Below are 68,866 nucleotides of genomic sequence, written 5' to 3'. Positions count from 1 at the left end.
GTATTTGATGAAATTTGTATTCAGCTGGCTCATCTGGCTGGGCCTGACCCCTCATCAACCTCAGATATCAAATACAAGGAAGCTACTGTTATGCAATTAACCAGGAAACTAAAACTATATGTATGGTATAACCACAATTATTTTAAAAGCTGACTAGGAAATATCACCAGTTTATCAACTGTTTAAACTTTAAACTTTCACAAAATAACAAAGACATTTGTGTGACACTGTGACAACAAACAGTCAAAACACTGTGTTCTGCACAACAATTAAACAATTCTTTTAAAATTAAAGAAAAAATACGCAATTTGTTGCATTTATATACAGTACATTAAAACAAATTAATCTATCAAACAACTAAATGACTCAAACAACTAAACATTTGCTCACTATACATAATAGAGGTAGAATTAAAAAAATAAAGTACGAATTTGAGTTTCCTTTAAAGAGAACCGACACTTTAGATAATTTACAGGTGTAAAGATTCATCAAGATGAATCAGAATACAGTTTTTAACATTAAAGGTAGGAGTATATTGATGTACCGGCCCTGCATCGATATAAGTGTAATATGAATCGGACGTTGGCACGCTTTTAAAGTTACTAATCAGTTGACTGCTAAAGCTAACAGCTAACTATTCTATACAGCGTCACCAAATCTTATTTAAGGTTAAAGCTCAGAGCGTGACTCTTGCATTACTTTGACAAGAGTTATGTTAGCGTACCGCCTCTGTTGCTATTGGATCAAGGCTGGCAAGGGATTAACAAAAACAACATGTCCGACAACGCTGACACAGTTCACAGTGCACCATTCAGGCTAGAGTTTAGAAGACATTTGGACTTGGAAAGACGGTATGATGAAACGTAAAGCAAAACAAAACCACAGTTCCTCCTGCCACAACTCAGCGAGGTCTAAGGTAATCATAAGGTCATCATTTCATATTTCTCCCCCTAACTGCCAGAGTGAGGCACCTGACCTGACTGTGTGAGACAGTTTATATTCATAATGTTAAAATGTTTGTTCATGCAGTCTTTTTTTGTCTGCAGCAAAAGTCAAAAGTCAGATTCACTTAGTAAAAGACCACGGAACCCAAAGTACTTCCACTTTAATAGTAATAGCTTATTTTGATTTTTAGTGGAAAATAAATGAATGATAAATTATCTTGATGACCAATTTTATTCTTGACATTTTAATGTAAAGGTTTAAATTCTTTTAATGTGCATTTTAATGGTTTTATGCAACTTTTCTTCCCTTTTATGGTTTTTGATACACAATATAAAGCACTTACCTTTGCGTAGAAAACATGCTACATGAATACCTTTACCTTGTTTACTACAAACTTCACTGTGCTTTATTATCGTATCTGTGATTGATTCAATTTAAGCATCTTTTTAGAATAATTTTAACCATCAATGATAGATTTTTTAAAACCAAAATCCACATGCTTAAATGTGGAGATGACTCACATGAGAGTATCAACATTTTCATCATCTCAGATTTCTCTCATCTGGACTTTGGTGGCTAAACAGTCAGAGAATAACATTCCGAGACACTTGAGTACGACAATAAAACTGGACAGATAAAAGTAAGAAGGACCAAAATTTAATTTTTAAAAGTGATAAAATCATGTACAGATTCAGGGCTCCTAGACAATTCATCTCAATAACTTTAGTGATCCCCGGCCTCTTCCACCATCAGGTCAAAACTTAAAATTAACTAGTACTTTGCTTTTTGACCAAATGTGTGCAAAACTGTTACTCACTCCCATCAGCCTCAGCTTTGTGTTAAGATAATAAGCAAATGTTAGCATGCTAACACACTAAACTAAGATGTTGAAAATTGTAAACCTTCTTAACATCAGTATGATAGCATTGTCATTTTTGAGCATGTTTTATGTTGCTGTTAGAAGTTAGCTTGAAGCATCACCGTGCCTTAATACAACCTCACAGACACGAGTTTTTATTGTTTTGACTTTTGGAAAGGTCCTTCCAGACTGCTGCACATATATGATTTATCAAACTGTTACATAAAAATAAAGGCCCTTTCAGACTCAACACCACAATGGCACCAATGTGACCAAAGTCATGCAAGCAGTCTACTGCACCACTTGGCTCAACCAGGTGGAACATTGGGCTCAGTGATGCTATAACTGTGCTGAACTCAGCGGTGAGCACAGCTCCAATCACGTTGTGTCTGAAAGGCCCATAACGGCTCATGACAAGCTCATCACAATAAGCTTTTACTGCTACAATAACTGCCAGACTGTGTCTACAGACAAGTACTAGAACTGTCTAGGGAGTGAAAAATGACAATTATAAAGTGCTTTATTAAACATTTGTTGTGAATTCAAATAAAATGCACTTTGTATGTACAAGGGTCACCGAATGAGCGACACGAAAACAGTCAAATGGATTAAACATAGATGAACCTCTTTCATGTGATTTTGAGTACTGAATACTGTAGTCTGTCAATAATGAGATGATTCTGTGGAAAGTGTTATGATCCCAGTATTTGTTTTGTTCATTTCGTCCTTCCTTACTTGCAATATAAAGTTACCAGAATGATACTGACAACAAATGCCTTTGTCAGCCTCAATGTGAATCTGTGTTAGATTCATGTGTTTTACCTGCATCAACACTGATTCAGCAGTGGTTACATATTCCTGCAATGAATGATCAATAACCTGCTCTTTTAAGATGAATCTCACTGCGTTCACATGTCTGTCTGAACTATGGGAGGGTCTCCTATCTCCATCAGAGCCTCAGTACAATGAGAGGAGAAAACCCCAGTTGCCATGACAATTACACAGAAACACGGAGACCCTCCCCGCCCTCAGTATTATTAAATGTAGTTAAAACAACACAGCCCCTCCCCTCCACCTGCCACACACACACACACACACACACACACAGAATGAGCTGCTGCAGAACATGTCGTCTTACCTGATACTGTGCTGGTCATTGTTGCTGACAGTGGAGGAAGAGAAGAGAGCTGGAGGATGCTGCTGGATGGAGGAGAGGAGAGAATGTGAAGGAGTCAGAGAGAGAGGACGAAGAAGGAAGAGGAGGAGGAGGAGGGGTCGAGAGAGAGAAAGTGAGACAGCGAGAGAGGGAGAGAGAGAGACAGAGAGAGACAGAGAGAGATGGGCTGGGCATGTGTCTGTGCCCTGAATGGTGCAATGCACAAGTCTATGTGAACAATAGGCAGCCAATGTGTGTGTGTGTGTGTGTGTGTGTGCTGCTGGCAAGGGAAAAGGTGGGTGGTGTGATGCTGTGATGGTCACATGAGGGATGTAACCAAATATCTGACATGATTCAGACAGATGGACATGTAGGAAATGCATCCAGAATACTGTCTGAAAAATACATTGAATTCCATAAGACAGCAGGCCTGTTTAGGTGCTGTAGTTTATAAACTAAAACTTAAAAGTATATTACAGTCAAGGCCACTCATTTCAAAGACAGTAACAGTGACTCTGAACCCACAGAGTCAATTTCAATTCAAAGGGGCTCTATTGGCCTGAAAGTTTTACAACAATGTTGCCAAAGCATCAAAACACAACTTGTCCAAACATTCGGACAGAACATAACAAATAACAACACAAACACAACACCAAGATTGATTTACATTAATTATATATACAGTATATACAGTGTGTGTGTGTGTGTGCGTGCATGTGTGTGTGTGTGTCGGTCACTCACTGTCCCTCAGGTTGTGGCATGTTGACACACATTGGGCAGCAGATACGCCCTGTCTCCTTCTCCCAGGAGTATTTTTTATTTTGATATGTCGTTCAGCTCTTTGAGCTCTGAGATTACCGAATTAAACTTATCAAAATAAATAAATAAAATAATAAATAAAATAAATGTTCCTGGTTTCGTTGAATGTTTTACATTGCAGGAGAAAGTGCATCTCCGTCTCAACCTCACCTGTCGAGCAGTGACCACATGTTGTGTTGTCTTTTGGTTGCCATGATTGTTTGTGTCTTCCTGTTTGGATTGTCAGTTTGTGGTCACTGAGCCTGTACTTGGTGAGGATCTGTCTCTGCTTTCTATCTCTGACAGTAGAGAGATATTCTGCTAATTCATAATCTCTTTTTAGGGCTAGATAACATTCTGATCTACTTTGGCTTTTAGTTTCTTCTTTCCAATGTTCCAGATAGGTTTCTTTACATTGTGTTATAATTTGCTTTACTCTGATTGGTGTTTGGAGAGCAGTGTTGTTGTGAGGCTGGTCAGACTGTGTCTGAGGGGCAGTTAGCCTCAGTACCAGCTGACATAGGAGACTCTGTTCTGGGCTCAGCTCTTGAGTTTGGAGGGCTTTGGAGTGGAGGGTGTCTCTGGCTGGATTTCAGGTGGTTAAAAAAGTTGAGCGTTCTCTTTTGAATGTTAATTATCAGTGGGTATCTGCCTCATTCTGCTCTACATGCATTTGTTGGTGTGTTTCTGTGTACGTGTAAAATGCGTCTGCAGAATTCTGCATGTAAAGATTCTGTTGGATGTTTGTCCCAGCGGGTATAGCTCTGATGACTGAGTGGGCCCAGACTTCACTACTGTACAGCACAATGGGCTGGATGACACTATCAGATATTTTAAACCAGATTTTGACTGGAATTTGGAAATTATAAGATTTTCTCTTAATTGCATGTAGGGCTCTTCCAGCTTTCTCTTTTAGTGCATTCACCGCCATGTTGAAACTCCCTGATGCTGTAATGGTTGTACCAAGGTAGGTATAACTCATGCTATGTTCAATGGTATGATTATTTATGGTAAATTGGTGTTTGTTCTCCTGACATCTGGGGCGTTTCTGAAAGATCATGATATTAGTTTTCTTCCTATTTACTGCCAGGGCCCAGTTCTGACAGTACTTTTCTACTATGTCCAGCTGCTGCTGTAGTCCTTGTTCAGTAGGAGACAGTAGAACAAGGTCATCAGCATAAAACAGAGACTTCACCTCTCTATCCATGAGGGAGAGGCCAGGAGCAGCACATTGATCCAACTCAACAGCAAGTTCATTTATATACACATTAAATAAAGTCGGACTTAAATTGCAGCCCTGCGATCTCCTCTTCTCTGGGTGAAGAATTCACTTTGTTTGTCTCCAATTTTAACAGCAGACATATTTTCCAAATACATTGATTTAACCAGATCATACATTTTGCCCCCTATACCACAGTGTAGAAGCCTGTAATAGAGCCCTTCATGCCAAATAGAGTCAAAAGCTTTCTTGAAATCAATGAAACAAGTGAATATCTTACCATTTTTTGTTTGGTGTACTGTACATGTTTGTTAATTAAAGTGTGAAGGGTATATACATGGTCGGTGGTGCTGTGTTTTGGGAGGAAGCCAATTTGACTTTTACTCAAGATGGAGTGTTCCTCAAGGAAATCTAGTATTCTTTTATTCAGAATACTACAGAATAATTTACCTAGATAGCTGCTGACACAGATGCCACGGTAGTTATTAGGGTCTGATTTGTCCCCACTCTTATGAATGGGGGAAATGAGCCGTTTGCACCAGATGTCAGGAAAACATCCCGACTGTAATACAATATTGAACAGCTTTAACACTGCACCCTGCATCTCTGGGGTGCTGTATTTGAGCATTTCGTTTTTAATGCTGTCAGGACCACAAGCTTTCCTTGGCTGGACAGATTTTGTCTGTGTGGTTAATTGGGAAATCAAGGGGGTTTTGGTTGTCTTTAATTGTTTCTTCTAATGTTTGGAGTTTTTCTTGTATAATACATTGATCTGAATTGATTTGATTTATTGGTATGTCTTTGTACAGATTTTCAAAGTGTGCTCTCCAGATGTCACCATTTTGGACGGGTAATGTCTGTTGCTTTGTGTCGAACTTGACAACACTTAACAACAGACATAGCAGGGGGAGGTCGGCACAAAGACCCAAACCATGAACCACTGTACATCAAAGGTAAAGCTGTTTTGCCTTGATGAAGCAAGGTTTCCTCAAGAAATGCTGTTAGGCCTGGTGACAAGTTTTTTTTTAGCTGCCCAGCAGCCAAGTCTTCTTTGACAAGGGCCCAACGGGGGCAAGTGACAGATGGATGGGAGTATTCAACATGCAATATGTTTTTCTGCCGTCTGGGGTCTTGAGTCCAAGCGAACATTTGTGCCAAATTTGATTTGAGAACCCTTTAGTGGCACTTACTGTAGCTCCACCGATAAATCTTTAAAAACAACGCACAAATATGAGGTATCTTACAAAAAATAAGAGAAAGGCCCAATCATTTCATAAAACAGCTGTCTCAAACAGCTGGTCACTGTAATTTTTTGAAAATGTTGCTCAAACAGGAAGAAATAGTGCATCTGTTGGGGACTGTTCTCAGAGGTGGATTAATCCACATTTGGTGCTCTAGTACGTATTCGTGGCAGCAGGTCAATGTGGGACTGGGTGAAACTTAACTAAAATGTGTGCGCTCATACTAATAAAAGAACATGACACCCAGTGCAACAGTGTGACTCAGTGATGTGTCTTTAGTTGTTGGATATGGAGCTCAGTTGCAAAGAGGATGAAGATATATCAGATTTTGGTGGAGGAGGAGCATTTGGGAATCCTGTGATGGTGACAGGAAAGAAGAATTCTGGGAGGGCTCAGGGGTCAAAGGTCATGATAAGCATGACTCAGGGATACATCACGTGTTCGAAGTAAATCAATGGTATGGATTGGAACGGTGCACAGTCACTGGGAAGGCACGCTGAGATGACATTTGTGGTTTAAATATCCAGTGTATTTTAATGACTTGAGTGGGGTTAGCATTTATGTCTTATTTTGAAATGCATAATAACTGTTTAAGTTTAATTCTTTATTCTTATATATTTGAATTTCAGTAAAGCTAGAGATGAAAGAAAGCATTCTGACAAGAAACATCACATACTGCAGCGGGTGATTAAAACTACCCAGAACATCATTGGTTCCAAGCATCAATGATATCAGTGAAGTGAGACAACACCCACCCAGCCACAGTCTGTTCACCCTGCTGCCATCTGACAACAGATACAGAAGTATCTGCTGCCATACAAAATAGTTCTTCTTGCATCACTTTTGTGTGACTATTAAATAAACCCAGAACCGTGATGTATTTCACAAACTCCAATGGCAACATTGTCTCAGTGTCATTTAAACCTCATGCTGACAACCTGCTTAACAAACTTGTCATGTCTCACATTTGGATCATAGCTATGAAAAGTCTAAATAATGAAATTTAATCTCATTATTGTGAATCTGTCATCTTTACACAGATTTTTTTTTCAGGTCATTTTTGTTTGTGGTGTTTTAAAGACAATAGCTGTATAATATTACAATAATGTAATGAATGCCTCTGTCACTTCTGCTCACTATCCACACTTCATAATTATCACCAGTTTTAATGCTCACACTCATTAATGTGTTTTATATACAACAAAGAAATGCACAATTGTCTTTGTGTGTAGCTATGTTCAAGATCTTGTCCATTATTGTCCTTTGGTTTTTTCTAATTATCTTTACTCCGTTCTGTGTGTTGGTTTTCTGTGGTATTATGTAGCATAACTTCAGTTACCAAGGCCAGGACTTATTTCCATCTGACATACAAATCAACAAATTTATAAAATGATTCCATAAATTGAAAAGTGGAATCCTCCTCTCTTTGCGTAACAGTTGCCCTGATAACACATTCACAGGTGGCTGAAAAGACCTTCAGGTGGCAGAAGTCTTCCCTATTCAACATGTGTATCTGTTCAGCCTCTATAGTAAAAATGATCATCTCTACCATGGTAATGTTTCAGAGAATTTCTCACTTTGATACAATACCTTGAAATATATAGATATGGATGAAGGTCAGTGAGACATCTTGCTTCTTTTCTCATCTCTGTTGCACATGCACAGTACTGATCAGGGAGCTGGTAAGGTTCGGTTAGTGACAAGGAAGTCACTGACAGTGTAATGGTGGTTTCTTTTTCAATATTTTTACATCAGTCTCTCTTTCAATCTCAGTGCCAAGTGAACCATGTGTGAGTGCTGCTCGAACAGAGATGGGTGGAAAGGTATTAACAAGCAAGTGTCCTTAACTTTAACACACATCATACCATTGGGCCTGAAAAGGGGCAAAAGTTTGTGTCCACCCAGGTGATGTGTTTCCATCACAGCCAATAAACACGTGACTACCACAGAGTCATTTTACGTGAGAGTGAAGGCCTTGGCTCAAGGTTTTCACTAAATCTGTGGCTAACCCCATTCACTTTTATCAGTAGGTTGCAAGCAAGGCACAGCTTGGTTTGGGTTTTGAAGAGTTGTAGCATTTATTCACCGACAAACATCCTAAACTGCTCAAACACTGCACTGCTATGTTCACAGTTATAACATTACTGTAAACTTCATACTCACCGTCACATACGCGCTGTCTTTTTCTCTCTCTCTATTGAGCTAACATTATGCACATAACCTCCGCACTGAGTTATTCCTGAAAGGAGTTTTCTACGTGGATAACACATTGTAATAGCATTTAACAAGCCGTGTATGTGTGTGTGTCCGCGTGTCAACTTGCTGTTGGAAAGAAGAGAGTATACTGTGTATCAGTGGGGCAGAAAATGAATATTGAACTCGTTTCAAATATTCAGAATTGATACGTATTGAAAAACCTATATTTTTGACAACACAACTGCAGAGTACTCAAACATTCATTTTACATTCTTGATTGTTTCACCTCTCTTATAACCTGCAGGGTTACTGTTTTGTTCTACCTGCTGCCTCTCCATTCTCTCCCATCAGTCATCTGACAGATGATCTCATAAAGATGTTGAGTTTGACCTGTCCTTAATCCTTGAAACAACTTTTGCTGGAACAATTCCAAGTAAATGGTATTGGTCGTGGGCAAGTCTGCTTTTTTGTTCCCTTGCCTTATTGAGACAATGTGCCTAAATATTAAGGCATTAAAACACGGTACAAAATTTCAAAGACAGAACAGCAAATGATGACATCAGATTATATTTGTGCTTTAGAAGAGTCCAATATAATGAAATTTTACATTTAAACTCAAGAGAACAATATTCAGTTAAATGAATAAAAAACAACAAAAACCCACTAAGTTAACATGATTATGCTTCATAGCTTGATATACATTCCTTGGTCCAGTTGTGAGGGTCAATGTGAGTACTGAAGGACATTTTTATGTCAAACTGAAACATGACAGGTTTTTTCTTTATCATCAGAATTTTATTATCATCATCTACCTTATAACTGACTGAAGGAGGCCGTCACCATCAGTTCTTTAACCACTTCATACATCCCAAGTTAAACTGCTGGTATACAGTGATTCAGCAGAGGTCAGCGTGAATTCTGTGTGTTCAGCACACTCCGGCTACCCGACAAGATTTGATCAAATTGTGACTGAGGCCAAAGGATATACAAGTAACAAAGAAACCTCAAAACAGCAGTGTAGTGACTGTCAGATCGTATGTCACATAGTCTGGTGCTGTGAATGAAGTCCCATTAAGTTGCCCTCTACTATGAACAAAATAATGCTAAGAAATACATATACCACCTACATGTAGACAAAACTGTTAACAGGGTAGTTACTCTCCTTTTCCTCTGAGAGGAAAAGCTCACTAAGGTTGGGCAATGTCTGCTGAATTGACATATGACGATGACTACAGTGAAACATATGATGGATGATGACATCGTTGTTTATGATTTTAGGCAGCGTGTCCCCTCAGTGTTGTTGTAAGGCAGCAGTTGCATTATTAGCTCCCCACTGTAGCAGCTGCTGTTTCCCACCACCGCTCTGACATGAATCTCCAACTGTCTCATCCTGCAGAGGAAACTATCTCCCTTTACCACCAACATACATCCCTGTGCCAGGTGCCTTGGTCTCCGCAGTACGTCCGTAACTTAGCTTTGTTCAGCCTTATATGCATAAAATAATGTTGGCTGACTAGCCAAGGAAGCTAAGCTAAGAAAACTGTATAAAGACGACATGACGGCCCACGGGAAAAGAAACACTGCTGAAACTAATTTAACAGAGTGTCTTGGGTTCTCCTAACTGAGCTGGTGTAATAAGAAAATAATAAACAGGACATGGAGATGTAATGTTAGTGCACTGAGCAGCAACATACTTCTTTCCATTTCCTCTCCCCACACATCACAAACTACAGTAACTCTGAGGGGACATGCCACTTAATTGTGCTCTCTGGTGGGGAGCCTTTTGAATCACAACGTTACGATGGTCAGGGATTAGTAGTCGATGGCGGTCAGCCATCGGCGATGGATGATGGCATAGTTCATCAGCCCAACCCTTAAGCTCACAGTAATAACTCACATTATTAGGATTTTAACTCTCCATACTACACAGCTGCCACAAGAAATTTTGTCAAAGAGTGGTGAGAAATGTCACAAACCCTTTACAATTATTTGTTCCCATTCATCCATCATGAATTTATCCTATGATAGTTATTCAAAGTTAAACTCACGATGAATAATGAATATAACAAATAACATGCTTCCTTGTTCTGTGGAGGCACTGTACAGATTGGAGAGCCTGAAAGTTGAACTGAAATTAAAATTCATTTTGGCTAGAAAATCAGAACGCATCCTTTATGTCGTTTCATTGAGCTTTTTGCAGTACTGTTTTTGGTGTGGCTGCAGACGAACTTATAATAACCATGGAAGAGGAGGATATCATGCTAATTCACAAGATTACCAAGAAAGGTGAGCTTATTCTAACATTACACATTATACTTACATTTGTTGCAGTGCTCTGGAGGGATGAGTTGATGCGTCACATCACAGCACTCTCGAGTGATCTGTAAATGACGCTGAAGCCATGGAACTACGTGCATGTGTAATAGAAGTACATGGGGCATGGTCTTGTTAGCCAAAATAACTGCCTGGGTGCATTGCCAAGATGGCTGCTGAGTGGCAGACATGCCTAAAAGTACTTTGATACAAGCTGAACATAAGGATGAGTCCTCCCAAATGCTGACAGTTGTACAGGGACAGAAAGATTCAATTGCTAATGGTTGATAGCTAACACTATAATAGCCATGTTCAAAGGTGGTATGACATTCTGCAGTCAGTAGGGCACCATGGAAGCACAACTCCAGTCAACACCTGTTCTTTCATCAGAGGTTCAACATTATAAACTTCAGAAAGGAGTTGTTCCTTCCAGGGCTACTGTATCGTGGATTATATTTGGCAGGTTGCACACAGTGACAATGTTCGTTAGTATTACCTTACACAAAAAGTAAGGAGAATTTTAATTTCAGTTCAACTATAAAAATGTGGGCTAGAGATTGTTTAGTTAATCTGATACTGAGAACAGAAACCCCATATTACAGTATTTCATGTGAGAAGTGATGTGTTAAACTGATGTTCCTGTCCCAGCAACCCCAGCCAGCACCAGTGACTGGGGCTGCTGCTCACACATGAAGCAGAAGAAATCTTGAAAAAGTGGAACAGGCAGATGTCCACTCAAAGCACATCTCATATTATGCTTGGTGATAAAAATGGTCACTCTGTCGGTAATGAACTCCTAAAAGCAGAAATTCAAACTGTTCAAAGTCACAGCAAACACGAGGAGAGAGGAGAGTTATCAGCTCCAGGTTTACATGGAATGTCCTCGAGGAGAAACTCGTAGTCCAAAAGATGTATCGAGGATGCTGGCAACTTCTTACGTGATGTCCTTCTGTCTGGGTGGCCTGTGAATGTTTCTGACCACACACTTCACCATCCACTCAATGCCCTCGTTCACTCCATCCCTGTATAAAAGGCAAACAAGTTTGTCTGTTAGGCGCATTTAGAATTTCTTCTGACCATGTTCATAAAAAGGGAACAACCCTTAAGATGGCAGAGCATTTAAACAGCTAGAACTCTAGTTTTACCATGGAGTGGCACAGTGATACGTCCTCGTTAAAAAAAAAAAAAAACAACCTGTGGTGATGGTGCTGGAATAATGAGCTGTTTGGGTTGTTGAACATCAACTGGACATCATGAGCTTCACAAAGTAAGGATTAAGTTTGAGATGTTGCTGTCCTTGCACACATTCAGTGTACCAGTTAAAACAGTAGCAGTCTTACCCTGTGAGGGCTGTACACGGCTGGACTAAACAATCTCTTTTGCCGATCTTCGGGGCAGAGTCACTGAAGGCTGTTTTGATGTCTGGCACCGACAAACAGTTCTGAGAAGAGAGCCGACACAAGACATGACTGAAGGCTGCAACAGCAAAGACGAACTGTCAAAAACACAAGACCACACAAATCCGTGTATCATTCGTTCATTCGTTTTTCAAAATAAAACCAAAAATAAGAAAACGAAAAAACAATTCCTTTTCTCAGTATTCGTTTCCTAAACTAAAATGAAAAAACGGATAACGACTCGTTTTTTTCAGTTTTCGATTTTATGCTCAAATGAATAATGGAAAAAACGGATAACGAGCGTTTCCCGTTTCATGTTGCAAGCATTTGACTGCGGTCAAGCCAGCCGTGGTTCGCGTTCGCTTGGTCAAATCAGCCGCACGTTGTTTTCTAGTGCGCGAATATACGGACATTTACGGTAATCGTAAAGACACCGCTCTAAAGAGCTGCTGGTAGTGACAGTGGGGCGGACTGAAGTCACACAGTCAGACCCGTGAAAATTACGATACTTTTTCAGTAATTATTCCTGGTAATATACTGAAGGTATCACGGAGGTTTGCGTACGGATTTCAAAGTAAAGGACGAAAGTCAAAACGTAAGGATATTTCACCCAACTTTTACGTGGAATAAAAAGCTTATTTTCCATCAGCATACTGCTGAACTTAGTACTCCCCAGACTACCTTCATGCATAATATCAAGTACTTTTACTGTGTACTTTTTGAGTAATCCTCTGTCAAAGTCCTTAACAGAGGACATGATGAGCACAAGGGTAAGACAGTGCTGCTAGCAAGACTAGTTGAGAGCAAGCTGGGTCCTGTGGAGTACCAAAGATTTCAAACAAATGTTTCTGGCTTTTGATGTTGAACTTACTTAGGGTTGCTTTGGTGTTACAAAAAACACACACAAACACAAGCATCTCTTAAATTAGAATGATCTATTTCACATCTATAATACTACTTACATGTTAACCTTTTTATTCCACATCAAAGTTGGGTGAAATGTGCTCATCATGTCCTCTGTTAAGGACTTTGACAGAGGATTACTCAAAAAGTACACAGTAAAAGTACTTGATATCATGCATGCAAGTAGTCTAGAAAGTACTAAGTTCAGCAGTATAAGAATCATAGACTACTTATGGAAAATAACCTTTTTATTCCACATCAAAGTTGGGTGAAATGTGCTCATCATGTCCTCTGTTAAGGACTTTGACAGAGGATTACTCAAAAAGTACACAGTAAAAGTACTTGATATTATGCATGCAAGTAGTCTGGGGAGTACTAAGTTCAGCAGTATAAGAATCATAGACTACTTATGGAAAATAACCTTTTTATTCCCTGTCAAAGTTGGGCAAATTGTCCTTATTCTCGTCCTCTGTTAAGGACTTTGACAGAGGATTACTCAAAAAGTACACAGTAAAAGTACTTGATATTATGCATGAAGGTAGTCTGGGGAGTACTAAGTTCAGCAGTATGCTGATGGAAAATAAGCTTTTTATTCCACGTAAAAGTTGGGTGAAATATCCTTACGTTTTGACTTTCGTCCTTTACTTTGAAATCCGTACGCAAACCTCCGTGATACCTTCAGTATATTACCAGGAATAATTACTGAAAAAGTATCGTAATTTTCACGGGTCTGACTGTGTGACTTCAGTCCGCCCCACTGTCACTACCAGCAGCTCTTTAGAGCGGTGTCTTTACGATTACCGTAAATGTCCGTATATTCGCGCACTAGAAAACAACGTGCGGCTGATTTGACCAAGCGAACGCGAACCACGGCTGGCTTGACCGCAGTCAAATGCTTGCAACATGAAACGGGAAACGCTCGTTATCCGTTTTTTCCATTATTCATTTGAGCATAAAATCGAAAACTGAAAAAAACGAGTCGTTATCCGTTTTTTCATTTTAGTTTAGGAAACGAATACTGAGAAAAGGAATTGTTTTTTCGTTTTCTTATTTTTGGTTTTATTTTGAAAAACGAATGAACGAATGATACACGGATTCACACAGATCACTATCTCAAGTATAGTTTTTGTCTCACTAAGGGCACCAAACCTGATACTGGAGGTCAAAACATAGAGAGAAATCTGTTTTCAAATGAATCTGCATTATCTTGAACATGGTCCTAGTTAGGTGAGAAAGATCAGACAGTACCGGTACATCCTGCTTGTTGGCCAGCACGAGGAGAGGAACCCCTTCTAACACGTCACTGCTGATCATTTTCTCTGGAGGAGATGAGAGTTAAATTATTGATTCAACAATTAGCAAACAAGTGTTTTCATCATCTCAGAATATTGACTCATAACACACATTAAAGCCTTTCATGTTATTAGGTCATTGATTTTAATCAAATGAACAAGTAACCTGCACTGAAACACTGTTGCCATGTTTTTTTTTGAAGGTTTAAATGTTGAATCAGGCATAAACTTGTCAACCATGCCATTATTTTAGTGGAATTAAGTCACAGGCCGTTTCGACAAAATCACTGACAAAAGTCTAACAAAATTTAAAGGACAGGTTCACAATTTTTCAAGTCTGTCTTCAACCAGTATTAACATTGAAACAGGTTTCCTTTCCATAATCATTCTTTCTATTTATACAGGCTGTTACGAGGTTCAGTCCTATTGCTCCTTCAGTGATGATTGACAGAATCAACAAACCCTGTATATAATGTACAATAAGTGATTGCAGAAGTATTTACCCCCTTTGACCTAATTCAACAGAGGTCCAGCCAATTGGTGCTAGTAGTCTCACAATTAGTGAAATGGAGATCACCTGAGTGCAGTGAATGTGTCTCAAGTGATTAAGTATAAAGACACCTGTGTCTGGACGGTCTAGTCACTGGTTAATCAGTATTCCTGGCTACAAATTACACCATGAAGACAAAAGAACACTCAAAGCAACTCCGTGAGAAGGTTATTGAAAAGTAGAAGTCAGGGGATGGATACAAAAAAATTTAAGTCACTGAACGTCCCCCAGAATTCAGTTAAGTCCATCATTAAGAAATGGAAGGAATATGGCACGTGTAAATGTGCCTAGAGCGGGCCATCCTCACAAACTGAGTGACAGTAATGAGGGAGCCACCAAGACACCTATGACTACTCTGAAGGAGTTAAAAGCTTCAGCAGCTGAGATGGGAGAGACTCTGCATACAACAACTGTTGCTGGGTTCTTCACCAGTCAAAGCTTTATGGGACAGTGGACAAGAGAAACCACTGTTGAAGAAAGCTCATTAAATCTCCACTAGAGTTCACCCAAAGGTGCCAGCAGGGAGAATGCCAAGGAGGTGAAAGTTATAGAACAGGCATCACCAAATGGCGGACCTCGGTCCGGACCCGGACCGAGTGATGGTTCTGTCCGGACCCGTGAGCCGTGACCAATCTCTGATAAATTTACGAGAATAGTCGATTTTCATGGAGCATTTTTTTTGACGGTCGCAACTATAGTCGGCGGGCGCTGCTACTCGAGTTAATACGGCAATAGCGTCACTCAGTTGAGCCAATCAAATCCTTTGTTTACCCTGCGTCGCCGGCGCACCAAAGCAGTGAGGAAAAGACATGGCTTGCTCCAAAAGAAGGAAAGTCGATGCGGAAAACCGTTGTTTTAAAGATGAATGGACGGAGAAGTTTATGTTCATTCTTCCGGCAGGCAGTTCAAAACCAGTGTGCCTCATATGCTCCGAAAACGTCGCATTAATTAAAAGCGGCAACGTGAAGCGGCACTACGAAACAAAGCACAGCTCCTTTGAGCAAAGTTTTCCCCTGAAGTCCGAACAGAGGGCACGCAAAATAACCGAACTGCAAGCCCAGTATGACAGGTCTACCCGACTCATCACGCATACATTTACAGCCCAGCAACGTGCAAACGAATGTTCACTAAAGGTATCGTGGATTTTGGGGCAACACAAAAAAACATTCAGTGATGGGACAGTTGTGAAGGAGTGCTTAAATGCTGTTGCTGAGACATTATTTGAGGGGAAACAAAAAGACGAGATGTGTGAAAAAATCAAACAAATCCCGATGTCAGCTTCAACAGCAACCAGAAAATCTGAAATATTAGCAGATGATGTACTGGCACAGCTTGATGCAGCCATTCAGAGTGCACCATGCATTTCTTTGGCCATTGATGAATCCACAGATGTTACTGATAATGCCCAGCTTTTGGTGTATGTGAGATTTCTTCACAAAGATAAGAAGGAGCTCTGTGAGGACTTGCTGGGTGTAACACCACTTGAAACACACACAAGAGGAGAGGACATATATGCAGCAATAAAAGAGATGCTGACAAAGAGAGGCATAGATATGAAGCAGGTTGTCTCTGTCACCACGGATGGTGCCCCTGCCATGGTGGGAAAAGAGCGGGGGGCTGTGTCCCGGATGAAAGAGGACAATCCAGATCTTATTGCTTATCACTGTCTCATCCATCAGACTGTTCTGTGTGCCACTCTATCAGAACATTTTGCTGAAATAATGAACACAGTGATGAAACTCATCAACTTCCTTAGGGCATCCTCATCCCTTCAGCATCGCCTCCTGAGAGAATTCCTGGAAAATGTTGAGGCAAATGCCAATGACCTGCTACTGCACAACAATGTAAGGTGGCTGAGTAAGGGCAATGCACTGGGACGTTTCTGGTCTATTCGAAAAGAAATAGAAGCTTTCTTAAAGCAGGTCAAGAGCCAGAGAGCAACACAGTTTTCACTGTTTCTGCAAGATGAGCACAAGATGGATATGGTTGCTTTTTTGGTTGACATTACATCACATCTTAATGATCTCAATTTAAAGCTGCAGGGCCAGAACAATTCAGTTGCTGATTTGATGACAGCTGTTCGCTCTTTCCAGAGGAAGCTGGACATTTTCAGAGAAGATATTGAGGGAGAGTGTGAACACTTCCCAAAACTGCAGGAACAGATGCAGGGTGAGAGAGATGTTTCTCCCTATGTTGACTTCATCAAAAAGCTGATTGAAAACTTCAGTAACAGGTTCAACAGTTTCTGCCTTGGGCCACAGCTCCTCCTGCTAATCCAGAATCCTTTCCTCATCAGAGAGGTCAGAGGATTTTCAAAGGAGGTGACACAGACATTCAAGTGGGCACATGCAGGATCTCTACAGCTTGAGCTCATTGATCTGCAAGGAAATGCTGCATTAAAAGAGCATTTTGAGGCAACTGACCCTGCTACCTTCTGGCTTCAGACTGTGTCTGAGAGTGTGTTCCCCGGTCTCAGTAAAGTAGCACTGCACACCTTGACCATGTTTGGGTCTACTTACAGCTGTGAGTCAGCCTTTTCCACCATGAACATCATCAAAAACAAGTACCGTTCTAGGCTGACCAATAGCCACTTACATGTCTGCATGAGGATGGCCCTGACTCCATTCCAACCCAGATTTAAATCACTGGCAGGGCAGTCACATGCCCATTTTTCTCATTAAGAGAAAAAGAATAATCAAAAGAGAAAGGTGGTGTCCAAGCTCTGTTCTCATTTTTTTCCCCTAAAAGAGCAATTTCTTATTTATTGTTTTCTTAAGATGTTGACCTGTCAGTTTTTTAGGCTGGGACCTCTTTGATTTAAGAAAAATGTAGTCAATGCTCTGTTTGCTCTTGTTTTGTCCCTAAAAGAGCCACTTTTTATTTATTATTTCCTGAAGATGTTTACTTTTTTACTTGAAGTGTGTTTCTTTAGGCTGGGACCTCTTTAATTTAAGAGAAAAAATGGTTATTAGGCTCTTTTATTTATTTTATTCTGAGGTTTCTGTTTTCTTGAATGAAAAAGGCCTTACATTTATTTGCCTGCAGGACTACTTGTATTTATGGTAAAAGAGCTAGTTTACTATACAAGTTCACTCTGTTAAAGGTTTCCTGCATTGACAATAAATATTATTGAAACCATACGAAAATGTGTGTTTAAATGAAAATGTTCGGACCTTTTACTTGGAGGAAATTTTAGTAACTGGACCTCGGTGACTTTTAATTGAATACCCCTGTTATAGAATATGCACGATTTCTGTTGGCTATACTGAATGTAACATCCAGGAAAATAACATCTAAATATCACAGTATCAAACATCTTTTCTGTTTAAAAAGAAGAAATGAGGGATGATCTCGTCAAACTCACCCATCTTTTGAGTTAAGTCTCGAATTTCATCTCCAGTGCACAACTGATAGGAACGTGATTTGTTCACATAATGTAACAGAATGCATATTTTAGTGTGGACAACGATCGTCCGATGTTGCTGCAGCAGGTGCTTGCATGTAGTTAGGACACAGTGTGAGGGTATGTATACACATACATTTCTTGTTCTGATGTTTTTGGTCTGTGAGACTTTATTGAAATGGACAACAGACTTGAAAACCTGTGAACCTACCCTTTAAATGTTGTTTTAAACCTAGATACAAACACAGAGCACAGGGTTACAGAGTGTGTTGCTTACCAAAGGCCTCCTTTGATTCTGACAGGCGCTCTTCATCAGTTGAATCTATCACATAGATGACGCCATGGGATTCAGCATAGTACTAAATAGACACATGATGAACACAAACAGAACATCAGAGAAGACTCCTGGGCTGAAATATCCAACAGCATCACAGCTGACTGACTACATGTCATCAACACGACAAATTGTCGTGTTTAATTTATAACTCACTTTGTCCCACAGAGACTGGAGCTCCTCCTGACCTCCCAGATCCCAGAACATTAGACGAGCCTTGCCCACATCTATTGTACCAACTGTGAGGGAAAGTTAGAAATCAATAATAAAAGTTCAAATTAAAGCGGGGGGACTGAAGCACGAAAAAGACCTGACTTGAGTTTGTCTTTCAGAAAGAGGCTACACAATAAAATAATGTTCCCTTCTTATTATTAGTGTAGCACATTACAATTAGTCATTGCAGTTAGCCAGTGTGTCTGACCTTGGCCACTGGTAGTCACTGTTGACTCAGCTGACAAGGAATTTAAATGAAACCCTGATACTTTGATTGTAGAGCAAAGGAGCTGATGATCAGCTTTATTAATGTAACAAAAACTTTTCTGATCCAGTCTGGATAGTTACTGTTTGGAGTAAAAAGCCCATCACTCATCATGACAAACAATGAAGACATACAGAAACATCCACTTACTGTTCAGTCCGACTGTAGTTGTGATCTTTGATAAATTCATTCCCTTATAGTTCTTACTGAACTTTGTCTTGGTTTGTTCAAGAAAGGTCTGCAAAGGGACACAACAGTGAAATGGACAGACAAGTCAAACTAGACACATTTATATTCAATGATCAGCATGATATGTCAAAGGCTAATAGGCATACACATACAGTAGGTGACACTTACAGAGGTATTTAACCTGTTGGAAAATCAGTCACAACTCTCTCTGGATTTATTAAGTTTCACTCAGTAATGGGAAGAAAATTAAGTATAAGTAGTTTTAAAAATACTTTTACTCAACCAACATACAATTGGTATACAATTTCTAATATACATTTATAAAACAACATTTTGAGATTAAAATCAGAGCATGTGGATGATGCTTCAGATAACTAGCCTGAGGAAGGACAATTTAATTGCTTCTTTAATCAGCACATCTTCCAGCTGTGCTAACAGACTGCATAAAGGGTTTTTTAAGGATCAATTAGCCTTTTGACAGGACAAACTTGGATTGGCTGACACAACGTGCTATTGGACCACAGGAGTGATGGCTGCTGAAAATGGTCCTCTGTACACCTATATACTGGAGACATTCAATTTAGAATCTGCCATTTCCAACTAAAACAGTCACTTACCACATTAATGTCTAGACTGCATGTCTGTTTAAATACATTAGGAGGTTTCCAAATTCAGCAAAGAATATTCTAAGTGGGATTCTCTTGAAAAGCAATTTTGGAAATAGTTTATCATCGTTTTGTCATAATTTAAAAAATAGGGACTTTCCAATGTATTAACATCATAATGTGTATAATGGAGTAGTGCTTTTCTGTTTCTTTGCTTGTTTGTTTGTTTCAAAGGGAGCTTGCAGTAAAATGTCTTTACATCCTGGAAGATGTATTTGATAGTTACCAGTCTCTAACTGGGAACACACAGATTTGGATGTCTATAGTGACCTGCCATTTTAAACTAGTCATATCTCACACATGGTGTGTTAAATAATATTATTTAATTGGTACGTAAAATGTGAGAATGCATTGCAGTTAACTTTACAAGTTGTTTACAGAAAGTCTCTATTCTATAATAAAACGGCGGTTTCACTAGTTATTGTTAATGAAGGCTCATTTGACTGAAATACTCGGATGTAAAGACCAAACTGCCACAGACGACGAACAGACGACTCTGACGGCAGCACCGAAAACCATCCAATGGACAACACTGTGAAACTAGTCAACCCAGTTGTGATAACAATTCTAACTTCATTTACCGTTTTCCCAGCGTTGTCCAATCCCAAGATCAAAACGCAGTATTCGTCCTTCTGAAACATGTACTTATACAACCCAGATAATAAAGTGTACATTGTGGAAAAAAATGTAAACAAAACACGTAACGTTACTTGCTAACTAGTCTTGTCAATATTAGCTTGATAACATAGCTTAGCCCACATATGAGGCCAAACAAAGCGACACACCCTACCGTGGGTTCATTATAATTAACGTAGATAAATACGTATATTAACCCGAGTGAATAATAACCTTAAATGCATAAAATAAGTCTGTAAAAGTCGTCGTTTGTGGCTATCTTCTCTGACTCTAGCTCTAGAACACAGCAGTGACGCTACGTGTAATCTAACCAGGAAGTGTAACAGACGGAATTGTGGGTAATGAGGTTTTCGACCGCTGTTTTAAAAGGCTATACGATCAAATAAAACTTCATTTCCCCGAAAGCCTTTCAGTGTTCCGTGTAATTCATGGGGTGTAATCACGTTAAAGGAAAATCCACCATAAAACATGAATGAGGACAGTTTTTTCCACAAGTTGACCACAAAAACACTTGAAACAGATACAATTAAATCCCATAATTTTTATAAAGGCACAGTAGTTTTTCCATTATTTACTATGCAGCATCTGTAAAGCTTTTCCATTTGCTGATATGAAAATTAAATATGGTCACTGCTTGCTTGCCAGCTATATATTGATTTTCTATTGATCAAGCTTAAGTTGGTCAAGTAAAATAATGTAGATCAGCCAGCTAGATACCATTACAATGAAAACATCACAAAATTACCAATTCAATGAATAAAATAAATACATCAGTATAAACAACATGTTGCGATATTTGAGAGGAGTTAAGAGATCAGTAATAATGCTCAAAATAAAATAACATTATTTTGTTTTTGACCTCTCGGTGAAAACTGACAGGTACATTGCACCACATTCCCAGTTCAAAATGTTAATATGGCAAACGTTAACAACCAAGTCCTATTTTCACATCCAGCACATACAGAGCAACATTTGAGTCCTGTTACTGGCCATCTAATGAATGTAAGTCCACTATTCACTATCCTTTTTGCTCTTGTTTGGTCACAGCCAACTCCTGACAAACATAGGCTACCTGGTTTAGCTTGTTAGATGTTAGTGTTTACCAGTCAGCTTTTTTGCTGTCCTCTGGGGTTATGAGAGCTGAGAGAGTGAACCACACAGACAATGTACTGTGACATGAAAACATTGACCTGAGGCTTTCTGTTAACTCCCTTCATGGTTCACCAATACTGCCATCACTCTCACATTACACATACATATTTGATCCAATGTTAATATCAAGAATATTGATCATTGAAGGTTTGCTGATCCATGTTATGGCTATTAGTCCTTTTCACCTCCCTGACAGTCATACCCATTGACTTATAGCTTCCCATAAGTAATTTTCATAACTCTTTGCATAACTGTGTGTTATTTGCCTCATTCTGCCTTAATGGCAATTTAAAAAGGTTTATATTATCATGCTATTTATCTTCTTACGTGGTAACGTGTAGGGAACACCCACTGATCAGTTTGCTGAAAGGAAAAGCTACTATGCTGTGATGCTAGTAGCATGCTGGTCCTACCAGTGATCATTTGTCCTCATCAATGGATTAAAAATAACAGTAAACAACGAGGATAAAAAGCAGATCATTACTCTGTGTTTTAAACTGGGGCACAAGACCAAACCGAGCGATCACTAGTGGAACATCATGCTACACAGAGAAATGTCCGTTGTGTTCCCTCTGTAGCATTTAGCCATGTTAGCTAACATGCCCCGCTACTGACCCGTTCTACTCTGCTTATGATCTGTGGTCACGCCTCTGCCACGGTAGGTTAAGCTGTTCCTACAGTGATTGTCGGCAGATGTGTTTTAAACTGGTGCACAAAGCTAAACTGATACTGATACACATGACACATTATGTTACAATCCACTCTGGTTTCAGTCATAGACATATATACGTAGACGCTGCATTGACTGTGTAGGCCCATTGCCGCGGTATGTTAGCACGTCTGCCATATTGGATGTGGCAGGTCTGCCTTGTAAACAAATACAAGTAGAAGTGAAAACTGTGGGTTTTCTGAATAAAAAGCACTAACATTTACATTTAACTGATTTTGATCATTTTTAATGTAATTTAAATGTGAAGTTGCAGTAGGCTATTATTAATATGCACCATATATTATGCAAGTCAATTGTCCATATTTAAAGTTAAATTAAATTAAACAAGCTGACAGTAGACAGTGACATGTAGAAACACTGGTATGGTCCTTTAAACATGCTGACACTTATGTCTGTTACTGCACCAAGTGTATGTATTTTTAATGTGGCAGCCTTTATGTTCACAAAATTCTCCTAGGGACAAGTAAGAAAGTAATCTTGAATTTTTGCACTTAGTCCTCATATGATATTGATCAAACAAAATGTAGACAACTGACTTGCATTATATATTGTGCATATTTAGTATCCTGCTGCAAATTTACATTTTTTTAAACCATAAAATGTTATTGTATACAAATAAGTGTATAATTTTCTGTCATGGAATATATCACTTCACTGCTAATAGAAAAGAAAGCAGACTCACTGCCAGTTGCAGTGTCTTACTTTGATTTGTAGACTTTGTCTCAATGATTGTTATTATTTACTAATAAATGAATATAAATTACTGAATATGAAAACAGTCAAACCCACAGTTTTCACATCTACTTGTATTTGTTTCTAGGGCAGACCTGCCACATCCAATATGGCGGCGACGTTGCCCCGGAACCCTCTGCTGCACCGCTGCAGCCAAAACGGACTACCCTCATATATTTTTGCTGCACAGCAGGATTTATCTGAAATCAACCTTACACACACATGTACACACACACAGCAGCCTACTTCTTGTGTCAAGTAGATCGCAACAGTTGTTTTCATCTGAATATGAAAAGGTATGACAGTGCATGCCACAGAGAGAGAGAGAGACTTACAAGGTCATTGTCACTGTCATTCACAAGAGAATATGGTGAGTAAAACATACTCATAACATTGAGAAATTCATCATTTTGAATTAATCATTTTAGATTAAAATAATGGTTTTCGGTAATGTGTGAGAGACCCCCAATGAATTGTGATTTTACTGCTTTCATGGGAGATCAAACCCTGAACGTAATGTAACTCGAACCCTGAACTTAATCAAGAAGCAAAGTCGAAGCACAGCAAAGCACAGTCACCTGAAACTCCACACACTTAACACATGGAACAGAGCGGTCATTACAAAGCTGATTATAACTAAATCATTTGATGGTGTAACAGTCACTGCATAGCTGTGTTCTGTTCCCAGGGTGTGGCACTTTGTTACATATGTCTTCCTCTGCACACATCTGTAGAATGTCTTTGGATTGTCTGATCTTACATACAGTCCATCAACTCTATGTGTGCAGAAGCTGCTGACGGGATACACAACAGTGATGTTCTGGAAGCAGCTGTCTTCTTGTTTTGCTGTGGTGAGTTGCTCCTGTGTGGGTTGTGGGCTTTCAGCAGGAGAGGAAGAGGTTGAAGGGAGTGGTACACTGGGAGTTGTATCCTGCGTTGACCAGTCTGAGAAAAAAATATTGAATAGCAATTACATGTATGTTTCACATCCAAGATTGACTTTTAAAGGGGAATCCCAGCAATTTGAGCTGTGCTGCTCAGCCTGTGTATCTGTCTTGGTCAGCATTAGTCTCTCGATCCACTTTTGTTTTTACTCTCCCATCCTTTTTTCAATCACTTTTAAAGCACTTGATTTGCATTTTGATTTGTTTGAAAGGTGCCATATAAATACAGTTTGATTGATTTTGAGGAGGATTTTCTCTTGTCAGCTGGCCAAAGCAGGAAGCTTATAACAGGAGACAAATGAATTGTGACACAAAATGATGAACTTTAAAGCCTTTTTCGTAAATCCATTTAAAAATGTTTACATTTCAAATAGAGTGGGGAAATAACTTTTCGACCTTGCCATGACTCATAGACATTGTTGGGCAAGTCCTTTCAAAATGCAGTGTATTACACATTATTACATACTAGTTACCTTAATTTTAAAGTAATATATTATGTTACAATATTACTGTCTGCGTAGAGAAATGTATTACTTGTTACACTACTTTTTAGTTACTTTCAACAAAATGCCCAAATAACCTTTATAGAACAGTTAAATAGCTTTTTTCTTTTTGAATAAAGGAATGGCCTTGGACACAGGGATGAGCAGGCAGACAGAGGATCAAAGTCTGATTTATTATGAGATAGGAATAAATATTTTTAATTGAAGGATGAGTCATATGAAACACTATAGACCTATACCTTCTATAATGTAGCCCATAATGACATGACATGACAAAAATCTCTTCTTCTATGCCTTTTGATTTTAGTCCACAGAACAAGGAATGCATGGGCATACAGTATGTGATTCAAGAATGTAAATTAAAGTATGCTCGGAGGATCAGGCTTCATCATTAGGCTATGAAATACGGCTCATTTCAGTCAAACAGAGACTGAACACAGAACTTACAGGCTCGGCTGTATTAAACACATGCACAGCCTTTATTAGTATGGTCATGTTGGTGTGGATGGATGCTTACAAAAACAACAATAAACTCTTCACTTTGGTCGCTGACGCAGATTGTAACGTGTTACATGACATAACTGTAGTAATATATTACTGAAATATTATTAGTAACACGTTACATTACCCTGTTACTGTTAAAAGAAATATATTACTGTGACGCCTTTTGTTATAACTTTTGTAATGCATTACCCCTAACACTGGTCATAGATAGAAACCATGTGGCAAGAGGACAAACACAGACATTGCTTTGTTCTAAAGGGAAACATAGGTTTAAACTATCACTTTTGTCCAGTGCTTTGAAGGCAACAGCTTTGATTATACAATGGTTTGGGTGAATACTCGATTCTGATTGACTTGAAGGTGTGAATTAACTTCTGACTTACAGACACCTCTAGAACTCTTCCAGTGTTTCCAGTGAAACCACCTGTCTACTGTTCTATTGCCTGTATCTGAAATGAGCGGCATCGGCTGGCTGTATATGGGGCCAGAACAGTGACAGCACAGAAAATTTGTCGTTAAAAACAAAAGCCGAAAAAACAAATAAAACTTTGGCATTGAAACGTTTGTATTTGAAAAAGTTGTATTGGTACTGAAACAAATATTTTTTGGGGGTGTGTGTTGTGCGTGTTGTCGATCGCTTGTTAGTGGACTCCATTTCTGAGCTTTTGTGATGCTCTGTTGCTAGCTACGAGCTAGCAGAGAAAGGCACTTGGGAGCGAGCGTGACGTCATACGCATCATGCCGACGTCATTTTTCTGGGAATATGCTACCACAGGCACCAAAGGTGAGCTGGCCACAGGCTGATAGAGGCAACAAGTAAGAAGGGGAATGTTTCATTTTTTAACTCATTTAACAGCCTTCACTCATTGACATTTAAAAGTGATTGAAAGACGTTTTAAAACTCAGAAAAGTTGACACCTTTAACTACTGAAAATCATATTATTATAGTATGTGGAGGATATATCATAGGTGACATACTGTTTCTGTGAATTGAACTTACAGCCCTGATAAGAAAAAGTGTCTGTTACCTTCACTGAGTTTATGTTTTAGATGTGATATTAGTGGATATTGGCCCTGTTCACAGAATTGTCCAGAGAAGTCATCCATATCCAGTGTCCACACAGCAGCTCCTCCCAGCTGCCTGCTCTTCAGATAGTCCACCTGTTAGACAGTGAGGAGTAACACAATAAAACTCTTATCTCGAAAAACTATCAGCTCTTTTTCACTACAAAGTAATTTACTGTACCTTAGCATCAAGGCTCTTCTGGTCATCAAAGCCGACCCACTGATTGCCTTTGACAGCGTAAGGAACTTTCTGACCATCAATCCACTGAACTGAGGTGCCTTTCAAGAAGGAGCAGGTCTGGTAAACAAACATCACAGTCTCTGTCAAAATATGTTAGAATAGTCACAGGTAGAACAAACATGTTCATGTCAATGCTGATGATGCTGGAGTATTAGCAGCACTTGCCGATGCAGTTGTTAATGTGGTAGCAGAGATAGTAATGTTATCACTAATATGGTTCTAGTAAAGCAGTACAGCAGCATTAGTAGTAATAGTCATAAATAGTGATGTGTAATACCACAGATTTGCTTTCCTTTCCAAGTAAAATCGAGGCAAACTTTCCCACAGGCAGTTACAGTGATACACATTACTGATAGCCAAAGGACTTTTTTCTTTCCTTAGGACTGCTGCTGCATAACTTCATCATCTTTTGTATTGTGATTAAATGTCAGATGTGTATGAATTCATAGAGGCCATAGTTCACATATGACTATGGCAGGCAGAAGAAGAAATAGTTCCTGTCATTTGTAAAGTGTTTAGACACGATCCTGGTGTAGTTACTTGCTACTGTGTCCCTCTTGATGATAAAGCACACATTTACCCAACATTTCTGACTTCTGAAATCATCCTAGAACAGAAATGTTTGGGATTTGAAGTAAATATATTTCAGAATCAAGTAACACATCACTTGTTATAAGCTCCCAAGGGTCATGACATGGCTGTGTGGACACAATTGGGACTGCAGTACCAAAGAAGTATGTATAAGAGTGAAAACAAAGTGTAGCAATTTGTATATGAGGGTCTGTCTAAGCTCATTTCAGTTTTGTTCTGGGCAAAAAGGAGTTTTTATGAGTCAGACCAGTCTGTTAGCAGTACAAACCAAGCCATCCTCATACCAATACGACTGAATAGGTTGACTGCCAATGACTCCAAAAATACACATATCACTGTTCCCAAAACAAGTCCATTACAGTATGACAGCATACTGAGCCTTCATTATACGCTCACAGTTTGGTTAGGTTTGGGCATGAAAAGGATTTGGTTAGGTTCGGAAACATTGTGGTTTTAGTTAAAATAATTATGTTACATACACAACTGTACAGAACGTCTGTGATGTAACTTCACTACATTAGTAAGTTGATGAAAGTCCTGTACCATCCATCCTCAACCTCCTCCCAGTGCAGACTTTATTGCTCTTCAACTACTTCTCCTGACTTCCTACTATGCAGCTGTAATAATTACTATGGTCGCTGCCTAACAAGAAGCATAAATATAGTTCGTAATAAGCTGCTTGCACATTATGTTGTCTTCTCTGCTAAATGCAGCTATCTAAATGTGTTCTTTATAATAATAATAATAATAATAATAATAATAATAAACTTTATTTATATAGCACCTTTAAAAACAGAGTTTACAAAGTGCTTTGACAAACAAGCATACTCAGGAAGACAATATTACAGAATAAACACTCAACAGTCGAGCCAAACACAAGAAAGCCCGGTCTAAAATGTAAAAACACAAATAGACAATATGAGTCATTACAAGTAAAAGGAATAAAGGCCATAAAACAGACAGAGAGAGAAAAAGTAAATCAAAAATAGAGATGAATAAAATAATAAAATCAATAAAGGAGGATAAGAGGACAACATCACATCAGAGGGATTAAGAACAGATACAAAAAAAATCAAGAGCAGTACAAAGAATAAAGGATAATAAATAGATTAAAAATGAACAAATAACAGTAACAATAAAAGTAAAGGACGGAAGAAAACTAATTAAAAACAGATAAACAGACTAAGAAAAAAAGACAGAAAGATGAAAAATCTGTTAAAAAAAACAGTGACTTTACATAAAAGCATGTCTACAAAAGTGGGTTTTAACAAGTGATTTAAAAGAAGTTACTGATTCTGCGAGCCTTATCTCTTCAGTTAGGTTGTTCCAAAGTTGAGGGGCCCTGACAGCAAAAGCGCTGTCACCTTTAGTTTTCAGCCTTGACTTTGGAACAATCAGAAGGGCCCCAACAGGCTGTGAATAGTCTCATATGGGGCCAGCATTTCTATTATTTAACTTGGGGCAAGACCCAGAGGAGCTTTAAAAGTAATCAGCAAAATCTTAAAATCAATTCTAGCTGTTAAAACTAGTAAGAAGACTAGCTGCTGTATTCTGCACGAGTTGAGGCGGAAGACAGACTTTTGGTTGATGTTGGACAGGAGGGAGTTGCAGTAGCCCAGTTGAAAAAAAAGTTAGTGCATGAGTTTTTCCAGGTCTGAGTGTGACAGTATTGCTTTGATTTTGGAGATGGTTCATAAATGTGTAAAACAGAACTGAACAACTTTCTTGATGTGTGGTCCAAATGAGAGCTGAATCAAACATGACACCTAGATTTAGGCTTTATACTTGCAGAAAAGGGACCAAGGGTACTTTCAATTACACTGATGTTTGGGTGTGGGGAGTTGATTTCTGATTTTGAGCTATTCAGTTGTAAAAAATGTTGTGCCATGATACCTCATAGTAAGACCAGACACCAATCTGCTGCGTGTAGGGCCCAGGGCTGGCAGGGCCACTGACTGGGACTCCCAGGCCTGTTGCTGTGGTGGAGAGTGTGAAGGCACGAGCATGAATGGGACAACCCAGCAACAACTTCCCTGCTGGGGCTCCTCGCTCCATGCAGTACTGCATTACATAATCCTGACAGGAAAGAAAGGGAGAGTGATGAATCAAGTGAAGAATTTCTGTCAAATCATTTTGCTTTCTTAGTTGTTATATCATGATTGTGTGATACATAGAAAAGCCAAGATATGGAACTGTATTTTGATATAAACCTAAAATAACTGATTTATTTTGGCCACCTGAATGCAGCAGTATCAACCCACTGACATACCTTTTAATTCTGTTTTTGGTCTCCACCAACCCCCGCAGGGAAATATCTGACTGCTAAAATGCTCTATGCACTATGTTCGAAATCAATGAAATTCCATACCACACTTTCACTGCTACCCGGCACCGAGGCAGCGTTAACTATTCATTGAGTTAAAGTGAGTCACATACTGTCACCACAAAAAGCCTTGAGCACAGAGCGTAAACTAAGTAGGAAGAATGGAAACATGACAGGAAAGAGAAAAGTAAGATGGTAATCGTGACTAAAAGGGAGAGAACATAAAGGATCAGTCAAGGAAGAACAGCAAAAGCACCAACCCCCTTAAGTCATTGTTGATGATTGTGTTACATTGATTTAGATATTTAATACATTTTTTGGTTCTATGTGTTGGATTTTAAGTTATTTGTAATTTGATGTTATGATTGTTAGCAAATACATTTTTGGTGTCTGTCTCTAATATGTGTCTGGATGAATGATACCCATATTTTTCAGATAAAAGCATCAATCCACCTGTTAAAAGGAACCAGAATACAGGAAATGACACCCACTCAGCTCAAAAGATTTTCTAGGGGAGAAGCTCCAGACCTTCATTAGATTGTTCCAACCACATTTTAAATCCTTCCTACGCCCATGATCTTGCCTTAGAAACATGCTCAAAGTGTATTTATTTACAGTTGATATCTAGATGTGAGGATACAAATGTATATGTGAAGTTTTTAAAACATTTCAAATCCAAATTAAAGGAAAAACCTACAGTAAGTGTCCTAGTAAGGTGTCCCACCAGAACAGCTTCAGTGTGCCTTGGCATCAGTTCTACAACTCTCTGGAACCCTACTGGAGGAATGAGCATTCTTCCAAAAATTTTCCCTCATTTGTTTTTTTGATGATGGTTGTGGAGAGTGCTGTATCGCGCTTTGGTCCAAAATCTACTGTAACTATCAATTCAGTCCAGATCTGGTGATTCCAAAAGCCATAGCAAATGGTTCACATCATTTTCATAATCATCAAAAATCATTCAGTGATTGTCCCATCCCTGCTGCCCATTGTCTTCCTGGAAGACCACTCCCACTCCCATCAGAACAGAAATATTTCATCATAGGATAAAGGTGATCACTCTCAGAACCACTTTGTATTGAAATGCAGCCTTAAAACCAGGAAAACACTTAAAAACCACTGACAGGTGAAGTGAAAAACATTGATAATCTTGTTACCATGCACTGTTCTGCTGGGAAATGGATTCCCGGCATTCATGCGAAACCACTTGTCATGCACCACCCACCTAAACACCACTGCAGATCATGTACACCCACTCCCCCTATGGTGATTTGTTGATGCGTTGAACCTGTTCCAGGACATCCGAAAGATGCTCAATCAGATTGGGATCTCTTGAATTTGGAGGGCAGGTTGACATCTAGAGCTCTTTGTTACATTCCTTGGGTTATTCCTGAGCAGCTGTTGCAGTGACAGAGCCCATTGTCCTGCTAGAGAAGCACTGCCATCTGGGAGTGCTGTTACCACAAAGGTGTGTACTTGGTCTGTGCTATTTATTGGGTAGGTGGTGCATGTCAGGTGGCATCCACATAAACACAAGGACCACAGCAGAACAGTGCATTGTAACAAGATGATCAATGTTTTTCACATGAACTATCAGTGGCATTAATGTTGTGGCTGATTGCTGTTGGATATATAGTCTCATATCATGATAACAATATAATATCAATATATTGCCCAGCCCTATTCTCCACACATTTATTACGTTTTTTCTTTATCTCCCATACAATATACTGTATAATGTAAAAGCTGATGCTCATAGTGACAAAACCCATTGATATGTAACCCAAATCTACAGAGCTACAGTACAATGCAGTGCAGCTCACTTATGTATATCAGCTTGATAAGTAGTGAAATATTTTTACTATTTTAAGTGTATACAGTTTAAACAGTTCAAACAATTAATGGTCCTAAAAAAAATGATATCAAGTTTATATAATGTGTAACTGGTGCTATTAATTCATGAAAGGTAGCATTAAACGATGGGTAATTACTATGTTAGTATTGTTGTCAGCGTAGAGTGAACTGTGGTGGGCTGTCACTTGATCTTGATCACCATGGAGGTCAAAAGTCTTAACACTGATGAAGTCCAGGTACCTGAACACACAAACACACACAAAACAACACATACCACAGACAGAGGTGACATTTACAGCACAATAATGCAGTCATGTCATTTCAAAAGTATTTAAATTGGAGCTGACATAAATATAAGTCTTACTTTGAAATCTCAGAGAGTTCATATCCCGTATCAATAACATCTGTTTGTGCTGCCACAGCTGCAGAGAGCATTAGTTGAGTGTTACTTCCTCCTGAACTCTCAGCTCCATAGGCCTCTGAAAGTTCCTAGAAATCAATGGAAATCCACTGACACTTTAGTCAGTGGTCCAAAATGTACCTCAGAACAACAAATCACATTATAGTTTATATTACTGCAAAACCACATTGGCAACCCTTTCAGTCCAGTGCTCACCTTGCAGGAACTTAAAACTTGTGAGATACCCTGAGTGACCCTTCACTCTGAACACCATGTCTGATATACAGTCACTGTTAAATGTGTTTTAATTGTGTGGCAGTTTTAAGTGACTGAAATGTTTGCACTGTATTACTCTTTCTCTCTGTATTGTCGGTGTGTGCCGTGTCGGTTTTTGTTGTGTCTTGTTTTTGTTTCCCTGTTGTTTTTCTCCCTACCTGTTCCCCCTCCTTTTCCCTCACTTGCTTCTTCCAAAATGAAAATTATTTTGCAAACACTGAAGAGTAGGCTGCAGATAATGAACACATTTCTAGCTCTAGGATTTCAGGATCTAACCTATATTTACATTTAAAACCTGCTTCAGGTACAATACATTTTAACCTCAAGAATATAAGATATGATAGATCCATTAGTATACTGGTATTATCTATATAGCACATAATCTCTGTCTGTCCATGTGTCTCTCATTCACATATCTCGAGAACCATTCATCCGATCAACGTCATGCTTGGCAGGTTTGTCGCTGAGGACCCAAGGAAGTGCAGTGACGAATTTGTTGCAATTTTGATGTAAACAAAATGGAGATTAGCATGGTTCAACAACTTGCTGTAGTAACACAGTGAGAAAAACAAAACTAAAGCAGAAGTTTAAATGAGTCTGAATGAGTGGGGAGACGCGGTCAACACAGGTTTTCTGTTCTTCAGAGAGAACTGGAGGTGAGATTTTAAGTTTCTGTCAACAGTAGTAGTATGGTAGCTAATGCTAGCCTCAAGGACTACCATGTTTACTGTTGCTTGGAAACACCATCTTCTGCTCCAGGATGCCTTGCTCGTTGGTTTTTGCACAAAGTACAAATGTAATCATCCAGATTTTAAATTGTAAACATATTTGATATTATTGGGGCAGCCTTGATGAGTCTGTGGGCAGTTCAGGAGGCTTTACCGGATAATCTGTGCCGAACAGCATGTTTTGAACAGGCACTGTACTAATCAGTAATTCATACAATTATATCAAATGAACATATAGAGAAACTTGCTTGGGAATCTGAAATAACATCACAACATTTATAAATTGTAAAAATATAAAGGAAAATGTTTTTTATGTGTCATCAAATTGAATGTAGCAAAACATTGCTGCTCACACCCATTTCATGGAACACAGGTTCCAAAGTGTACCCATTTATTAACAGTAAAACAATATCAAATGTCCATAAACAAAAAATATTAGCCTCAGCTTGAGCATCTCAGGTAAAAATAATTTCATTTAAGATTTTTGGACTGATGATTACATTCAAACCAGAAGCAGATCACTGTCCTCGCTCCGCTATCGTTTTTGGTCTTTCTTTCAGACAAAGTACAGCTAAGTCGGAGAATGCCAACAACTCAAAAAAAGCTCAACCTCACTGGGAAATTCGCTAAGTCAGTCGCCCCCAAAGAGTTGTGCCAACATGGCAGACAACACGGCGCCACTTTTGGGTCAAGTTGACAGCTTGGTGGAAGGAATAACGGCTGAAGTGCTCAAAGGTGCGGAAGCTTCCTTTGACATAAAGATTGATCTGGTCTTAAAGAAACTCAAAGCTTGTTTGTCCAAAATTGCCACACTAGATACTCAGATCACAGAAGCAGAAAGCTGCATCTCAGCTGCATCTCATCTTCCTGTCCTCTCCCTGGACAGTGGCCCTGTGCTGTTGTTATAAAGGTCCACAATTTCCAAGATAAAGTCTGGATCATGCAAGCGGCACAAAAAGTGCAGTCCCTGCTCTACAATGGCACTCCAATCATGATATTCGAGGATTTTTCTGTAGCTGTTGTATAGATAGATAGATAATTTATTAATCCCAGAGGGGGTATTAATCCCAGAGGGGAAATTAGGTTATCATAGCAGCGGGTACATTCAGATACAAATACAATCAAAATAAAAAGGCAAATATAGAAACAATACGAAACAAGTACTATATACAATATATATAAAAAAACAATAATGGAAGCAACAAGAATTTTACCTGGTTAAACAACAGCTTTAGGAGAAAGGGACTTTCTTTGCTATGCCCACTCCTTATCTTCCTCTCAATTTTCTTCTCTCATTTGTCGCTAGGAGATTAGTTTTTGCCCTGTAGTCTGTAGGTTTATGCTCATTGATGAGGGTTGGGTCTAGGTCCGCCGCTAACTCCAATGTTATATTCACTTTTATTTTCTTACCTACCTTGTTGCCTACTCATATACTCACTGCTCACTTCATTTTGTAATCTTCATGAAAAGAGCTGCTGGCCGGCAGTTGAGGTTTGTTATTGATCTAAAATTAGAAAGCTGGTCCAGCATCTTTTACTATTTAAGTCTGCAAGTTAGATCACGCCCTTAATGGGTGTAATAGACCAGTCTGACCCCTGTGTCTACCTGTTATTTTTGTCTAATGTTTTTTGTACATCATTCTATTTTAAATGTTAGCAAAGCAGTATTTTTATTTTCTGTTTATGTTATATGTCTCGGTTTAGTTTCAGGGAGCTCTAGCTGCTATCAATATTTTCATCCATATGTAGACAAGATACTTTTCTTAATATAAAATGGCTGGTGACAGATCCACACTATAAATTTGCAGCTGGAATGTGGGAGGTATACACAATCTCTTTATACAAAAGAGGAAAACAATTCTAACCTTTTTTTAAAAAAAGAACACGTTCATTAGAGGTGTGATTCTTCACTGGCCTCACAATTTGATTCGATTACGATTCAGCTGTCAACGATTCAAATGCAAAACGATTTTCGTGATGCGTCTCAGTGTATGGCATCCTCAATGATCTTTATTAGTGCACATTCATCATTTAAATTCCTTACATATTGTACAATAATGTTTTCACATAGCAGCTTTAAGAAAAGGCATTAATTGACTCTGCGGCACACACTTCTCTCAGAGTTGGACGGCAAAGTTGACAGCGCTTCCTCAGATCTTGAATTTTGAAAAATTTCTAAAAGAACAACTGAATTGTTTTTAAGACCCCTGATGTGTCCCTTGGTCTATTACGGGCTACCATGAAAGCTTACCTGAATAGCTACCTGTGGTCTAATCATATTTTATACTACTAGGCTTAAGAAGAACAGTATAATGTCACAGTTCATCTCTGCCTCACCACTCTGCACCTTCCTGCTTCAATCTGCCAATCAGACACACCCCTCTCATCAAGCCAACTCCACTCACCTGTGCTCTCTGCTCTGCTCTGGCTGCATTTAAGCCCCAGCTCCACTCTCACTCATTGCCAGATTGTTCTCGATGCTTGCACCAGACTCTCCAGCGTTTCTCTGCCTGATCTCCCGGTTTCGACCCTGCTTGCCTCCGACCATCCTGCCTGACCGATCTCCTGGTAATCACCTCAGCCTTCCGTCCCCGACCACGATCCTCGCCTGTCCCTTTCTGGATTCTGCCTGTCTGCTCCCTTGGCTATCCGGTGATTACCTGATTCAGCTCTGCACAGTGAGTGTCACTCTCGTCTCCTCTGTGGCTTCCTGCAGTTCTGTGGCTCTGATTATTCCTTCACTGAGTGAGTACAAGATTGAGCTTCACGGACGTGACTCCCCAGTATCCTGGTTTGGTTCGGCTGAACCTAATCTACAATCCCCACCAGAGACTGTTAAAGGCCAGCGGCCAGAAGACAGACTATTTTGCCTACTGCCATTGATTCCTGCACTTGTGCAAATAAAGTTTGTTACCAACGATACCTGCCTGTCTTTGTGCTGCTATTGGGTCCAAACCAAACCCTTTACATATAAAAGAGCAGAGGAAACTGGAGCTAGAACTTCATGAACTTCAGACCAAGTACAATTCATCTCCATCAGACGAACTTAGGAACGATATATTAACCCTAACCCTAAAACCACCTCAGAGACCTTACTAACAAAGAAGGCTGAAAAATCCATGTTTTTCATGTGGCAAAGGATATAGGAATTTGCTAACAAACCCTAATTGCTATTTGGCCAATGTTCTTAAACATTTGGCGAAATCAACAATACTTATATAGTAAATATTTTACAAGCAGCTATACACTTCACAATTCAACTCACACTCAAAGCAAGACATGTTGTTTTTGTTTGTTTTTTTAAGGTGGATCTACCAAAAAGCAGAGAGAAGATTTATGTAAACCATTAACACCATCCCAGCCTGCCCATTATTTGAAATGCTGCAAACCTTGTTTGAGGCTGGAGCCCTCCCTCCATCTCTAATGGAGGCTAATATTTCTTTGGTATTAAAAAAGGGTAAATTGCCTGAATGTTCTTCATACAGGACTACATCGCTTTGAAACTTCTAGCAAAGGTCTTGGCTTTACGTGTAGAAAATATCCTCCCTTCTGTTATTGCTAATGGTATTGGTATGGTATTATGCGTGGCATATGGTGATATTCTTCACATAATGTAAGACTACTCAACGTTATTTAGAATTCCTCAATGTTCAGCTCAGAAGCTTTGGTCATCTCTCTCGATGCGAGAAAGTTTTGAGTGGCTGGAGTGGACCTACCTATTTTCCATGCTTCAAAAAATGTATTCTGTTATTAGCATTATTATTTATTAAATGGATTTGTTTCCAGTATATATCACCTCTCTTAGCTGTAATTACTAAAGGGCTCATGTCTGATAATATTAGTATTGAACAAGGTAATTGGCAGTGTTGCCCCTTGAGCCCATTGTCTTTTGCACTAACTATGGAGCCCTTAGCTGCGACAAGATGCTAGTATTAGACGAATCCTTTTAAAGGTCCTATTCGTGAGACATGTTGATTTTTGAGTCTCATTCCCAACTCGTCAAATACTGATGCTTTGGGATTGTAGGACAGGAGACATGGTTCAGGAAGGCTCAATCCTCACATTCCAACAAGTGAAAAGCAAGTATGGTGTTACCAATGATGATTTCTTCAAATTTCTACAAGTAAGGAATTGTATTCTGTCTAATTTAAATTTTAAATTTTCACTGGTCAACTCTGACAAATTTAAAGACAGGTGGGAATCTGGCCTGATGCCTGGAGTGCCCTCTACAGCCAGCCCTCCAATGTTTGAGCGTCTTATTCTTCCTGGGAGAGGCAATTTAAGATTATAGATAGGCCTTATATCACTCCTGAAGCTAGACGCAGAATGAATCCAGCTCTCTCAGATATTTGTACTAATGTCAATCTGCTGTTAGATCTTTTATTGTGGAGCTGCCCTCATGTCCAGCAGTATTGGATTACAATTGTTCAACAATTGTTCAACAATTGAATGGAACTATTAAGCACAGTCTACATGTTGGTGCAAAGACTTGCCTGTTGGGACTTATGAGTTACACACTGATTTTCACAACAGACACCTTATGCACATTCTGCTGCACTGTGCCCGGAAATATATCTTGGTCATGTGGATGTGATTAAGCTCCCACTGTTAATTATTGGCTGCAAGCTTGGAGCAAGTATCATTCCATTTGAATCTTTCTCTACAGCTTTAAAGGATAAACCCTTTTTATTTAACCAGGCCTGGGACCCATTTCTTGAGTACTAGGCATCGATGCATCACGAAGGTTGGGGTCAGGGCTTATAGAACTGCCCTGGAAAAAGGATGTGGAACTTTAGCTTGGTATGATATCAAACTGCAAAGTGTATCAGGCTGACATCCATGGACTTCCTTTCTTTCTTTTTCTCTTTTTCCTTTTTTGTTTGTTTTGTTTTTGTTTCTTCATGTTTGTAATGTCTGTAATGTGTACAATTTTAGTATGTGAGTGTATTCCTGCTTTGCAAAAAGTTGATAAAAAATCTGTTAAAAAACAAAATAAAACAAAAAACACAGGCATAAGCCACTGATTTGTATCAACTAAATAGGATTAAGACTTTAAAAATATGCAAAATTGCCCCTTTGAATTCCTCTGTTAAATAAAACACACTAAAGTGGCCCCTTTGCAGGAGCCATGTGCAAGATAGCTTGATGGAGATCGCTTTTGGGTGTCATCCACTGGAGAAAATGTGATGCAATGTTATATACAGTAGGCTGCCCTACATTCTACATTAGCTGGCCTCTACCTGCCTCTTAATGATCAGTTCCCTTTGTTTTTATTACAGAGGTGTTGCAGTTATACTTTGAATCTGAGTCACATTGTGAAATTGATTTGAATTTAACCCAGATACCATAAATGTATCAGGACTTTCTGCGAGCTGGTGCCACACCACCACATACGGCTGCTGCCCTTTTTTTCCCTTTTTTTCCCACCCCTCCGACAGCCTGAGTCCTCCACTTATCTCCAGTCAGTGTACCTTGCATAGTAGAGTGAACTTCTGCTTGTCCTCTGCAGGACCTTCACCAGCACCAGGGTACTCCCAATCTAGATCCAGACCATCAAATCCATGAGTCCTCAGGAATTTGATCGAAGACTGGATAAATGTCTGACGGTTAGCTGGAGTGGACACCATGATGGAGTACCTGCAATAGAAGGTAAGAAAAATGTGGCTCTCTAAAATGGCAGATGAACAGCATAATGTTCAAACAAATCTATCTATCTATCTATCTATCTATCTATCTATCTATCTATCTATCTGTCTATCTGTCTATCTGTCTATCTGTCTGTCTGTCTGTCTGTCTGTCTCTCTGTCTGTCGTGGGATTTTCTATCCTAGAAGGAGCTACTGTAGTGTACCAGTTTCCCCTTGGGGATCAATGAAGTATTGATGATTCTGATACATACACTACATATTTAATCATTGTAGCACTGCAGCTGCCAGTAACAACAATTATTGATTATTATGTAGATTTTCTCAAATAATTGACATTTTAGTCCATACAATACATATTAGAAGTTCCAAGAACACATGTTGCCTGCTTTGATTGACCAACAGTCAAAAAAACAATTAAAAAAAATCAGACATTTGAAATTGAAATTGACATTTGAAAGAAATATGAACAGATTTTTCAAACTTGTCTATTATCCCGTAGATTTATTAAACCTACAATAACTGATTTCTTTATGGCTGGTGGAAACAAGTTGTGAATACAACACTGACATATCATCACCTTTTAAGATGATATGATATCCTAATCTATGTGACTTATTTGACAGAACCACATTAATGTCTTTTGGCCAATTCACCAAAAAATGCCAAGTACAAAATCAAGATTTTTTATGTTATTTACGTTTTATTAGGAGGGAAGCTATTCTACGATCAAAGTTATCCATGCACTGAAAGACAGCTTTTCTTATTACAGGTGAGCAATTATATAAGCTTTATTCATAATTTACTTTAAAAGTCTGGTACTGCAGACACCCTTCACTTGAGATAAACATAGGAAAAGGAAATTAGTGTAGATATTATAGATGGCCAATGAAATGATGTCTGGCAGAGTGTGACAACCTGAAGTATCTATAATAGAATAAAAGCTATTCAACTCAAGATTTCACACATAGCTTAAATATCTTCTTTCCTTACATGCCAGGACAGTATAGTGTGCTTGCAAAGACCATAGTAATAAATGTTTTATTAGATTGAAAAAACATTTCAAAAGTTACCTACACTGGCTTAAGAAGAAAATAATCAATGAGCAATAATTCTCATTCTTCACAGCCCAACAATCAACTGGAGAAGACAGTAAAATAAAATTGCTGCCATTCTTGCTTTCTGTCAGCAGATGGAGGAGTTTGATAAGGAGTTAGCAATAGGGCATCAACTCACTGAGATCCATCGTTCACCTCTCTGACCGACAGTAAAGTCTTCAGCCTGGGGTTTCTGTTCAGGTACACACAAAGAAAACAAGTGGCTGATTAAACAGACATTACATTTTAAAAGTTAAATTGCAAGTACACATCTTTTCCATGAGCCAATTGTTACCTGTTTTTGAGCTCAGTGAATGATTTGAAGAGGCTTTTCTCATTCCACTCATGCTCAGTGATCTCGTTGGCATGGTTGATGATGGCGAAGGCATAAACCAGGTGGGTGCAGAGGAAGGGGTTAATGTTTCCTGGCAGGAATTTCCCCACACCAGTTCTGTACCGCGACCAGTTGGTAAAATAACATACCATTTTGGCGGTGTTTGCTGGATCAAGACAAAAACAGACTTTTGCTTTGCACACAGCATTGAAGTTTAATTAAATCATGATCTCCTATTATTGTACTTTAAATGTGTTGCTTACCAATCTCAATGAAGAACTGCAGAGCCACTGTAAGGGCACAATTCACATGTTATTACAGCTCAAAAGCAAAGACAGAAAAATGAAATGAAATATAGGGACAAAAGATGAAATTTCTCACCAATAATGCTTGCTATTCCTGCGTTCATCTTAGCTGTTTGTGCTCTCTCCCATTGTGTGGGACCTCACACTGTGGGGCAGAGACAGAGACTAGAAAAAGCATATACACAGTGTAACGTCACTCCAGTCTTACATCTCATATTACTGAGGCACATGCTGTGGTTTTCAGTTTCCTTAACTCTTTCATTAAAATATCCTTAACTTAAGTAAAAAGAAAAATACTCCGTTACAAGTAAAAGTATTGTGCTCAAAATCCTACCAAAGTAAGAGTACAAATGTTCTTAAAAGTAAAACTACTGGTTCGTGTATATACATATATATATATATATATATATATATATATATATATATGTATATATATATATATATATATATATATATATATGTATATATATATACATACACACATATATAGACTCATATATATATATGAGTCTATATGTATATATATATACCAGATACTTGCGCTTTTTTTTTTTTTTACTTAGCCTAATTTTTATTTTTTTGTGAAGGAGACAGGAGAGAAAATAAGAGAGAAATGAAACACTGAGTAAGTAAAGTGGTATTTGTATTTTTCTATGATCACGTTGTCATCATTTACAAGCATTTTCATAGCCATGACTGCACATCTTTCAAGTCAGACTTCCACAGACAGGAGCATACGTTAAGTGTATGGGCATGAATGCTGTCTGTCCAGCTAGATTATCACTGAAAAGTCCTGAAATGATCTCTAGAATAGAGTGGGAAGCCTGGGTCCTGGCCTTGTTAGACCAAAATAACTGCCTGGCGGCTTTGCCACAATGGCTGCTGAGTGGCAAGACTTGCCTAAATGGATTTTGGTATAATGTCTGCTGGATGCGACGGTTGAAATATAGTCATTAAACTTTAGTGTATTGCAAGTAAAAGTGTCATAAATCATTGATAAGTGTCATAAAAGAAAATGATGAGTTTGCCATTTTTATTCAGCTTGAAAAGTCATATTGTAAAGGAAACTCCGAAGGCTGTGGGTAGCTGATGTTTTCCTCTTTAAACAGGACAGACTGGATCAGCACAACCATATTGTTTCCACATTTTAGAGTGACCCAGATCAAGATTTTTACCTAAAGCATTTTTAACATGAAACCCATGCTTGAAACTCAATGCCAAACGTTCCATGCATCTTTTAATGTCAATCATTGTAACGATGATATGTTGTTGCTGATAGTGCTTGACAGGCATAGGCTGGCAGGACAAAGGACACATAATGCTGGAGGGTTATGATTTTACCTAAAGGCTAAAACTGCTTGATGAGCAGCAAAGACTGCATGATGCAAAGACAGAGTTGTTGTTCCATCTGCTATTTTTCTTAGAAAATTGTTGTTTGAATTTTTGACTAAACTTCTGTGACATCAAACTTACAAAATGGCACAGTACATCAAAGTAAATCTCCTGTAATGAGGTTATCTGAGGTTTTTTGGTGACACCTGAGCAGCTGCAGTCTGGGATTCGGCTTTCACTTAAAATGAATGGTTTGCACAGCCTCTGTTGAGTGGAGATTGGTAAATGTTCATCTGTGGGCTATAACACTGCTCACACTGTTGGAGATTTAATGATTAAATAAGGTTTTCTGTGCTATACGTACACACATTATGAGGCAATGAGTCCAAATATTTTTATACCACTGAAAATATAAATACCATTGTGTTTGCAAAATGTACCTCCTTTATACAAATACATAATATTCTTTGCTGACCATTTTTTAATTGATGCTTTAAAAATGTTTCCTGTTGTTTGTGGAAGCCATTGGTTTCCATTCAACATTCAAGGTTCAAAGTAACATTTGTCACTATATAACAGGAGTGCATAACAAAATTGAAGTTTGTATCTCCTTCATGCTACATAAACATAGAACCTATGTACAGCGATTTAGGCTTAGTACATAAACACGTATACACTGAGAAAATAATTCTGTAGTGCATTTTCTTAATTTGCGTTGCGGTGAATGTAAACAGAAGCAACAAGATGGTGATGATATGATGGTCAGCATTTTAATATCAAAAGTTCGACATCAGGTAAACAAGTCCATCAACTTTGACTGTGTGTGAGCATCAAGCTTGATCCAGGATGTTGTGGTGGAGACAGGTCTCTGTAAAGATGTGGGCACAAAAGTGTCTGATTTCATGTTGCTAGGCCAGCCTAGTCCTAGTCCTATGTGTCCATTTCTTTTTCCTGAGACAGTAACCAGGAGCAGCCTTAAAACCAAGCTGGATTAGCATGGCTCTTACCGTGACTCTCTTCCTCTCCTCCCTGGGACAGTGTTCGATGTTCAAAAGATTCCGTGGGTAGTGATTTTCTCAAAGTCCGCTGTGCAGACAAATTTGCGTTTCACATGAAATCTATTAAATGGAAATGGAGTTGCATTTTGATAGTGCTTTTCCAGTCTATCGACTGTGCAAAGCGTTTTACAACACTTGTCACATTCACCCATTCACACACACACTCATACACTGATGGCAGAGGCTGCCATGCAAGGTGCAAACTGCTCATCAGCAATTTGGGGTTCAGTATCATGCTCAAGGATGCTTCGACATGCAGCTGGGGGAGCCAGGTATTCGAACCAGCGACCCTTTGATTACTGGACGACCTGCTCTACCTCCTGAGCCCACACTTGCTTGGTCTGTGGCACGCATCTCAGTATACATTCAGGGTTTGATTACAACCTGTGGCCTTGTGCTGCATGTTGTTCCATCTCTCTTTTGCCAGTTACTCATTCTTTACCTCTCCAACCAAATAAAGTCATGAATGAGTGAATTGTGATTATTAATAAAGGGGCTAAAACTTAAAACTGAAATGCAGCTACTCACACTGAGGCTTTAAGAAAACATGGATGTGTTGATTAATAAGAAACTAAAACAAATATGGACCTTCATCAGTTGAAAAATAACTTACAGAAGAACCATTGAGCAACTTCATACTGTTTCAATGGCAAGACAGTGTAATAGTGAGAGGGTTTGAGACAGATAAGCATTACAAAGGTCAAAATAACCTACTGAAGTATCAAAAGTCAGAAGTAGCCATTGATTTATGACTGCAAAGCTCCTTTGGTTTTGCGTCAGAGGGGCTGGGTTTCAGTTCATTTACTGTTAATTTATTATACCCTTTATCAGTTCAATTTCTTAACCACTATTTATGTTGGGAGAATAATAGTAACCTCAAGATTCAAGAGTCAACTGACCTTTGTCACATCCAATAATCATGAAAGTTCTTCCAAAGCAGCTGTAAGGTGATAGCCTCCACTATTGCTAACAATTAGCTTTTTTTCATTACATTTGAGAGGGACATAGGGCTGGGTTTTTTAATATCGTGATCATACTGTCTCCTCCTGGTCCTGTTAAAGGCTAAGATTCAGGAAAGTGATCAGTGTTTGTAATTTTAGGACACTTACTATCTTAATGCAAGATTAAACTACAAGAGAAGAAAAAGTGAATGAAATCTGTAACAAATGGAAGATAGCTTTATTTGCTTAACATTGAAACAGGGGTTAGTAAGATAGTAGAGACCAATCCCACCTCCTCCCTCCAGGCCTCCCTTCAGAGCCACTTGCACTGTAGCTCTAGCCGGCCAGCTAGGAGATTTGCTAGCGGCTTGTTTGCTACGTTCAACAAGCACTATTCATTTTTTAGGCCTAATAAATGCATCAACTACATTTTGCTGTCATTTACTGTCATTTTCCGCGGGCATACAGCTGACATGCTGTGAGTTAGGTCTGTCTATGTGAGACTACCATGGGTGGGGGTCCTCACACGGTGAAGAGCAGACTGGAGCGAGGTAAAGACAAGAGAAGTGAAGATAACTTATGTTGATGACAACTTACTACATTACGTTTTGAAACATCCTTTCGACATGCAGGTGCAGCAGCTCTACTATGAGCTCCCTGCATATGTCCGATCTCCTCACCCTGTCTCCCTGGCTGAGCCTAGCCACCCTTCAGAGGAAATTCATATCAGCCGTCACTACCCACAGCTCCTGACCATAGGTGAGGGTTGGAACATAGATGGACCGCTAAATTGCCTTTTCACCACAACAGCAACTGGCCCAGTACCCCATACTCCTGCAGTACCTTCCCAGTACTCCCTGGGGGAGATGGTGGTAGGCCTTCTACAAGTCCACAAAACATATGTAGACTGGTTGGGTGAATTCCCATGCCTCCCCAGCAAGACCGCAAGTGTAAGTGCTGGTTCGCTGTTCTGCGACCAGCATGGAATCCGCATTGTTCCTCCTAAATCCAAGATTCAGTCTTTTTTCTGAAGAGGGTTTTCACGCCTCTTCAGTAAAGACGTTGACTATTCTAAAGCACTTTTTTAATTTCATAAATGTCTCCAAAGAAATGTTTTCCATAGCTGGATAAAGGATACAAATTCTCAACAGCCAGGTTCAGGTGAGTACTTTGATGATACCTGACTACATTTCCATGCAGGAGAAGAGGAAGAGAAAGAGAGAGAGAAGAAGAACCGGGTGAGAAAGTGGACAGGTAGTCAAGAACACATTATAATAGCTATAGTGCCAAGTAGGGCTGGGAGGTATGGCCTTAAAATAGTATCACCTTATTTTTGGGCTGTACTGATATACTCCGATCAGCCACAACATTAAAATCACTGAAAGGTGATGTGAATAACATTGATCATCTCATCACAATGTGATGTTCTGCTGGGAAACCTTGGGTGCTGGCATTCATGTGAATGCCACTTGACACGCACCACCCATCCAAACACTGTTGTGGACTAAGTACACCCCCTCATCACAACAACACCACCCAATGGCAGTGGCCCCCCAGCAGGACAATGTGCCCTGACACACCGCAAACACTGCTCAGGAACAGCTGGAGGAACACAATAAAGGGCCCAAGGTGTTGACCAGGCCTCCAAAGTCCCCACATCCCAATCTGATCGAGCATCTGTTAAGCTTAGTTTATGCTTCTGCGTCACGTCGACGCCGTACCTACGCCGTCGACGTGACGCCGTCGTTGAGCATTCGAAGTTCTGCGTCGGGGGTCCGCGTTGCTCTGCAATTCACCGCCATGCCGCCAGGGGGGTGTGGCTGTGTGGCTGTGTGGTTTCAGGGGTTATATCCGAATCCTTGCTTTTTCTTCCGGTCACAGTAAACAACAGTAAACAATGGCGACCGAGGTGGAGCAGCTGTATTTGGAGTTGGATCAATATTGAAGAGCAAATGCTTATATCGTAAATGTTAAAGCGCAGGCGATAGAGAAGACGTTTGCGGAGGTGGTCTGTACGATCGGAAAAAGCAACTGCCAGAAATTACGTTCTGAGCGGACCAATCACAGCGCTTGCGGTCCGCGTCAACGCGACGCGTAGTTAGGATTTTTTGGAGGTGCACGTCAGGCTACGGCGTAGGGGTCTGCGTCGACGGCGTAGCTACGGCGTAGGTACGCCGTCGACCTGACGCAGAAGCATAAACTAAGCTTAAGACGTGCTGGAGCAGGTCTGATCCATGGAGGCCCCACCCCCCAACATACAGGACCCAGAGGATCCACTATTTCGACCTTAAAATAATGTTTCTAAACTCAGTTAAGTGGTAGAAAAACGGTTAATAGAATGAATGGTGACATCTCTGCAGCCTGAGGGGGGTGGTGCCGGCAGCAACCGCACTGTATAACTTCCCAGAGTGGGTAGGAACCTATCTGACGTAAAGGCGTCTAGTGCGACCTGCTTTACGACATACATCACACGTATATTCGCCGGTGGATTTAGCCAGCAGCTACTTGGATTTTTCGTAAACCAACGCCATGGCCGAGCCAGCGAAAAAAGCCAAGAAGGTATTGTTTGAGGAGGCAAAGAAAAGAAAAAGAGAAAGCGATAGAACAGAGCCCAGACAGGATAAATATTGGACTAGTAAGCTAGTCCAATACACTGTAAACCCGGATAAGTTGATTGTACTTAAACCATTTGTGTCAAGTGATTGCCTCAAATGGTTTGAGTTATTGACAGTAGAGAAAATTAATTTGTTTAAGTATAGTCAACTTAAATGTACAATAGTCAGGGGGGCGCTAGTGAGCAGCGCATGGAGTAGACGTGCTTTCAGGGGCTCTTCCCTGCCAACATGTAAAATTTATATTTTGACAGTCTCTTACATCATTTTATCAGCCTCGGGAACAACTGTACACATTAGGGACCTAACCAGTGGAGTTTATGCAACGACATGCCGAGGAAGTCGTCAAAAAACGTCGAGTCGCCTCGACCACCCTTTGCTTCTGCTAACGCTAATGCTAACAGTGCTAGCGCTAGCCAGCCTGACCATGACTCCAGCGACAGCGACAGCGACACGGATGTGTTGCCGTTAATCTGGGAGAAAGTTTCCGACAAGATACTGGAACAAATGAACGGCAGATTCGACAGGTTAGAGCAAACACTTCAAGTGGTGCAGAGCTCCCAGAGGGAACTATTGGAGAAGGTGGAAACAGTGGAAGAACAAGTGCTGGACCATGAGAGCCGCATAACCTGCTTGGAGAAGACCGTTTCTGGCCTGAAAGATGAGAACAACGCGCTCAAGTTAAAAGTGGATGACCTCGAAGGCCGGTCGCGCCGCAATAATATTAAGATTATCGGCATTCCTGAGCAGGAAGAGGGCGGTAAACCAACAGAATTCATCGAGGCATTAATCCCGAAGCTTTTCGGCAAGGACAGTTTTCAGTCACCGGTGGTTATCGACCGGGCGCACCGGACCCTGCGACCGCCGCCCACAGCTGGAGACAAGCCTCGCGCCATCATCGCCAGGGTCCACTACTATCGGGAGAAGGAGCTCATACTTCGCCTCCGGAGGGAACGACAACTACAGTACAAAGGCAACAAGGTGCTCATCTTCCCGGATTATACGGCTGAGGTGATGCGGCAGCGGCGTGAGTACACCGAGGCCCAGCGGATGCTACGGGAGCTGAAGGTGGAGCACAGCCTACTTTTCCCTGCGAGGCTCCGGATAAAACACAAGGAGCGGTTCAAGGTCTTCAGTACACCGAGTGAGGCAATGACTTTTATCAATACTGACTTAAAAAACTCACCTTAAGATGGGTGCTACATTTCCTACTGTGTTCAACACACTCAGAGACTGTTAATCTAATTCTTATGACTCAGGTCAATTATGTTTGGCAGCGGATCTGGGCTAAATTAGCTATCGCAGCTTTAATAGCGAGTTAGGTTTGAAAGCGGGTTTCAGGCCGTGCGTGTAGCGGCCCCGAGCATGAAGGGATGTCCGTGCTTCGTTTGGGGAAGTGCTTGCGGGCGGGTAGGGGACGTGTTCAGGTTCATGGGTTTGTTTGAGGGTGTTACCTCAGGTTACAACGGATGTTCTTTGTGTACCTTGTTTTATTATGTTTTGTGTACTTTTGAGAGGGTAACGGATTGCTTTTATAACAGGAGTAATATCAGTCTCAGATAACGTAACACGTAGCAGCATAAATGATAAATTTACATTGGTCTCATGGAATGTAAAGGGATTGGGTCATGTGATTAAAAGGGGTCGCGTCTTCTCGCATCTCAAGTCATTAAAACCAGACGTAATTTTTCTTCAGGAAACGCACATTGGTGTAAACGAGCAGCGCAGGTTGAGAGCAAATTGGATCTCCCAAGTTTATCAAGCACCTTTTAACCGCAAGTCTAGGGGGGTTGCTATTCTTTTCCGAAAAAATATACCATTTAGTCTTGATTGTATGACAGCAGACCCATATGGCAGGTATTTGATGATATCTGGACACATAAACTCCCTTCCAATAACAATGCTTAACATCTATGGTCCAAATATTGATAATCCTGATTTCTTCCGTAAAGTATTTGATATGATACCAGACTCTACCACGAATGTTATTATTGGGGGTGACTTCAATTGTTATCTGGACCCAGTCCTAGATAGGTTTTCTACAAAACCACCTCCCACTATAGCTTCAGTGGGAATTCTGAATGATTTAATTAAAACAAGAAATATGGTCGAAATATGGCGTCTCCAGCATCCTACAGATAAGGAGTTTTCTTTTTATTCTCATGTCCATAAGTCTTACACTAGGATCGACTACTTTCTGATAGCTTCTGAATTACTACCTAGTGTTACTAATTCTACGTATCATAATATTTTAATATCTGATCACAGTCCAGTTTCTCTTAACTTCAGAAATATTCTATTTAGTCCCAAATACAGCTGGCGCTTCAACCCTCTTCTTCTTGAGGACCAGTCTTTTATTGAGCATATGACTGCACGTATAGACGAATTTCTTGTTACAAATGATAATGGGGAAGTCTCGGATACTGTTTTATGGGAGACCTTCAAAGTAGTTATGAGGGGCCACATTATTTCATTTGAATCAGCCAAGAAAAGAGAACTTAACAACCGCCTTAAAGACATTGAAAAAATGCTTCCTGCATTGGAAGAGGCTTATAAATCTTCCCTCTCATCTGCTGATTACAACAAGATCTTGAAATTGAAATATGAATATAACACCATTCTCAATAAACGTGTTGGTAATCTTTTATTAAAAATTAAACAAAAACAATTTGAACTTGGAGATAAACCAGAGAAACTGCTAGCTAGTCAACTTAAAGGCGCAAGGGCTAAACAGGCCATTCATAAAATAAAATCCAAATCAGGCAATCTCCTAACCAATCCGTGAGAGATAAATGCTTGCTTCAGGGACTTCTATAAGGAACTGTATTCTAGTAAAGTAAAGGCCACTGAAGCTGATTTCTGTGACTTTTTTGCTAATTTAAATGTTCCCCAATTAGATAGTGTGGCGAGAGATGACTTAGATGCCCCGTTTTCTGAAGCTGACCTCTTAAATGCTATTCGAGCCTGCCCCTCGGGAAAAACATCCGGCCCAGACGGCTTTGGCTGTGAATTTTATAAATCATTTCATGACAAAATAATTCCACTCATGCTGAGAATGGTGAACGATTCTATGAGAAATAAGACGCTCCCCAGCTCATTATATGAGGCGAATATCTCCTTGCTTTTGAAGGGGGGAAGGGAAGCGGTGGATCCTGCAAGTTACAGACCGGTTGCTCTCTTAAATTGTGATCTGAAAATAATAACTAAAGTTTTGGCTACAAAATTAGGTAGGCATATTTCCACTATTGTACACCCTAATCAGACTGGATTTATTCCAGGTCGGTTTTCCTTTAGTAATGTCCGTCTGCTTTTAAACACAGTATACTCAGTACATGGGAAAAATACACAGGCTGCTATTTTATCTCTTGACGCCCAAAAGGCATTCGATCAGATCGAATGGCCTTACATGCTGAAGACGCTAAAGCAATTTGGATTTGGGGAACATTTCATTGAATGGGTGAAAATAATTTATCTTAAACCAGTATCCTCTATTCTCACTAATTCAGATAGGTCCCAACCCTTTGAGTTACAGCGGGGTGTAAGGCAGGGTGACCCTCTTTCTCCTCTTCTCTTTGACATTACATTGGAACCACTTGCAATAGGTATAAGGGGTCACCCAGGTATTCATGGGATAAAGTTTGCTAATGTGGAAAGCCTTGTTAATCTGTATGCTGATGATTTATTGATCTGTTTATCAGACCCAGTGGTCTCAGTTCCCAACCTCCTGAATTATATAAAATCATTTGGTAAATTATCTGGGTACACAATTAACTGGGACAAATGTGAGTTCATGCCATTGACTAACATGTGCCCTACTTTCTTGAAATCTTTGCCATTTAAATTAATTACTACCCATATTAATTATCTTGGCCTTAAGATTTCTAGAAACCCCAAACTCTTACTGAAATTGAATTTTTTGGATATGGTCGATAAACTTAAAGCTAATATTAAGAACTGGAAATTGCTCCCTCTCTCAATGATTGGCCGTATTAACGCCATTAAAATGGTTGCACTTTCAAGGTTCTTGTATCTTTTTCAAAACCTCCCCATTTATTTGCCGTTACATTTTTTTAAACAACTAGATTCAGTTGTCCTGTCATTTGTTTGGGCAAATAAACCCCCTCGCATTTCTAAAGCCCATCTGCAGAAGAACGTAAAAAGCGGGGGTCTTGGCCTCCCGGTTTTTAGGCATTATTACTGGGCTGCAAATGCAAGGGCTCTCATTTTCTGGAAGGGGGGATCTCCTCATGATGACTGTTCCTCTCCGCTCTGGCTAAAGATTGAATCCATGTCTGTATCACAAACTTCGCTCCCAGCATTGCTCTTTTCAATTACAAAGCCTTCCCACAAGTTATTTGGTGACAATTTTGTTCTTAGTAATTCTTTGAAGATATTGAATCAAATAAGAAAAGTCCTTAGATTACCAAATGTTTCAATAAATGCCCCAATAACAGGTAATCATTTGTTTAAACCAGGCTTGACTGGTGGGGTGTTTCTGGACTGGAGGAAGAGAGGCTTACGTTACATTTCAGATCTTTACATAGATAACAATTTTGCTTCCTTCCCTTTGCTCCAGGCTAGATATCACCTCCCTCAGTCGCATTTTTATCGGTATTTACAGATCAGACATTTTGTAAGAGAACATGATTCTGATTTCCCATTAAGACCACATAATTATAATTTTTATGATACATTTCTCTTACAGCCAAACTCTAAACATTTGATTTCCCGCTTTGTCACTGTTTTTGAGTCACCAGTGAGTTCCAGTCATCTTAGGGATACATGGTCAAAAGAACTGGGAGTTCCACTTTCAGAGGAACTATGGGAGGAGAGCCTGTCCAGTATACAGAAGTGTTCTATAAATTCAAGATATCGGTTGATTCAATTTAAAGTCGTACATAGACTGCATTATTCCAAAATTAAACTTAATAGAATATTTGAATCAGTGTCTCCCATGTGTGATAGATGTAACACAGCCGAAGGTTCACTCTCACATTTATTCTGGTATTGCCCAGTACTGGACAGTTTTTGGAGCGACATATTCAGTTGGTTCTCTAAGCAATATAAAATAAATATTCAACCAGACTGTAACCTGGCGATTTTTGGTTCCTCTGAAAGGACATCGACCCTCCCTTCCTACTGTAAGCAGGCTCTCAAAACAGGCATGGTAGCAGCCAAAAAATTAATTTTACTTAACTGGAAATCTCCATCATCCCCTTGCTTTAAGAGGTGGCTTAACGAAATGGTTTTTGTTTCGAGGATGGAACAGATTCGCCTCAGTAGAGGGAATGCACCTAAATATTATGAGAAAACATGGAAACCATTTTTGGCTTTATTGGATGAGACTTAAACGACCAATAATAAGAAGAATCAGGCTGCTATGTGGTATTTGTAATTCAATTATTTTTCCTGTACTGTTGCAGTACTGATCAAGGCTTTGATATTCCTCTCAGGGTTTTTTTTAATTTATTTTTTTTTTTGGTGTTTGTCTGTGTTTGGTTTTGTTTTCTATTCATACCCCTGATGGTATTTTGAGACAGAAGGCACTGGACGACTTGGCTTATAGTATATATCCTCATATAGCCTTTGTCTTTACTTTTCTTACTTCATTTACTTCATTTAACAATGTCAGGTGGTGTATGTCTATTTTGTATGTAGGTTTTTGTGTTGTTTTTTTTCTTCCTTCTATTTTTTGTAAAAAATGTAAAAAAGTGAAAATAAAATATTCAAAAAAAAAAAAAAAAAAAAAAAATGTACAATAGTCAGAATTTAACATTTTTAAGTAACATACACTTAAATGGTTTAAGTAATCACAATAGAAAAGTATAGTGGAGTCTACTTAAAAGTACAATAGTCAAAACTTAATATTATAAGTCAAATACACTTAAAATTCTAGTTTTATTAAAAATATGAATATATTAAATTTTAAAATATTATATTTGGAATAACAAAATTCCAATTAAATTATTCTTTTGTCAATGACCACACAATGCAGTACATTTTATTTATTTTATTTAGACACACAACAAAGCAACAATTATGTATTCACAATGATGCTGTGTGAAATACCAGATGCAAATCCAAAATAACAGGAAGACCTTGTTTTAATAAAATTATCAAAATGGGTCTTTGCCAACAACTACAACAGTATATTCTTACTTTTTGCTGCAGATATTACTTTACAGTACCTTTCTATGATGCAGCAAACAGAACATGTGTATTGAATTAGGAAACGATTTCCTTCCAAATACAATCACAGCATACACAGGACCAGAGTTGTTAAAAAAAAACTGCAACTTTCTAACATGTGCCCTCTGTAGAATTATTTCAGTAAAACGAACAACACTAGACACATGCAGTACAAGAAGTATCACATACAAAATGAGCAACTGCAAGAATATTTGCTTCATTGAGTGCAATGTATTTGTGCAAGAATCCAGACATGGACATGGAGAATTGTGCCATGAGCATAACTGTGTCTTACACTGCAAGATCATTCTTCAGCTTTTGAACCTTGGGAGGTAGCTCACTTCGACCCAAATTTAGCATTACCTGCTGAATGAAGGCAAATGTGTTTTTTAAGCACTTCGGGTACTGCAGGTGGAGTGCGTAGGTAAAGCCAAACAAGAGGTACATTGACTGAGGTAGGTTGGTGAGTGCTTCCATTACAAGGCTGCCCTCTAGGATGATCCCCACTCTTGAGGGGTTTAGTTGAGGCGATGCTGGGCTTGCTGGGCTTGCAGCGCTGGTGTCCTCATAGCAAAGGATTCCCACGGGAATGTCCACAGAGTATCCCTCATTAAGATTCTATAGTGCGAGAAACAAGACAAAGGAAGATATTCAGGTTAACAGCAATTTGTCTACAATCAGCTGTGTGGTCTTCATAAATATTATGATTCGCATGACAAACAGCGAAACTTCATTTGAGCGTCTACAGTTTGCGGTTGATCCACACTTCTGGTGTGAAAGCGAGATAAATGGTTATGGAGTGCATTGAGAGACTTGAATGTACACAAACATTCCTGATGCAAGCAAGGAAAGGGCTCAGTTCTTGCATAAGTCCCATGTTTTAGCCTATAATGTTTAAAAAGCTGTGCTCTCTTCTCACAGATGGCAGGGCAATACTTGCATTTCCAAGGCATTTTAATATTGCTTTAAACAAAAATAGTAGAGCAAATGAGGCTAATGTTAAAAGTGGGCATTGAAATTTTTTTCAAAACTACATCGAATAATTTGAATTTTACACTACTGTTGCAAAACTGTATGTAGAAAACACAGAAGTAGAGAGAGCTACTCAAAAATCACAATTGTCACAACTGCAATTGTCCAACGCTCAGAATTTACCTAAGTCAACCTCAAATTTACACACATTCACATGCACACGTTTCAAACTAGAAATGTTCCAGCAGTTTCTAATACTTGAATAGAGAAAACAACTCACCTCATTCAGGCAGAAATGGTGTCCTCTTTACGGCAGGCAAATGTCCTTTAAAAGCGTCCAAACTTGCTAAAAACAGAAAAATGCAGGCATGTATTGTCCAAGGAGCATGCAAAGTGCAAAGACCTTAAATTGCTCTGTGTAAATTAGAAAATGGCGCAACTTTCGCTGTAGCTGCCAACAGACAAGCACAGACTTGTCTTGAGGTAAAACTGTCTTGAGGTGCCTGAGGTAAAACTTGATAGTTTAAGTTTGTTAAACTTACAAAAATGAGTACACCCAATGACTGTCTCATACACTCTTCATATACTCATACTGTTTAAGTAATGCAACAAAACTCATCTTTAAAAGTGGTATTTACTCAAACTGTTTGCATAGAATGAACTTTCGGGTTAACAGTGTATTCGGTGTACTGGATTTGTAAGTCATATATTATATGACTTACAAATCCAGTAGCATCAAGGCTTGGTCGCCATCAGTCTTGAAACCCATTTCTTACTCAGCTCGCGCCACCGAATACACTGTTAACCCGAAAGTTAATTCTATGCTAGGTTACATATATACATATTTATTATCTTATCTTATCTTATCTATTTATTATCTTACCGACTTTTACTTTGAGTTGATTAATTGTTATGTTGTGTTCATTGGGGCACTATTTGTCCACAGTTTATAACTGTAATAAAGCCAGGAGATAATCTAATGCTGTCCGTTTCGATAGCTTGCACGTTTTCATGTAGTGACTGTAAAGGATGACTAATTTACTAAAACACTATGAATGTCTTGTCTTGAAAAGTTGCAGATTCCTTAGTTCATGCAGATAATCAACGTAATTGTTGAACAGTGTGGTCGGGAGGTAATGTTAGGCTATTGTTGTTATCGGTAACGTTAGCATGCTACTTACTGTTGTCGTACCGAGTTGGTTGTAGTTTTTACACCAAACACAACATCAACTTGCGATTGTATTTAGTAACTCCCTGAAACATAGTTATATTTTCAGACATTACTAAACACATTCACGCCCAAGTGTCGTGTTTTGGAAGTAACTTAGGCGGTGCAATCACTATAACCAACTCGGTATGAGAATAATTCTAGCATGCTAATGTGCTGTGTAGCCTATATGCTAACAAACTACCAACTGCTATCTCTGAATCTAGCTTGTTGTTGGCACTCAATTGAGGCTTTTTTCAGACGATTGTGACCCACTGCCAGTCGAAGTTTTCCCCTCATGTTGTACAATGTAGGTTCTGCATTGCGGCAGGTTACTACAAACACTCTGATTTATTTATTTTTTTAGTTATCAAAAACCTTGTCGGTGGACATGTTTCCAAACGAGGCTTCGTGATTCGCCGGCTCTGTCAACAAATTCACGTGTATTAATTTTCCCCAGGGATGCTCATACAGCAACAGTATTTACGACACTGGTAACAGATAATTGCGCTTCTCAACCAGCTGGGGGTAGTAATGAGTCCAAACTACCTAGTGTTGCTTTAATGTTTGGTGTGGATCTGGATAAAGGGACGGATCCAGGAATTTTTTTCTCCCTTTCTTTAACATTGCAAGATACATTGTTGTTAATACCTCAGAGGAATAATGCATGGCTCTTAATGAAAAAAGTCAATCATCTTTGGTGGCTGGTATCTATGAGTGAGTAAAATGAACTGTTTGGGTTTTGGCGGAGGAAGGCACTCTATTAAGTGCCATTCTAGTTGTCTGTGTACTCTGGAAATTTCATTGGCTAAGTCCACTAAATCTCTTTCATACTGTAAATGAGTGTGCAAGGTTTCCTCCCTGCACAACTCTCCTTACCAAAGTCTGGACTGAACATAAAAGAAATGCAAGAAAGTTAATACTGAGCCCAGCCCCCTCTCACCTTTCTTATCTCCCAGTTTTTTTTTGAGACAATGTCATGCTCTGTATTATATTTGTTATTTTATATATCAAGTTAAGACCTCTTTGTTTGATGTGATTTCTTCCCCACAGGGCTGCATCAGTTTGGCCATCTGTATGATAATGCTTTGAAGGGTAGCATTACAGGGGGAAGCAGAAATTCCCATTTTCAGAGATGAGATCCTGTCATGAACCTTTGAAAACTGTGTATCTTTGGAGTGCAGAATCAGGCTGATAATGTTATCCTACCTGCATGTTTGGTGCTTTGATTTCTCACCACAGGTTGGACTAAGAAAACAACACTTTATATAAGAGCCTGGGTTACTTCCAAAAAACATGTCTCAGTGATAAAAAGTGGTCACTATATGCACACTGTACAATTTCTCGCCATTAAACCTGAGTCTGTACTGTGGGTGCTCAAAGCTGGGACTGAATAATATCACATTGCTGTAGTATTTATTTATTCATGGTTCATTGTATACTGGATTCGTGCAAGGTTCCTGCACAATTGTTTGTCTTATTAGGAAACTAAACACTACATTGAGAAGCTTATTTTGATAGTTAGATAAATCTGTATATAGAAATATGTGTTTATACTCAGAAAAGTAAGGCATTAAAAAAGGTTTGTTTTGGTATTGGAACCAAAACCTGGATATCATACTGACAGCAGTGCTGGAAAAAACGAAACCCAGCTCAACAGTTAAAGTGTATGGTAACATGTAGGATTGGGAAACAAATTAGTAGATTTAAAATCAAAAAGTAGAAATTAATTAAATGCTTTTGATCGCAATCTGCCATCTATGTTACATATCTAACATGAAAATACACTGTATCTACACAACAATAATGATAGAACCATTCAGCCAAATGATTGTATACACAGTGGATACAAGAGAACTTTAACAGTCTGTTTAATAGCTGACATTTGCATCAGTTGTAATACATATTGTCTCCACTCATTGCTCAGGGCCAAACACAGCACTTGCAGCTGTCATCAAAGATAGATCCAGTTCCACAGTATCTCACGTGGGTGATGCCACCAGCGCACATGTAGAAGCTGGTCTTGTCATCTGGGTTTGCGTACAGGCCGTCAGGTTTGCCATTGCAGAAGCCGGGTCCTGGGGCATGGGTGGTGGTGGTGGTAGTGGTTGGAGGGGAGGTGGTGCTAGCACCTGGTTTCGGTGTGGTGGTAGGAGGTAGTGGGGGCAGCTCTGAATGGTAGAAGGGAAAGAGGAGGTTTAAAGTAGAGGAATAAATGTCCCTTAATATCTATCTATAACTTGACTTTGACTGTAATGAATAATCCAGAAAGGGTCATTCCCAACACTATTATTGATTGATTAACTATCAGTACAATATCTGACAAATGAATGTACACCATGCACCTAACTGCCACCATCGCTGCATCACCTTCAATCAATCAATCAATCAATCAATCAATCAATCAATCAATCAATCAATCAATCAATCAATCAATCAATCAATCAGTACACTTGATCACTCTTATTGCTGTTGTTATACCATTTTGGGTATTTTACACTTGTTATCTTGTTACACTTATTATATTTGTGTCTCATGCACATACATGTATAGATAGTATATACATATGCACCTTATCCCTGCTGTCCATATTTTTATTCTGCATAATCTGTTTTTGTTCTCCTTTATTTATTATTATATACATTTAATTTACTGATCACTTTTGGAGTCTCCAAGCAAAAGATTTTGACACAAGCGTACTTGTATAACCAGAGTGACAATAAACATCTCAAATCTTGAATCTTGAATCTTATAGACCTCTACAGATAGTATGACAACCAAAATACCATTTTGAACATGCATGCTGGCCATTTTTTTTTACATAAATGACTGCAAAATATGACTCATAATGTCACACACTTTATAGGACTGTATTATACCTAGTGTCCATATGGCTAACCAAAATACCTCTTGCAGATTAAAATAAGAATCAAATTAATAATAAAAGATTAATCTCAGCAGGAATGTTTAACATTGGTGCAAAAAAGAATCATAAAATAGAAATATGACATAATTATCAGTCACCAGACCGCTACATATGGCACACAGTCCTATCTGTCTTGACCATTGTTCAGCATTTTGAAATGACAACATGTGTGAAATGCCTTGGACTTACCAATGTCGAGAAGTGTCCGGAGATGACCAAGCAGAGGGTGATTGCCCTCTCCGCAGAATCGTCCAGCAAAGTCATCCAAATCGAGGGCCCAGACGAAGGCACCACCAAACTTTTGCTCTTGCATGTAGCGCACCTATTGGGCCAGAAAAGGTAGAAAATTGTGTAAATACTTTGGAAATGCTGTAAATGTGTTAAAATATAGAGCTGATATAACACCTACCTTGATCTCATAACTCTCCTTGGTGTCAAATCCCACCCACTCATTGTTCTTGGTGGCATAGGGCACTTTCTGGTCCTCAATCCACTGAATTGTGGTGCCCTTCACAAAGCCACAGATCTAGACCATAGACAATATCGTACAGGGTACAGCTTTACAATTTGTACTCACACAGGCCACACATGCCAGCTGACATACAGTATATGGTGCATCATATTGTAATGTGTTTACATCAGCCATATTAAAACTGCACCTCATAGTAAGACCAGAATCCAGCTTCACGTGTGTATGGACCAGCTGATGCAGGACCGCTAGCTGGGGCTCCAACGCCAGTGTTTGATGATGTCAGACGGAAGGTACGGCCATAAGTAGCGAATCCCATCCTCAGCTTCTCCACTGGGGTGCCGTTGTCTCTCCAGTATCTCATTGCATAGTCCTAAGAAGTTGATGGAAGAGGTGAAGTTAAACACTTTTAAAATGTACACAAGTAAATTTTTCTTCACTCCCTAATGTCTACTTACAGTGTTGAAGTAGATGAGGTCGCCTTTGTCCTCGGATCCACGGTACAGTGGGCTGTTGTGTCCAGTGAATTGTTCCCAAGTTCCATGGAAGTCATAGGTCATCACATTGATGAAGTCCAGTTCCCTTGAAAAACAGAAATAGTAATTTCAAAAAACTTTGCAGCTCTTCTCTTTTTTTTTTCTCGAGTGGTATTCATGCAGCACACTCACTTGGCAACTTCAGCAATCTCAAATCCAGCATCGATGGTTCCCTTTCCAGCAGGTACTGCAGCAGTCAGCATGAGCTGAGGATTGCCGGTTGCCTTGGCCTCAGCTGCATAAGCTAGAACAAGTTCCTGTAAATACACACCAAAGAGAGAGAAAGAAGTCAGCAAGATTGGGTACAGAACAGAACAGAACAGAACAGTGACTGTGTATTGCAGCAGTAAACTAAAGTGAGATAAATCTGTACTCACCCTGCAGAGCAGAGTGAACCTCTGTTTATCCTCTGGAGGACTTCCACGGGATCCGGGGTACTCCCAGTCCAGGTCCAGACCATCAAATCCATGAGTCCTCAGGAATCTGATAGAAGACTGGATGAATTTCTGACGGTTGGCTGGAGAGGATACCATGATGGAGAACCTGCAGGGAAGATAAAGATCACACTTCAAAGATTCAAAGATTGAAAGTGTTTAATGTCATATTCACAGTAAGGAAACATGTTTCCCTGTACAATGAAATTCTTCCTTTGCTGTCCACAGAATGCCAACAATGTAAAAAGAAATATATACAACTAAAATATACAAAATAAAGCAATTTTAAAAGGCAGCATGTGAAAAAGCAACAACAATAATAATTATAAAACAGTGCAAATGTGAGCCGTGCAATTATGCACGTGCAATTCTTATTATTGAGACTTATTCTCAATATAGAGTAAAACAAATAGGAGCTAATATTGCAAATTCTAGATGTTGAAGATGACGCCAGTTGGCTAGCCACCAAGAACTGTTACAGTATATTTAGCCTGCATGTTGTCACAGTTATTGGACTTTCTGGATGGTTCAAGAATGTGGTGGATTGAACCGTGATAACATAACTTCAGACACTGTGTTTGTGTATAGGCATGTGATACAAGGTGTTTATGGTTTAGAATGTTACTCACTGTGTTGAACCAAAGTTCCATCCACCAACAGCCAGCAGAGTCTTCAGATGAGGATTTCTGAGAACAGCACAGAGGGTAGGTTAAGACTATATAACATTTTGTTCAAGCCTGTCATAGCTTGTTACAGGTTACTAGAACGAAGTTTTGTTTTTTGCTCAGGCACTGCTTTTGCATTTTATCATAGAGAATACATGTGGGCTTGATTCATATTTCAGTAAAGTGTCCATTACCTGCTGAAGGCTTTAATTTTTGTTAGCTCCAGAGGTACTGTAGCTTAAGCTGACCTCTGACCTCTACTCTATGTGATCCAAGGGTTTCTCAACTCGGGTCACTTACTTGGTCTTCAGGGCATTGAAGGATTTGTAGAGGACATCATCATTCCACTCATAGGTGGTCAGTTCGTTGGCATGGTTGATGATGGAGAAGGCATAGATCAGGTGGGTGCAGAGGAAGGGGTCCACATTTTGTGGCAAGTACTTCCCCTCACCAGGCCTGTACTGGGACCAGTTGGTGAAGTAACACACCATCTGGTTGGCGGATGCTGTGTTGGAGTGAAAGGAACATTAAAGAAACATTGACTACAGAAATTTTATGGAAGTGAAAACCCTAGTTGATCAAAAAGTATGAAAACTTACCCAGATGGCATATCACCAGACATAAGCCTATGGAATATAGAAAACAAAGGGTTAGAAATAGAAATAGTAGAATACATTGAGAGTGATATATACATATATACAGGAAGAATACCTGCTAGAATTGTGAGCCTGGTCATCCTGACTTCACTTCTCACAACTTTGCTGTAGTACTGTAGAACAAAAAGATAGATTATGATTGAAGCAAAAAGAATCGGCTACCATTCTCAAGATAAACAGAATTCCAATGGTAAATTGGAGGGATTTCTTTGTTAAACTCACCAAATGGGAGATCCAAAGAACAGCAGAAAAGTGTCGCCTTTTATACACTTGAGTGTGCAAAGAGAAAGGAGGAGGCGTAGCAGCCTTTGACAAATAGGTGCAATAAATGTACTGATTATTAGAACATGTTGTGATAAGGATCCTGCAAAGACATCATGCACTCAACTCACGAACTGGTTTAATTTAGGACATTGGACATATCACTCACTATCATATCATAGTCAGTCAAAATGACCCATAGAGAACTCTCTATCATAGTCCTGATATGTTTGTTTGGTTGTCATATTGTTACTGTTGACATGGTAACTTGGCTAGAGGTTAAAATATCACTTGTAGGTATATTGAATAATCATTTACATTCAACCAACTAAAAATTAATAGTCTATAATTCAAGAAAGCATACTGTAGGCTTAGCCAGAAGCCAGACATTAGCTGGTTGAAGACCTCTTTTCACTTTCATATGATTAAAATTAAAAACATTTGTTTTTTTGCAAAACAAGACATTACTCTGGGCTATGGTGGTCAATATCTAACACATTTGGACCAGTGACTGACTTATGAATAGTAGAATTAAACATGAAACTGGCTTTACAATCATGTTCTCACATCTGTTTGTTCTATATTTTATCAATATTAAACTAGCAATAGACAACTTTTTTCCTTTAACTTCATTTGAAGTACATAATGATTATACAGTCTAATGGTTGTGAAAAAAATGACACCATCTATGCTATTCAAAAACAACAGGAACAACTGGAATAACTGTGGAAACTCTACACTGCAAAAGAATAAGAATCCACTGATGGAGGAGGCAAAGAAGGGAGATTGATAGAAACCGAGGCTTTGTGTCAAAGTCTTGAGACAGTTCAAAACTTGCATTCTTTCTACTAGATCAGTAAGTGACAAAACGTGCCTATTAATTAATACAACCAAGTGATTTACTCTGCCTTTTCATAGATCTGAGTTCAGTGCTCAAATTGTTCTTACGGTTGCTTTTTTAGTTTAGTAGTCCAAGGCTTCTAGCATTAGCTATGTTCTTACCACTGTCTTTGTGACAGGGGCGCCAACAGTAATACCACAGGGAAACATTAGTGGGGAGTGAAAGTTGATAAGTTGTCTATTTCCACTTAAAATTTTACTTTAACCACTCAGAAAACTTTTTAATGATACTTTTGCCATTTTGCCTTTGTTGGATTTACTGAAGATAGCACTCAGGCAACGTGTTCAAAGAGAGGAAAAAGACGTGCAAAGTTGGATCCCGACAGGAATCAAATCAGGAATGTTTTGTTTATGTAATATGTACTTTAGAGGGCTTGGTCTAAAATGCATATTATGTAAGGAAGCCACTGATGGTTAATTTTATTGAGCAAGGCTTGTCCAATATATGATAAGAATGATTATGTTTATAGATAAATCATGAAGCTAGTAAACACAATTTTACAGGTATGTAAAGAGTAATTCAACTTAATTTTAAAGTAACTAGGACACACTTTTTAGCTGTTCTATGTATAAAAATGTTCAGCCTTGATAAGGTGCACAGATTTATAGTCATAGAGCTGGAAGTTTTGATAAACTTTTAATTTCATAATAACTAATGATCAACAAGGATGCCCATAAACTGAGATGCATTATGAAACAACTTGGTAAAGCTGGAGACTCTCCTGTTCTGGTTCCTAGATCAACAGCTTTGATTACATTATCTCTTTCCTTTGTTTGAAACCGCCGATGACCATTGACCATTAAGTTCCCCTGCTGTCAGCCTGTTTTTCCACTCCACAATGATCCTCAGGTGTCTCACAGATATGAATGGAGCTGGTTGAGGCATTCTGGGACACACAGGGAGGTGTGATAGTCAAAAATGAACACAGGAGGTAAACACAGCAGCTGAACTCTTGCACAAAATGCACAAACCCCAAAGATATGATATGACAAGACTAAAATCAGCAGATGGGGGTGCATTAGTAATATTTCAAATGAAAAGGGGTATTTATGCATGGTTTTGAACAATTCAACATACAGTATAATAATAAAAACATGTTTTCTTTTTTGCCATTGATGTATTAAATCAACCCTATGAGTGTGTTATGTGTTTTGAACACGTACATATAGGCGCACCACATTTAAATGATTACTGATTAATCTACAATTAGTATACCCCAAGAATAATTACAATATGAATTGATTAAATCAAGTTGTAATTTAAAGGTTATGACAAACTGCTATCTAATGTTAGAAGAGCCCACAGTGATGACTTGTGCCTAAAGTTGATTTGTCAGAGCAGTCAAACCCACAAGTCAAAGTCAAGGATATTAAAGGTACCTGTGGTAACGCAAAATTCAACTAATGGTGTAACACTATTCCACTATTCCACTGTTCAACAGACGGTGGTTTTACATGCCAACAAAGATAGAGAAGAAGAAGATTGACATATTGAACATATTGACATTGACTGTATAAAATAGTGGACAGAGCCACCGTGACATCACCCATAGGTTTCTGAAGAGCCAGTGTCAAGATCAAAGTTGTCGGTACCAGCCGTCACCATCTTGGTAGCTCCTGAATCCACCTAACTTCAGCTAATATAAAAGTGGGCAAAGAGGTTGAGCGTGAGAGGAGCTAAATAGATGAGCCAAATGAAGCCTGGCTGTGGCTATACGCCCATCTAGTTTGAATTTGCCAAATTTGCTAAGGCTAACAAGCTAGCTGTGTTCACATGGATAGATTAGCGAATTCCACCTTGCATTGTTCGATTGAGTTTGAGCACGGAATCATTTGTGTTTATTCAAGTTACTTGCCTGAGTTTGACTGCCCTTTGTCCCTGCAAGGGTGTGTCTGTCTGTGTTTGTGTTCACTTTATCCACACTCGCCAGAGACAGTGGTTGTTTCTGTTATCCTGCAGCGTCTTTTTTTCCCCCATCTCTTCTTTGTAAATTCAAAAAGTACATTTCCCACCATTTAGCAGTCCAATAAGAGAGAATAACAGTACACTACAGTGGATTTCTGCACCTCCACAGCTTGTTGCTGTAGACAGCTTGAGAAGCAAGAATTAGCAAAAATGTTTATTCCTCCAGAAGCTCTGGGCTCAGCCCACTGCTGTTTCCTCCAGCTCAAACAGCTGTCTGCCAGTTTGTAGGGTCACTATGAAAAACAAAAGTAATCCTCCTTCCAGGTATGTGAGTACAATTAACTGCACAGAGAACTATTTGTCTGATATCTGCATGAAAAATCTCCAAGTGCACAGACACCACAAACACAGCTGAGATGTAAAGTTCAGTGACTGGAATTAGCTGAGGTGAAGCTTAGCTGACGGCTTGCCCCTAGCTGTCACTCAAGGTTGCCATACCCTTTTTTATGCATAACTCTAAACCTTAATGTAATTTAACCCAGTGAGTAAAAATCCTTCCCCTGTGAGGTTGTCATGAACAGGGAAATTAGCTACAGAGACCAAAATTGTACCAGGCTGTAAACTGAAGTTCTGCTGTAAAGTTGGGCATTTTAACACAGGGTCTTATGGACATTGACTTTTGGAGCCAGCCTCAAATGGCCATTCAGAGAATTGCAGGTTTTGGCACTTTGACGTCAGCCCCACAGGTTGCTGCTTGCATACAGACAAAGGCATGTTGGTGAGTAACACTGACTGTAAACAGAACTTTTGTTTAGGATCATTTTAAGTTTACAAAGTTATGAAATAGTAAAAACCAGCAGCTAGAAGTGTAGTGGTTACATATCAAATTTACCTGTACATTCTGAACAAATGAGGTAACATATAAACCTAACTAATCTTTGTTTTGAAAAGCAAGCAAATATTGTGTCAGAGTCTTCTTTAACATTAATGAAGTGAAATACATACTGTACACACATTAAAATATACAGCAATCAAATCCAACAAAGAAAGTTGGTTGTCATCGCCTCTAAGAGCCTTTTGCAGTCAAAGTGAGTTCTTCAATAGACATAAGTGAGGACAAAGGCAAAATGATGCAAAATTAAATAGATGCATGCTGAACACCGACCAATTGAGCCTGAAGACTGAAATCAATGCTCTATTACTTCTACTTACACCATACGAACAGGGACATTACAACAGTATCATTGTGCACTGAATCTGAAATGGCTCTCTGAAAGCTCAAACAATCTGAGTACCTCTCTTTCCTTCTGTTTCTTCTCCTGATAGTATCAGCACAGCCTTGTCATGAAGTTGCACCACATGCTGCTGCATACAACTGTATGCCTGACAAAAAAAGAAAAGTGTGCTGCTAGAAAACTACACCAACTTCACAAACTTAAGATTTGAGTGATTTCGATGCCTAAAAGCACAATAGGTTTTCTATTTGAGTGTTTTCTGGTACCGTCAGTTATCTTGCCATTCTTCATATAGGGAATATTACTTCCAAACTGTCTTACAGTGACCCCCAAAGTGCCTTTGCACTTTCCAAATGAACTCTTAATGGATCTTTGGTTGAAAGTAATTGGTGAAGTGGTAGAGTGGTCTTTTGAACAACAATGAGAAGAAGATGTTTTTATGGCTCACAATGTTTACTTCCAAGCTGTTAATAAAGTGCTGAAGGGCATGTGTGATACGATGACGGGAAAAGCCAGAAATGAGGTAACCTGTCCTGGCAGGTGATCTTCAGAGATTTTCTGCCTCTGACTCCTTTGGCACAAATATAATGTGGTGTAACACAGATACTGAGGTGTTGGTGCTAACACACCCATATCAATTGCCCGAATGTAAATGCAAAGGTCTTCAGGCAGAAATAAAAGCAATGCTGAAAACAGACATGAGCAATTCCCACTGTGACTATTAAACAAATGTGTGTAGAATAGTAGCCTTAGCCTAATGGCATTCAACAGTTCAGACTACTTCATGGTGAATGAATTTTCCAGTTTTAAAGCCTATCTAAATTATACCATCTCTTAGGATAATGTGCTACACCTGCATGAGCTGAATGGGTTTTGTCTTTGAGAACAAATAACTGACACAGTGTTGGTGAAAAAACAACAACATTGCACTAAATACTGATTGAATTGTTAGTAATGGTGTTAGAAATTAGGTTAAAAAATGTAAAAATGTTTATTAGGATTGTTTTTGTTTCTGTGAACTTTTGGATAATTACACATGCAGATGCAACATTTTGCAATACATTTGCTGTTCCTGAAAATGAACATAAGTGGCAGATAAATTAATTAACAGTTTTTTGTTGGTAAAATTTTGGTTTATGAATGTTGCATGTTAAAAAAGGCTTCCAATTACTAAATCATAAAGGAGTGTGACTCTGTGGTAGGTCACCTTAGTTGCATTCTCAGTAAGCTGGCAAAGACATAATGGAGGAAAAAAATGACAAACCTCCTGCTTGGTAGATTCTATGCCCATTTAGGTCTTCAAAACTGTCACCAAATGAGGTGGAGTCACTTTGCTCCTCTAACTTAACTGGAATCAGCGATTTCCATGGTAACAGGAAGCTCCCTTTAGAGCGTTGATCTAAGTTAGAGACTTTATCTACTGAATACTATTAACGCTAATATTAACGCCTAGCCCAGCTAACCTTTGAAGGTACCGCCGGTGGGTTAGTTATTATGATACTTTGTTATTTACGCTTGTTCCACCGAGCACCGGATACCCCCATTATAATACGATTCCCCAGTGACCTCCCGAGGAAACTTGGATGCTCTTGATAGAATTCTTAATATACAACTGTACAACATATAGAGCTTTGTTAGGTGAGGTAAGACAATGTTTTTCTTTTAATAATTTGTCAACATTTTCTTGATTTATGATAATACTTTTAATCTGATAGAATTCACACAGACATTTTGTAACATCATGTTACAGCTTTTTACAGTCGAAAAGCAAAAAAACTGATCGTTTTCCCAGAGGCATTTAGCTTGTAGTCAATACTGAGATGTAAGTCAGTGACATTAGTTTACACTTCGGGCCATGCACAGCACTTGCAGCTGTCTCTGAAGACAGTGCCGGCTGCACACATCATCAGATAGGTTCGTCCATCTGCGCATGTGTAAAAGGTGGTTTTGTTATCCAGGTTGGTGTATATGCCGTCGGGTTTGTCTTTGCAGAAGCTGCGTCCTGGAATAGGGATGGTAGTTGTGGTGGACGGAACAGTGGTGGTACTGCTGGGTTTGAGGGTTGTTGTCGACGGTGGTGTAGCAGTGGTAACAGTAGGTTTGGTGGTTGTGATAGTGGCTGGTGCTGTGGTAGTAACACCAGGTTTCTTGGTTGTGGTTGACGGAAGTGGTGGAATCTCTGTGAGAGAGGGAAGACATTAGAGACAGACAACATTATACCCAAAAGTCAGTTTTGGAAGCCTTTGGCTTGTATAAAGGACACCACACCGGTTCCCAAAAACCTGTGAATACTAAACATCGCTATGAAAACTTCATTACTCTTGTCTTACCTTGAAAGCGCGGGAATGTACTGGCTCATAAAAAAGAATAGAGGCAGCAAGACTTACCAGTATTGATGAGTTTGCGCAGATGGGACAGCAGAGGATGGCTTCCTTCTCCACAGAACTCTCCTTTAAAGTCATCCAGATCCAAGGCCCACACAAAGGCACCGCCATACTTCATGTCCTTCATGTACTGGACCTGTTGATTGAACAAGTAGATGAATCAACTACCAAGTAAGGAAGCATCTCTTGAATTCCAGCCTGCAGACCAACCCTCGATATGTTACCCCTGGGTATTGATGTGTCACCTACCTTGATCTCATAACTCTCCTTGTTGTCAAATCCCACCCACTCATTGTTCTTGCTGGCATAGGGCACTTTTTGGTCATCAATCCACTGAATGGTGGTGCCCCTCAGGAAGGTGCAGATCTGAAAGACCAGATTAAGTAAAGGCCACTGTTCCAAGGTCCATATCTTCTACTTGCATTAGAATGTATTGCATTTTGTTCAGATTTGACCTCATAGTAGGACCAAAAGCCAGCCTCTCGTGTGTATGGACCAGCTGATGCAGCACCACTAGCTTGAGCCCCGACGCCAGTGTTTGATGATGTCAGACGGAAGGTACGCCCATAAGCTGCAAATCCCAACCTCAGCTTCTCCACTGGGGTGCCGTTGTCCCTCCAGTATTTCATGGCAAAATCCTGTTATAGAAATGGAAGGATGAAGGTGCAGTAGCAACTGACAGTGCTTGCTTGGCATTGAAGGTGTATTTTTGGGATTTGTTGTCAAGCTTCAATAAAGTTGGGGGACTTGTGAGGGATGAAGGAGCAGAGGCCAGGACTATTTCCTTTAATGTGTCATGTGTCAAAAATACATTTCCCATAATGCAACCGGTTATATTTTTACCCTAGACATTCCCAGCCTGGTATATGCAAACATTTTTCTCCACACCCCCAGTTTGTAAGGCCATATTTAAACCAGCAGAAGCCTGCATAAAATAAATGCAGGGTCAACTGTCCAAAAACTTTGACCTGGCTCAACCTTTGACAAAACTTTTGGACAATCACATGCATGCATTCGCAAATTCTCGGTGGATTGCTTTGTAACATAAACATGAATTTCTACGGTTTACCTTATGATCATTGACAAAGGGAAACATTTGTTGCCATCATTTGCTGTTGTAAAATCTTGTCAGATTGTTAGAAACTGTTCAATATGTCAAACTGTAACTCTTGTCACAACGGTCCCTGAAGCAACACACCTACACAAATGCAGCCAGTTTTATTTAAGTTCATTATGACACTGTTAGGTCTTTACTTATATGTGGGAGACATAAAAAATAGTTGGATATGATTAATGATGACAACTATGCGCGGCGCTCATTGTTCATAGCCCCTCAGCCATTCATGCAGAAGCTGATTGAGCGGCAGTGACAGACTGTTGTTCAGCTGCTAACTAGGATGCACAAAGCAGCTGCAGCTGCAACAGCCTGACTCAAGCAAACCAAAGCACACATCAGCAGTAGGGAGTAACTGTCAAATTGGGTAGCTCTGGAGATACCTCATGACTTAACTATGACATCAACATGGATATTTACCCCAGACCTATCTAAAGTCACAGATTTACCATAATACCTCTGAGGTTAGTTGTAGTTGGAGCTGGGTAGTACTTCTCATAATAGTAAACTGACCAATAAAATTGTATCAACTGGATTTATGCATTCCTGTGTCATTCTATTATAATAATTTCATATTTCAATATTCAGAGCTCCATAGCAGCACCACGTCTCTTACAGTGTTGAAGTGGATGAGGTCACCACTGTCATGTGAGCCACGGTACAGTGGGCTGTTGTGTCCAGTGAATCTCTCCCAAGCTCCGTGGAAGTCATAGGTCATCACATTGATGAAGTCCAGATGCCTGAAAATGCATATACAATGCTGATGAAGACATGATACTGAGCCAGCCTTTCTTCAAAAACAAAGACAGACTCAAAAAATCTGAATTTCCAAAACAATGTGCAGTACTTGGCAATCTCAGCAATCTCATATCCAGCATCTATGGTTCCCTTTCCAGCAGACACTGCAGCAGTCAGCATGAGCTGAGGCTTGCCTGTGGCCTTGGCCTCAGCTGCATAAGCTTCAACAAGTTCCTGCAGAAGAAGAATATTGATGCGGCACTTTCTAATATATAGTGTTACCAATACAATGTATCTGTTTCCAATGGCTGAAGAGTTCATGACCCACCCTGCAGAGC

The 68,866-nt window shown here is 39.4% G+C and overlaps 4 protein-coding genes across 4 annotated transcripts in view; all 4 read right to left on the bottom strand.

The window, feature by feature from the left end:
• Nucleotides 1-9,187: 9,187 nt before the first annotated feature.
• On the bottom strand, nucleotides 9,188-20,877 carry arfrp1 (ADP-ribosylation factor related protein 1). Its single transcript, XM_073468654.1, has 7 exons — nucleotides 20,520-20,877; nucleotides 19,235-19,322; nucleotides 18,763-18,845; nucleotides 18,550-18,631; nucleotides 14,276-14,346; nucleotides 12,068-12,168; nucleotides 9,188-11,749 (listed from the first exon to the last, which is right to left on the bottom strand). Exons 1-7 carry the CDS (start codon nucleotides 20,610-20,612, stop codon nucleotides 11,662-11,664), a joined length of 606 nt encoding a protein of 201 aa, XP_073324755.1. The 5' UTR covers nucleotides 20,613-20,877; the 3' UTR covers nucleotides 9,188-11,661.
• Nucleotides 20,878-25,886: 5,009 nt separating this feature from the next.
• LOC140997972 (chitinase-3-like protein 1) lies at nucleotides 25,887-45,126 on the bottom strand. Its single transcript, XM_073468070.1, has 12 exons — nucleotides 45,050-45,126; nucleotides 44,168-44,205; nucleotides 39,952-39,978; nucleotides 39,650-39,854; nucleotides 39,494-39,547; nucleotides 38,085-38,250; nucleotides 31,575-31,699; nucleotides 31,348-31,450; nucleotides 28,930-29,112; nucleotides 26,386-26,502; nucleotides 26,168-26,300; nucleotides 25,887-25,939 (listed from the first exon to the last, which is right to left on the bottom strand). The coding sequence occupies exons 1-12, from the start codon at nucleotides 45,124-45,126 to the stop codon at nucleotides 25,887-25,889; spliced, it is 1,281 nt and encodes a 426-aa protein (XP_073324171.1).
• Nucleotides 45,127-56,161: 11,035 nt separating this feature from the next.
• On the bottom strand, nucleotides 56,162-60,226 carry LOC140998183 (acidic mammalian chitinase-like). The gene is made up of 11 exons (XM_073468370.1): nucleotides 60,046-60,226; nucleotides 59,934-59,960; nucleotides 59,635-59,839; nucleotides 59,299-59,355; nucleotides 58,613-58,778; nucleotides 58,368-58,492; nucleotides 58,158-58,281; nucleotides 57,890-58,072; nucleotides 57,640-57,756; nucleotides 57,420-57,552; nucleotides 56,162-56,475 (listed from the first exon to the last, which is right to left on the bottom strand). Exons 1-11 carry the CDS (start codon nucleotides 60,068-60,070, stop codon nucleotides 56,228-56,230), a joined length of 1,410 nt encoding a protein of 469 aa, XP_073324471.1. The 5' UTR covers nucleotides 60,071-60,226; the 3' UTR covers nucleotides 56,162-56,227.
• Nucleotides 60,227-66,133: 5,907 nt separating this feature from the next.
• Nucleotides 66,134-68,866, bottom strand: part of LOC140997971 (acidic mammalian chitinase-like) — a 3,756-nt gene continuing 1,023 nt past the window's right edge. The window contains exons 5-11 of the mRNA XM_073468069.1: nucleotides 68,857-68,866; nucleotides 68,638-68,762; nucleotides 68,407-68,530; nucleotides 67,132-67,314; nucleotides 66,926-67,042; nucleotides 66,680-66,812; nucleotides 66,134-66,471 (exon numbers count right to left, since the gene is read on the bottom strand). The exon at nucleotides 68,857-68,866 is cut by the window's right edge and continues 156 nt beyond it. Coding sequence (XP_073324170.1) covers nucleotides 66,134-66,471; nucleotides 66,680-66,812; nucleotides 66,926-67,042; nucleotides 67,132-67,314; nucleotides 68,407-68,530; nucleotides 68,638-68,762; nucleotides 68,857-68,866 — 1,030 coding nt within the window. The remainder of the gene's footprint in view (nucleotides 66,472-66,679; nucleotides 66,813-66,925; nucleotides 67,043-67,131; nucleotides 67,315-68,406; nucleotides 68,531-68,637; nucleotides 68,763-68,856) is intronic.

The sequence above is a fragment of the Pagrus major genome, chromosome 6 (assembly GCF_040436345.1).
Source record: "Pagrus major chromosome 6, Pma_NU_1.0".
NCBI lineage: Eukaryota > Metazoa > Chordata > Actinopteri > Spariformes > Sparidae > Pagrus > Pagrus major.
This window is presented reverse-complemented; position numbering and strand designations above follow the sequence as displayed.

Bases quoted from the DNA above. Each gene is read 5' to 3' on its own strand.
- arfrp1 (XM_073468654.1), bottom strand. From the start codon at position 20,612: ATGTACACTTTATTATCTGGGTTGTATAAGTACATGTTTCAGAAGGAC. The intron at 18,846-19,234 runs GTAAGTGGATGT...TTTCCCTCACAG, and splicing joins AACTACAGTCGGACTGAACA to TTGGTACAATAGATGTGGGC. The intron at 14,347-18,549 runs GTAAGCAACACA...CATCTCCTCCAG, and splicing joins AGAATCAAAGGAGGCCTTTG to AGAAAATGATCAGCAGTGAC.
- LOC140997972 (XM_073468070.1), bottom strand. From the start codon at position 45,126: ATGGCGGTGAATTGCAGAGCAACGCGGACCCCCGACGCAGAACTTCGA. The intron at 39,979-44,167 runs GTACTGCAGGAG...GTGCCCTTACAG, and splicing joins CCCCAGGGAGTACTGGGAAG to TGGCTCTGCAGTTCTTCATT. The intron at 31,700-38,084 runs GTACACTGACTG...ATTGATTTCTAG, and splicing joins AGTTCACTCTACTATGCAAG to GAACTTTCAGAGGCCTATGG.
- LOC140998183 (XM_073468370.1), bottom strand. From the start codon at position 60,070: ATGACCAGGCTCACAATTCTAGCAG. The intron at 59,356-59,634 runs GTAAGTGACCCG...TGCTGTTCTCAG, and splicing joins TTCAATGCCCTGAAGACCAA to AAATCCTCATCTGAAGACTC. The intron at 58,493-58,612 runs GTGAGTACAGAT...GTGTATTTACAG, and splicing joins GGTTCACTCTGCTCTGCAGG to GAACTTGTTCTAGCTTATGC.